The sequence below is a fragment of the Haliotis rubra genome, unplaced genomic scaffold (assembly GCF_003918875.1).
Source record: "Haliotis rubra isolate DU_JTF1 unplaced genomic scaffold, ASM391887v1 Scf500, whole genome shotgun sequence".
Classification (NCBI taxonomy): domain Eukaryota; kingdom Metazoa; phylum Mollusca; class Gastropoda; order Lepetellida; family Haliotidae; genus Haliotis; species Haliotis rubra.
In genome coordinates this window covers 333,149-405,237 of record NW_025767192.1, presented here as the reverse complement: position 1 = coordinate 405,237, position 72,089 = coordinate 333,149, and the positions used below count along the sequence as shown (strand labels likewise).

Below are 72,089 nucleotides of genomic sequence, written 5' to 3'. Positions count from 1 at the left end.
CAGTGCCAAGCACTCGTATGGTCGTTCAAGCAAGTTGACAATAGATATACACATTTTTTGCATTTATTTATTTCTGTTGAAATCGATATAAGTCATCAAATGTGTGAGGCAACATGTGATAATTAGTCCTCTGACACAGTGATGCAATGGCTGTACAGCATACAAAATCGCTGAAAGAGCTGTACGTCTTCAATTTAGTCTGGATGACGTACAACGATTCACAGAGCTGATTTATTAAAAAGTTATATGCATGAAGGTGTCCACCGTTCTTTAGGAGAAATGGTCTCAAGGTGCGTTCTCACGGTGCGACTTGTAGTAACAACTTGTAGCATACGACTTGTAGTAAGAACAGAGATCGTAACGACCTTGTGTATTTGTGCACTTTTTAAGTCGTATACAACTCGTATCTCGCGAGATTCTCACGTATGACTCAGCATCGTGGATTCGTCGAGTGAAGAAGAAACACTAGCCATGATAATGTCGGTCTACATATCGCAGTCGCTAGAAAAGAAGAAGAGAAAGCCTCAATCGGTGTGGGTCCGTAACTGGATTGTTAGGCGGAACACGGCTGGAGCGTATAATTCGCTTCTTCGAGAGCTTGAACACGAAGATCCAAGGTCACTGAAGAATTTTCTCCGTATGGACAAGGCGAATTTTGACATTTTATTGGAGAAAATTTCTATTTACCACTTGCTTGAAAACGACATTAGAATCTATGTCGAAACGTCGCCTATATAGAATAAAGAAGTTGTACATCCACAAAAATAGTCCTCATTCTTCACTGACTCTGATGATATTGAAGATTTAGATGCTAAAATTGCGGCTATTTGGAAATGAAACAGATATAATGCACGTGTTGGTTATAACGAGGATTTTATACAAGAAGATGAAAGAGAACTAGATTATATACCTTTACCTAGCACATATGTACCAGATGATTTTAATGAACCGAGGGCCACTCAGGATCTAACGGTAAATAGGTTTGGTTAAGCACTGTTAGATATATGCAAAACATGGGGTATTCATATTGTCAATGTAAGAAAACCCGGTGACGCAAATAGAGCGTTTACATGTATCAGCAGAAATGGAACTAGGTTAGTTGATTATGTACTGGCAACAACGAATTCCTTTAAGAACAATTCAGATCTTATAGTACATTCTAGAACGGAGTCAGACCACCTTCCAGTGTCGTGTACGTTGAATATCAGATGTGATGAATTTCAAGACACGGACCTTTCTGAAGATATTAACTGTGACTATGTTGATAAATACAAATGGCCAGGGAATGAACACGGGTTTCATGAATGTCAGTGTTCAGACATATATCAAGAAATCATAGATGATTTTTTTACATGAAATTCATGTGAATGTAAACACCGCTGCTGGCAAACTAGTAGAGCTACTTCAGTACTTAGGGGCCGATATGAAAGTAAAGCAGTCAGGAAATCATCGGCAACATCACACACAGCCTTGTTGGTTTGATCATGAGTGTATTGCAGCTAAGAACACTAAGTATTAGCATTTGAATGTTTTTCGGAGATGTCGCTCAGATGAAAACCTGGTCAAGTACCTAGAGTCAAAGACACTATTCAGGGACATTTGCACTGAAAAGAAGAATCAGTCTAACCTTAAGGTTGTAGATGAGATTTGTAAGGTAGCACGAGAGGGAGACTGCAAAGGGTTCTGGGTTAAGATTAAGAGGTTACTTCGAGGTGATACAAATCATGATTAAATTACTGCATCTTCATGGTTCGACTACTTTAAAGATCTATTGTGCTTACAAGACTATTGTTGAACCAGAGCTATACATTTTGAAACTAACTTCGAATAGAGACCTTCTACGTATTGTTTTAAACAATATTTATTCATTATTAAATGAACGGATTGGTAAACAGGCTATAAGCCTATATAAATACCTCTCCGAATACAACGCGATGGGAAACATTTTAAATACATTCATCATTACAGACAAGAGAACACACCATTTGAAGAGTAAAAGACTTAATGAAAAAGACAGTAGTATAATTAATCAATTAGGTGAAAATCGTTTTGTTAAAGTAAAATAGTCATGTACAGATTTTACAATATTTTCACTGATTTCGTCAGAATATGAGTAACTTCCACATAATACAGATTCAATATTAAAACCATTTATGTAATAGAACACTTCGATCGAATTGTAGTAAAATTTGGACAGATAACTAGAAAATGAATGGCATCTTCATAATGATGGCCACAAGAGCAAGTAGACGTATTTTGAAGAAAGCGGTCAAATTTATGTGCTTTTAAGTCACTACAGCCAAGTTTTAACTTACAATGACTTATTTGGTTAAATCTAGTTCCAGTGTTTCTGCAGACATGATGTACATTTGATGAGACAGTTCGATCAAAGTGTTTCTTGAACATGGCAACGGAATCTATGTTTCTTATATCAGTGATACACCCCGATTCTCAGCCGGTATATTGAGATGTCAACCCCCTTCTAATAATCTTATAAAGTCACATATATGTGAGAAAAGGGGTATATACACATGTAAGTCATTATATGTCAGATGGTCTTGTGTAAAGATATTATTTTTCACAAGATGTTCTTCAATATGCGTTTTCTGTTCTGCAATGATGAAAGGCATGTAAGAGTGAGAATGATTTGTCAAATAATTTGTAGAAAGAACATGTCTAATGATTTTGTTAGAATAAAAACGAAAAATGAAAACGAGAATAATGAGATAGAAACCTTCTATCATTATAAAGCACAGTAAGAAAACAAGTAGAGCTAGGAAAACCCAACACGGGTGAAGTATGTAAATTAGCCAATGGATATTTGAAACTGTATCCCATTGACACAAATGTATCCCAAGATGTTCACATTCATAAAAGAATCTGAATGCTTTACACTATATCCTATTTCTGCTAGGATAACCAATACGACAAGAAAGCTAAACAAAACAAAACAAATTAAATACATTATCTTAATAAATAAACAACAAACACGTATTTTCAAACAACACAATAGCTTCCACATTCTTGTTCAATATTGAATGTATTGACGGCATAACACAAAGTACAATAGATAATTTCAACTTCTTCAAGAATAGTAATCGCAAAATAAAACACTCAGTATCAAAATGTCACTCGTCAAACAACACTGTATCGCTGAATGGCAGGAGCGGAGGTTGATCTGTGCACGATCATCTCGCGTCTCACATGTAGGTCAATAGGCGTGTCTTATAGGCACTGTTCTCATTGGTTACTTTTAGAGACCAAAGTTCAAAGTCCATAGCCTTACATCACGACTGACCAATCATCGGGAAGTCACAATGTTTACAGCCACGCTGTATACAAATTATAGCACGTGGTCGTAGTACACATCTGTGTTTACACACTCATCAACACCTTACATGCTATCATCATCATCGTAATCATCTTCTAGATCTGTGTACTCACGTAGTTGGCGTGAATCATAGCGTAGACGAATCTTCACTTTGAGCCGCAACGACTCAAAAAGCTGTTCAAACTGAGGTCGTTTAGTGATCAACACGACGCTGTCGTCCAGCTTCTTGACGAATATTATGCTATCCCTGACCTACGTTCCGGCAAGTCGCTTCTTCGCCACGAGTGTGCGTGCCTCAGACGCGAGACGCGATCGCTCCTTCGTAAGGTCATCATTAATGAAAACCTTTGGATATCTGCCTTTGAGTTTAGTAATGTTTTTCATCAACTCACGTTTTTTCCTGTGTGATATGAACCTGACTATGATAGGGCGACTTCTATTGCCGGTGTACTTGTCTGGATCCCCAGTCCTGTGGCACCTGTCTATGTCGTCCACACTCAGCTCCACACCCATGTCGTGTGCCAATTTACAGACAATTTCATCTGTATTCTCCCCCCTCGTCTCACTAAAGCCGAAGATGCGTACGTTATTCCGCCTACTGTACTAATACAGCTCGTCGATCTGCATGCTCTGGTTACGGATTTTGTCATCATGATCTGCTACGGTCTTCTCCAGGGCTTTTACCGTCTTCTTGTTTTCATTTACAAGCTTAAGTAAAGGGTTTAGCTTCTCATCAATGCTAGCGTTGATCTGGGGCAGTATCACACCGGCTATTGTTTTACCAACTGTCTCCATGACCTGGGGTGATTTAAAAGCTTCTATTATTTGAGCAACTGTAATCTCTGAATTACTGGCACTGGACGCCATGTCGTCACTTGGTAGAAAAACAGAGCTATCTGAGAGTGATCTCGTTCGTTTAGTGAAGAATGTAGGAGACTCTATCACTGGCGAGTCAGGGGTACTACGGCGACGGTTAGACTGATATAGTTGTTCGAGACATCGGATATGTCGCGAAGATAGATAAAATTCAGTTTTTACATCAGTTTTCGAATTATATAAGCCGTGTGTTCACAAAGGTGTATATTATTACTTACAGTTAGTTAGAAGTCCACCTCAAGACGTACTTACACACTGCACACTTCGTTTCACATCCGATAAATGAATATTGCGAATACAGTGACTTGTTTATCACAAAGTGAATCCGTGTATATCATCCAACTGAAATGTCTTCAGGCGGCAAATATTGCTGAATCGTGTTTCGCAAACTTTAATGTAATAAAAAAATAGTGTTTAGGAACATTTGCACTTATTTGTGGTCTTATTTGATCACATTTTCCACATCGATGTCGGGAGCTCCCAGGACACGTCCTCTCACCTACCCAGCATGCATCATACCTTCTACGTATTCTGTGTAAGTTTAGATGCATGAGCCATAAACCCATTATACAGCAATATCGATATGATAAAAATGTAAATACTGACTTACTGAAGTGTACGAAATGTAATTTTAACGTCATTCAAGATGAATTTCACCTTTTATTAGTTTGTCCATATTATGAAGAAAGCAGAAAACTGTACATACCAAGTTATGTTGATACTTATCCAACACATGAACACTTTAATTTGTTAATGTCCTCGCAAAATTAAGAATGCTTAAAGAATCTTGCAATCTTTTTTAAACGAAATCTACCAATCTAAAAATTGTATTATATGTAAATACTCATTTCGATGTCCATGCGCACTGAAATTGTATATATATATATATAGTGCTTTGGTGACAAAATTAAAACTCTTTTAATACCTACAAACTGAGAGCTGGTGGAAATGCCATGACCTTTGTGAACGTCATGCATTGCTATTGTTGGCCAGTTTTAAATTCACGTGTGATATGTGCATGCTACTGTGATATTAGTACGACTGCGGTGCAAGTATCACATTCGTTCATTTCAGATGCATTTTTTGTTTATTTTTCATCCTGTTGAAATTGATGTAGGTGATCAAATGTGTGACACGGCATCCGATAATTAGTACTATGACCTAAGGATACAATGACGGTACAGCTTACAAAATCCCTAATAGTGCTGTTGATTTTTTATATAGCCTGGAGGATGTGCAGCGCTGCTCAAAGATGATTGATTAAACGTAATATGCATACGTCATCTAGAAATGAAAACCAGATTCCCAAGTTGGATACTAGAATCTATCTTAAATTGTACCTGAATGCTTGTAACTAATTTGAATGTCTCGACCGTTTCCTTGTCTGATAAACGTGTTCTTGTTGGCTCATTGGTTGAGCTGTTGCTAAATAAACTTCCTTGCAGTTTACACTCTGATTTTTGACAAAAATGTTTATGGCAATGCACGAAAGAAAACATTCTACATGCACGCAGCATACTCAACGAAATAAATCAAATGTATTACAAACAAATAAGAGCAATCTGACACATGTATATTGCATTCCAATGAACTATGGCCTAATTAATGAAAGGTAGATAAAAGCCTAGACACAGGGCTCATATGATTGCCACATCTTGCTGATTATTTAAGGGCTGCTTACCTATTAACCAATACGACAGACACTAGTGGTACGTGTTTTTCTATACATCATTACTCAACTGTGACTGACCTAAATGGTACTGTCCCCACGTTGTTGTGCCACTCTTGCAGATGCTGGGAATACATTATGCCCATGCTTTCATATAAGGTAATATAAGAGGCATGTAAATCAAGCTTTCACTCATGGATATGATATATCTAAGGCACATAAACACAGGTGCCCTTACTTTTCCTGTAAAGTACCACAATGCTTCTTCCTTAAGTTGGTTTTGTCACTATGTGTTATTATGATAAATAATTTGTGGTGTTTATGCAAATGCAAATGTTCCCCTGCATCGAGAACAAATAGCTTCATTCATTTGGTAAACTCCAATGAGCTAACGTGCGTTTAGATCCTCCTGTGTTATTTGTTTTCAAATCTTCACCATAAAGGTCTCACGTTCAACTTGTTATACGTAATAGACTCAACACAGTCACCGAATCAGTGAAATATAAGGTCATCCACATAACTGCATGCATCACGCCCCTACCAGATGCATCACTGTCAAAGAAGATATTTGTGTTTATAAAATCTCCAGCGATGATTTTAACTCTTTTAACACTCGATGCGTTATAAGAAGATGTGATAACCTGCACGAAGCCTGTAAAACAGCCTCCGTACATTCTCTGTACATGTGTCCACTTCGTGATTCTAAATTCATCTGCAATAAACAGTGAAAATTGGGAATCAATGATCTGCATTTTCGAATCGTTCTTACCTGTTCTTCAGGCGTTGCTCGATAACATTTACCAAACGACCATCATCGTCGTGCCTCTTCATGGACTAGATTTCCGCATCGAACTGGACACAGTTTTTAGGTGATTGCAAGTAAAGAAACATTCCCTGGTGTCCAATAATTATTGCAGGGTCATCGATTTTATGAAGAGCCATACATATACTGAAGTGTCTTTGATGTTTGTACTCTTTTCTTTAGTATTGGTCTTCACAAGTATTTGGAATTCTGATTATAATTCGACAAGTACTAACATTTGTCATGTTTGAGCTTTTATTCTGGGTTTGAGACATGTGCAGTTAATATTGATGGTACTTGTCCATGCCAGTCCCTCAGCTTCATCTGACCCTTTATTGCACTTCGTCAGTTTGTGTCTAGAACAGGGGGCACACTGACAAAGGCAGATATTGGGGCACAGGGGTGCCTGTTATATAACATTACATATACTTATTACTTGACCCCTCTCAATTGGATTGATCACGAGCACAATTGGTGGAGAACTTTTAAGGGATTGTGTTACAAAATCGTATCCAGCAGACCTGTGAGGACTTGTGAATGCAACTGAAATTCATCAAAGATTTACACAGGTTGTTATGCCCATTTTCAGATACAGATGAAGCAGGCATAGTTTCTTTTTATGTGTTCGCCCACTGAGGTACCATGCCGCAGTTTTAACATGGTTACCCTACGCAGACACAGTTAGTGAGGCTCTACCAACCAATGACATTCAGTCTTTCCATGAAGATTTTGATTTTGTCTTGTGGCATCTACTCATAAGTGTGTATTGTTTTGGTACATCTTTGAACGCCCAGTAAGATTTCCATACCGGGGGCCAGATTGGGCAACAAGAAAAAGAACAACAATATTAATACAACAACAAGAAGTAATACTCGACAAAGCATCGTTCTTTCTACGAAAAATTCAAGGATTGTCATGTCATTCCTGCTCAAACTGTTATTTATATCGAATGTATCATCACATTTTCATGTGTGTTCAAATATGTCTCACAAAGTGACATTTCTGACAGGTTCAGGGCTGTGTCAGTGTCAATCACTCTGTGTACAAACACAAAGATCACAAAAGAAATCAGTCTCTTGAAGGTGGAAGTTGAAACGGGATTTTCATGAAAGCTTTGTTCCTGTCAGCTTATGCCGATTGATATATGTTTCAGAGAATATACGAGGCTGGTTATTCTCTGACGTTGTTGTTTTTATATTTCTATTGTGCGGTTTGTTATCGATTAAAGCAGACCAATCAGCTGTTTACTAAAGTTATGTCTTATGTGAACGTTTGGACAGAAATCATGATTCAATTATCTTATACATCTGTGAGTTTACAACCTGGCAGCCATGACGTTGTGTGTGAATGAACAACTCTTATGTGTATCAAAGTGAAATAAGCAACTGTTATCTGATCGAACTGATGGTATGTTATCCGTGGGATTAAATATTTTCATGCAAAATATATACACGCTGCACATGGTGAATACAATGTTGCACTGCATTGTGTAATCTACACGTAACAGTATAAACCACTTTTTGAAGTGCCTGTGGAGAATCAATAACTAGTCGCTACCTTTCAGTAAATATCCTCAAAAACCTTATGTTTTCACTATAAATGGTTATTCTGTTTTGAGACTTCGGACAATATTTTGAAAATACATTGTGGAACAGTTACTGAGCAGTATTGTAAACAAAAAAATATCATGTACATAATAAATAATATAGCCAATGTAATTGCCAGTTTGAAAGAAGCATTTGTTCTATTTGCCACACCTTAACAGTGAGCCATAAAAAGACATGTTGGGCGCCTCCTTTGGGTAATCGGACCTGTTGTCAACACATCGGTGGTGATTTTAACACACCACCTGATATGGAGGTTGAATTACTGCAACAAAAAAAGTTCCAGTATAGAAGGTATAATTGGAATATGGACTGTAGGTCGTATTTTCCCATGCCATGAAATTACATCAGGGCATCATACGAAATTATTTAGCATCAGTTTGTGATTAGTCTAACATTTGATTCATCCAGGTGGACATTTCTTTGATTTATCGGAACATCAGATTATGAGCAAAAACCTTCTTTATCCAGATTTTGTACTAGTGTATCAAAAGCTCCATAAAACGATTATTGATTGTGTCCGATCTTCATCCTGTTTCCAGTTCCTCAGTGGTGATTCAGGGTGAAAATACTTCATCATCTCTCGTGTGATCGGCTTGATGGTCATGTGGTATCTTTATACTATGGTATCTCACATAATCAATAGTCAGCTTATGTTCGGACCCAGAGTGGATTATTTACTAGCCACGGACATCAGCGGAGTGCAGCTTTAAACAATGATCAGGAGAACTCACAAAGGTAAAGATAAACAACGTTCTGGATGGAAATGTGAGCGCATCCCTCTTTCAGAAACAACTGTCACACGTAACAACTGACCTAAGTGAAAGTAAAACTATTGTGAATATGAACACACAATGTCTTGTTGAAACTGGTCAAATATGTCATATTGGGTATTGCAATATATTTGTAATAGCAGATTTGCATCAAGTTTCCTTTTTTTTATAATACATATATTTTACAACGCATAATCGATGTAGAGCATATGCATTGTGGACGTATTCATGTGTATGCGTCTTACTGACATTTGGAGTTGCTAAAAACATAAAATGTAGAAAATGGTAAAAAGGATCTCCATTTTTTAATTTTTTGTTTTGAATTATCGGTTTTTCATCAACATCGTCAACATGCACGTGAACTTCAAAGGGTTTTTTCTATCCTTTCTTCTTTGTAAGCTTTATCATCGTAATCCAACCTTTACGTGAAAATTATTTGGGCTAGACATGCAAAATGAAGACCAAACATTAACAAACAGCCTTTGTGTACTGCTACTATGCGTGAAACAGTGGAACAAAGCACGCGGTGACAAGATTGGCGTGGCAGAGGCTTGTCATATGTGTGATGGCTAATCATGGCCTGCCTTTCATCGGTATATGACGTAGATAGGCGCTGGATATCCTTGCTTTTGATGCATATGCATAGTGTAGGACAACTTTTTCGTTTCCTAGTTGAATGAAGAAATCATGAAAACATGGCTTCACGTCTCTGGGTTAACTTTTGAAACCAATGTTTAGAATGTAACGGCTAATGTTGAACTTAACATTAAAATAGAATCAGTGTAGATGCTATGAAGAATGGGCTAAAAGTTACTAATCCTGATCACTCAACACAATACCTGTCACTACTTCTGAGGTGTACATTTCCTGTGGTAATTAATATTGCCGAGGTGACGTTAAATTCTAACTCACTCACTCACTCCTGTGGTAATTGACTAAAGGAGCCAGCATAGATCAGACAGGGTTTGTCGTAAGCCTTGGGAAGCAATTATAAGCTCAATTACGTATGCTGTAAATAACTCACCAAAACAAAACACAAAACAAAACAAAACGTGTATATCAATAGCGGAGCAATATTGATAGAAACATCTCAAGGTTACACCAAGACATAATAAGGCATGCGATTGATCCGTGTCCCAGATAAGTCACAACGAGATGTTTACAGATCAGACATTCACCTGTCGCCTCTAATTTATCACAATACGTAAACACGACGACATAATGGAAATGTAAGAACTAAATATAGAATCTGAAACCAGAATTTGCAAGATACCAAAGCTAGGTTTATCCTTATTGATGTTCACTTTAAACGACCGCCTCTGTGGTGTAGTGGTTAGAGCGTCCGTCCGGAGAGCGGAAGGGTGCGGGTTCGATCCCCGACCGCGTCATACCAAAAGACGTTAAAATATGGTACTTGTTGGTCCCTGCCTGGCGCTCGGCATTAATGAGTACACCAAGGACTGGTCGGTTCGGAGTCAGTATAATGTGTCTGAGTGGGGTATTCATGCTTCACTGCGGCATGGTATCTCAGTGGGCTAGTCTGGGCTAGTACAAGCAGCCGCACATACACATACACACGCATGCACGTCGTCGGATGAGCGAAATATTCTCAAGTACAACGTTAAACCCAATTTCACCTCACCTCACTTTAAACATATCGTAGACGATCCTAAAGAATAAAGACTTTAGTCATGCTTTGTTTGGAAATATGTCATGTATATTCCTTGCTGTTTTGTTGAGGATAGTAATGCGACAATAAGTAGATAACACATTACTATAGTGTTATGTATTCCAACTCCATAGGACTTGATTTGAACTTGTGATCATATTCACAAATAATCTGTGCATTCGATATTTCTTTGGTGATAGGTTTGAGCGGATCGAAAGGAGATTGAAAGTAGATACGATATACTGAAGACCTTACAATTATATACTTATCGGAACCTGAGTCAACTGGTGCATTGGGAATGCATATCAAGAAAGGGTCCATCTTTTGCATGTATCAATATCAATAATCTCTGGCTGCTTTAAACACCATGTGTCAATGAATCTGCATACTTGCGCCCATATTGATGAGTTTACAATACTTTAATGGAAAATGCTATTAATTGTCTTCTACGATCAATGCAATTTCTTTTAGAGGTAGTCATATGTCTGCGCATTGATATCCAAATATGTTATCGTTCATGTGTGATACTTTTTGCAAGATAATTGATTGTCAGAAACACACAAATGTGTATGTTGTCTCACATACAGTATTGATGAAGCTTCTTATTAAGACAGCTAATTCAACGCCTGAACAAATGGTTGGGTTGCTTAGAACAGTATCTGCTGAACATGAAATGGTAAATATTTTTCAAAAGATTCCCTCTGATCGGGTTCAGTGGTTTTTTGGCAAATAATATTTCTTTGTCTCTGCTCTCCGTATTCTGCAAAATCTTCCCGAAAATATTCCATGAAGATAAAAAGAGAAAAGTCAAAACAGCAATGAACATGATGTGGATGGTTCACTGAAAATCAGCGAAATCAGTGTTAGCGAAAGAAGTAAGCATGTCCTTCTAAGACTCACTGCCACTCACAATTTCATAAACAAAATAAATGTCTGCTTATTGCTTACGTTCTGTATACACCATTGATGATGTGGCACGAGATGGCGATATACCGCTCTTGCCATTGTAATCTAAGTTTGTACAATTGCACATGTAGGTTTTGGGCCATTAGCGTTTTGCATTATAGTGCCTGTGACATTTGGTCCATTGGTAAAACCTTCACTAGAATAGTCAATCACAGAACATAAAGATAGAAAATATCAGCGTTGCCTTGAATAATGCTTACAAATATGTTAATTCATCCTTGATTAGTGGCTTTAACTTGATTTTGACAATGTAAAACATTGATGAACATAAACAGTGGTTATTTGACACATACTTAGAAGAAAGAAGTGCTATGTCATATAATATAATATTCTGTTTATTACCGAAGTCGTCAAATTGGGGAAAATAAAACCAAATCTACTTTCAAACATAGGCTGGCTACCCGCCGTCGCCGCATGTAGAACGCAACGTAACAGAAGAAACGTGACGTCATAGCCTTCTTCATGACGTCAGGTCACCATGGCAAAGTGATATTTTGCCCTAGGGCATTGTATGAAAAATATGAACCCCGATATGTTCGCCCTCGTAGGTAATAAATTGAGTTAATCGACTTTTCTTTGGCATTGTTTCACGGTACATGGTGTTAGGTGACCATTTACAAATCACAACTTTAAATATGTGCTGTGCAGATTGATATGGGCAAGCAGATTGATATGGGCAAGTTATCTCGGACAACATGCATCAAACATTTTATTGAGCTCGTATGTTTTGTAAGAAAACATTGTATAACGAAGACTTTGGCACAATTCGTTTAGGAGCTGGTGGACATGCTAGGACCTTTGTGAAACGTACCAGAGAACAAACAGTCTCAACTATACGCAGAAACACATTCCACCTGGAACAAAATGGAAAACATCGGTGACAATGTTTTAACGCAATCATTCACTGCCTTATGTTGGCCACTTTTAATTCTTGTGTGATGTCGGCATGCTGCTGTAATATTAATACAACTGTGGTGCCAGTGTCGCACTTTTCATGTCAAATGACAATAAGTAGATGACGTTTCTTGTATTCATTTCTTCCTGTTGAAATTGAGGTATGTGATTAGAAATGTGACACGACTTCTCACATTTAGTCATGAGACCTGGAGATACATTTGTTAACATATCTGTTGGTCTTCAAATTTGCCTGGGGGATGTAAAATACTTGACAATTGGTGATTGTTTGAAACGTAACATGCATGAAGGTGTCCACCATTCTTCAGTAGAGATCGGTTAGCCAGCTAAAGTGTTACAGTTCTCTACATTAGGTGTGCCAAGGTCCACTTGCCCCGTAATACATGTATATGCTAAAAAATACCACAAGACTCAGTGCTTTGGCATCTTTCGACATTCTCTATGAAGAATTCTCCTTCGAAACTAGCTAGCGAAATTGCTTCTACGTTTGTTTCAATTTTTGCCTGTTTTCCCTTCATGGTCGCATATACCAGGTGCCAAAATTAAAACCATAAGGGTCGTTGAACTTTTAAAACCCATCAGTATTTGTCCTTAAAACAGTCCATGTTAAATAACACCAATACTTCTAGGAGTCATATATTTAAGTATGTCCTGTTAATGGTCGTTCAAAGTAACGTGCTAATGGTTACAAGTATGGAGATTTTTACTCATAGCACGTTCGCCAGTATCACATTGTAACAAGGAACAAGTGCTGTTATGTCACATACATGTTATGTATCCCAAATCGGGTAATAAAATACAATTTAATGCTGTCTGAGTTTGTATCTGAAAGTTTGTACCTGACTTGAATAGCTCTTTAAATACACCATCGTCCATTTTCTGACTGATCCGTTCTCATTGGGTCGAGCTTGTGATATATGGAGTCTATTGTTCCTTGAAGTTTCCACTCGGGTTTCTGGCAAAAATGTTCATGGCATTGCACGAAAGACAGTTGAATATTATTTATCCACTCTAAAGGATCGCGAATATAGAAGGCTTGTATTTTTGCTAAGATCTGGGGAATAGCCTTTAATTATAAATGTTTGTAGACGTTGCGGTATTGTTCGCGATGAACGATTTTGTAATTAATGTATGAAAGGATGTATAGAAGATGAATACCATTTTCTGTTAATATGTAAAGTCTATTCCATTTTAAGACAAAAGTATATTCCTGGAAATTTCTGGAAACATCCTTCTAAATTTAACATGTTATTAAGTTGTGAAAAAGTGAATATCCTAATTAACTTAGCAAAATTTGTAAAAGAAGCTTTAAGGTTAAGAAGTGCTTAAAAGGTGTATCTATCCATTTTGTCACTGTCGTTATTATTTTGGAAGTTTTTTACTTGGGCCTATGGCCTTTATACGGAATAAAAGTTTGAAAAGACAATATTCTACATTCACGCGCGAAGCACACACAACGTAAAAACCCCAAATGAATTACAAACACAGTAGAGCAATAGACCTAATTGGTGAAAGGTTGATAAGAGCCTAGACACACAGTCCTCAGATGATCGCCACATCTTGCTATGGATAATTTAAGCGCTGCTTGCCTATTACCCAATGTGGTGAATACAACCGACATCAGTGGTGAGAGTGTATCAATACATCATTACTCAGCTGTGACTGAACAAAATGGTGCTGTCTGATTTTGATTTAAACATATTTTATTCAGTGAAGAAAGGGATTAGGAACAAGTTATCTAACTTAGGTAACCATCTCCCGAGTATTTACAACATGATAAATACACAACAACATAATGTAATATAGAAAGAAATATAGTACAGAAATGGTAGAGACCTATGTACAGAGATAGTTATTAAGTCATATGAAAATATTTACAGCATTCAAGAAAAACGCTTGCTATTTAATATGTAATGCTGAACTGCTTTAAATATTGCATGATTTTGAGTATATGATAAGTTCTTGCTGCCATTTAATAATAAATCTAACTCAAAGCATCATCATGTACTTGTAATTTTAAAAGGTTAAACATTTTCGTTCTATGTTCGTTATATAGAGGGGGCGGTTGGGTAGCCTAGTGGTTAAAGCGTTGGCTCGTCACGCCGAAGACCCGGGTTCGATTCGCCACATGGGCACAATGTGTTAGGCCCATTTCTGGTGTCCCCCGCCGTGATATTGCTGGAATGTTGCTAAAAGCGGCGTAAAACTAAACTCAGTCAGTCAGTCAGTCGTTATATCGAGAACACTCAAACATGAAGTAACATACATTTCTCGTAAATTCCCACATTCATATTTTGAGTCTGACCTAATCCCAACATTAAATAAATCGTTATTCAATTCACTTATATGATATCTTAAACTAGTATGAAACCTTTTTTGTTTGCGGATACCTGTAGAAATATATGATGGTGCCATAACAATAGGTTTCTTAAAATATGATTTAAACGTCTCTGTTGATGGTAACCTTCGCTTTTCTAATGGGATATTATTCCATAATACTGTCGTTGATGGGATAAAAGATTGACATGTGCGTTTAAGTCTATATGATTGTCTTACAACATTTTCAGAGTTTCTAAGGTCATAAGTTGTAGAGTCACGAACAGTCTGAGGAAGTAAATCTATCAGAAGGTGCATTACCACATTTCATTTTATGATATAATGTTAACTTTATCCTTTGGTGCTTTCTCCTCCATTGTTGTAACACTGTTGCAGATGCTGGGCACAAATGATGCCCATGCTTCCAGATGCGGTAAACATATGATGAGACACGCAAATTAATGATTTCACTCATGGATATGGCGTCGGTTATATCGAATGCACAGAAAAAGGAAAAAAGATATATGCCCGTACTTTTCCTTTGATGTACCATAATGCTTCTTACTGAAGCCGATTTTGTCTGTATTTGTTATTATGTGAAATAATTTGTAGATTTTTTGCAAATGGAAATGTTCCCCTGCATTGAGAACAGATACCTTCATTCATTTGGCAAACTTCAGTGAGCTAATGTACTTGCAAGTTAATTACTATACGTTAATAGATTGAACATAGCAAGTTTAAGGTCAAACGCAAAACTGCATGCTTGACTCCCCTGTCAAATGCATCAATAACAAAGAAGATTTCTTGTGTTTGTAAAATCTTCAGCTAGGGTTATAATTCCCATAACACACGATGCATTATACGAATGTGCGATAACCTGCACGGAGGCTGTAAAAACTCTCTCCCTACATTCTCTGTACATGTGTCCACTGCGTGGTTCTTCATTCAGCTGCAATAAACAGTGAAAATTGGGAATCAATGATCTATAGGAAGACTCTGCATTTTCGAATCGTTCTCGCCTTGGAACTCAAACACTTAAGCTGTTATCGATCTGTTTAAAACACATCTCAGCACCATGCACGACGTTGCCGCAGGTACTTCAGACGTTGTTCGATAACATTTACCAAAGGACCATCATCGTCGTGCCTCTTCATCGACTACATTTCCGTATCCAGCTGGACACAGGTTTTAGGTGATTGCAAGTAAAGAAATGTTCCCTGGTGTCCAATAATTATTGTAGGGTCATCGATTTTATGAAGGGCCATAAATATCCTGAAGTGTCATTTGATGTTTGTACTCATTTGTATAGTATTGGTCTTGTTATTGGTCATTTGAACAGATCTATGAATGTCTGTACAAAGTCTAGACCATTAATGTTGACCATACATCTGTAGCTGTAACACTTCAGACTGAATTGGTGTTTGTTCCCAAGTATTTGGAATTCTGATTATAATTCAACAAGTACAAACATCTGTTATTGTGGAGCATTCACTCTGAGTTTTGGGACAGGTGCAGTTTATATTGATGGTACTCGTCCATGCCATCCCCGAGCTTCATTCGGCGTTTTTGTTTTACTGGTGGTTGTACTTGTGTCTGGAGCACGGGCCACACTGACACGGCACACATAGCTACACATGGGTGCCTGTTATATATTAACACTTATTACTTTGCTCGTATCAATGGGATTCATCACGAGGAAAAAACGATCGAGTACTTTTAGGGGATTTGGTAGCAAAAACATTTGAAGCAGGCTGGAGAGGACTTCTGCTTCTGACATTTTGTACACACTCCGGTTTTGATGAACATTTCAAAATACAGATGAAACAGGCTTAGTTCCCTTTCAAGTGCTGGCCAACTGAGATATCATGTTGCAGTTTACATGAATACCCTTTTCAGACGGAGTGTAGTGATGCTCTATCCAACAAATGACATTGACAGACGCTCTTTCTATGAAGATTTCGAAAAGAGTCCTGTGACACCTGTTCAAAATATTTGGGTATTTTTAATACACGGTTACTTCTTTGAAGGCCTTAGGAAAGCTTTAAAGGCGAGGGCCAACTGAGATAACAACAACCACAACAGGTAATACTCGACCTAGCAGATGCTCTATTGAACAAAGCAAAAAGATTTCAAATAAGGTCATGTGATTTCGTGCTCAAAAGTATGCATATCAAATATCTCATCCGATAATCGTTAATTCGTGTTCAAATATGTCTCAGAAATTGACATATTTCTGCTATCTGTTTATACCGAATGGAATTACTCTCTATTGTTGTTTTTATATTTCTATTGTGCGGTTATTACTCATTAAAGCAGACCAACCAGCCGTTTGTTTTATTTGAACGTTTGGACAGAAAGCATTATTCCAGTAGCTTATACATCAGTGAGGTTTCTCTGGGAGTTTATGACACCACAGTCATGACGTTGCCTTTGAGCGAGTACCTCCTATGTTTATCATTAAGTTAAATGGGATTCTGGTTTAGTCAATTGAAATCCCATGGTAAGCATGGGATTTTATTAATGGGATTAAATATTTTCATGGAAAAAGTCACAACCACATTTACTGCAGAAATACGTAGCTTTTCGCCACTATCTTCAACATAAAAATGCTAGATGGATGTACTCTTTGTTGCTATCATGAAATTGTTCATCCCGTAATAATGTCACGTTCAATGTCAAATATAAATCTTCTTGAGATAAAGAGTTTTGGGATTTGTGGTGTTCCCCTCCGTGACATTGCTGGGTATGGCTAGACGCTGAGGAAAACACTACTGACTCACAAACTTATCCATTCAGTTAGCTTCATCTCTTGCAGAACCTGCAAACAGTGCAGCATTGAATATTGACAGATTACCATCGCAGGTACGACTTCACATTTCCGTCATCTGCTTCAAGAAGGTTTTCTTTGAACATAAATGCTATGTATTACAGATAGTGAAGTTTATTGCAGCAATACTGTGGGGCCACAGGTCATACTGCATCAAATGGAGAGTTTACATGCCATAGGGGGTATATAGGCAAAGAGAGGTTGCAAGTTATCGTGTTTTTGGTCCATGACATTATGTTGTTAAATTAATCATTTTTTATGTCCATATACTTATGTTCTCATTTCATAACATGTGCTGCAATCGAACAAAAGTTGATGAAACAACCTCTTTAAAAATCTTACATCTCATGGTAAGAAAAGCTAATATTATATATAAAACTAGCTTGCTTATGCACCTGACAGTATAAACTCGTACACTATATCTTGTTTTCTGTTCCAAACGTATTGGGACATACATTTTGAATAGTGTACAAACCGATGCACTTCATTATGCAAGCTACAATTACCAGTCAACCTACAATTACCAGTACATGACATTATTTCAAAATGCCAGTTGAGAATCATCGAGAATCATTGAGAATTAACCTTTTCATTAGCAAATATCTTCATCAAATATGATTATTTTTGTTTGAAACTTCTGATTCAAGATATTTTCAAAGACAGTATTACACAAAACAGGGAAAGAATTAGCATGTTCATGATGAATAATATAATTGGTGCAATTGGTAATTATAGATACATGTCCTTTTTATCTTGTAGTCTCACCTGTGAGCCATAAAAAGACATGTTTGGCGCTTTCTTGGGGTCATCTGACCTACTGTCAAAACCACGGTGGTGTTTTTAACACACCACGTGAGATCGAAGTCGAATTACTGCAACAAAAAAGTACCAGTGTTGAAGGTGTAATTGGACTGTGGGTTTGTAAGTCGTAATTTCCCCTACCAACGTAATTACATCAGAGCATCATGTAAAATTATTTAGTAGCAGTTTGTGATTAGTCCAACATTTCATTCAACCAGGTGGACATTTCGCGGAAATATTGGACAAATTATGAACCATAATCTTATATCCAGATTTTGCAGATTGCATAGAGTGTGTCAAAATCTCAGTGAAACGATTATTGATTGCCTTAGCGAGGTTCAGGTGTAGTTCACAGCAACTGAATATAGAAACTGGTAGATATATAAAGAAACCAAAAAACTCAAGATTGTGTGAAATGTGTTCCTCTAACTATGTAGAAAATGAATACCACATTTTACTGAATTGTACTGCCAATGATGATCTACGTAAACGTTTTATCCCTGTCGATGTTTTCACCCATCCAACCTTGTGTAAATTTAATCGACTGATGAATAATGCTACTGGTTTTAAGACATCTTGCCTTGTTTATCTTCTATGCTAACAATCGTCGTCGCTACAGCTTGAAGGCTCCCAATGTATAAGGTTGTACCATGGGCCGATGGCCTACATTCACATGAAATAAAGACTAAAGAAAGACTAAAGAAAGACTAAAGAAAAAGATTGTGTCCCATCATTCATTCTGTTGCTGAATTCTTTAGTGGTGAGTCAGGGTGAAGCTACTTCCTCAGCTCTCGTATGATCGACTTTAAACAATTATCAGAGCCACTCACAAGAGAAGGATAAACAATGTTCTGGACGGAAATGTAGGCGTATTGTTCTTTCAGAAACTTTCCCACATAATAATGAGTGAGTGAGTTGGGTTTTACGCCGCTTCCAACAACATCACGACGGAGGACACCTGCATTGGGCTTCACACACCGAACCCATGAGGGGGATCGAACCCAGGATTCGGCGTAACAAGCGAACGCTTTAACCACTGGACTACTGCACTGCCACGACAGAATAAACTGACCCAAGTGAAAGTAGAAACTATTGTGAATATGAACACACAATGTCTTGCTGAAACTGATCAAATGTGATATTTGTCATATTAGGGATTGCAATAAATTTATGTTTATAATATATGTCTCTAGTTGCATTTTTCAAAATATATTACTGTATTTCACAACATAACAGTGATGTAGAACATATAGATTGTTGACATCGCTACCAGGTGTATACGTCTAGGTAACATTTTGAACTGCTTAAAAAATCAAAATGAAAAATATTGAAAAAGAATGTTCATTCTTGATGAGTTATCAATTTTTCACTGACTTCGTCAACATGCACACATTTCAAAACCTTTATTTCTAGACTTCTTTGTAAGCTTTATCAACGTGATCCAACCTTTATGTGAAACTTATTTGGGTTAGACATACAAAATGAAAACGAAAGAAAACACATTCGGCCTTTTTGTACTGCAGCTATGCATGAAACAAGGGAACAAAGCACACCGCGACAAGATTGGCGTGGTAGAGACTTGCCATGTGTGTGATTTAGAAACCATGACTGCCTTTCATCGGTATATGACGTAGATAGACGCTGTTCTCTATTGTCCTTGGTACATGCATATGGTGTTGGACATGTATTTCGTTTTATAATTGATAGAAGCAAATCAATGAATCATGGTTTCACATATCTGAGTTAATGTTTTAATCCAGTGTTTAGGATAAAACGGCTAATTTTGAACACATTTATTTTAGATAAACAGATGATACATTATCGCATTAACTGATTTTTTGTAGAAATTGTAAAGAAAACCCCATGATATTAATGGTATACAACACACCTTGAAAACAATGCTCAAAGATGAGGGTGTGCGCATTCCATATAAGCAGACCCGTGAAGGTCCGGGTTAGAATATTGGCCTTTAGTAACCCATGCTTGTCGTAGGAGGCGACTAAAGGGATCGGGTGGTCAGGCTTCCTGACTTGGTTGACATATGTCATCGGTTCCAAGTTGCGCAGGTCGATGCTCATGCTGTTGATCACTGGATTGTCTGGTCCAAACTTGGTTATGTACAGACCGCCGCCATATAGCTGGAATATTGCTGAGTGCGGCGTAAAACTCACTCACTCCATATAAGCGGTATTAAAGTCACATTAGTACGTGTTGTTCAATCAAGAATGGAATCTCAGAGTGAAGTTACATATCCAGATTACTGCTCTGAATGATCCCATCCGGTCTTGTGACATACAGTGTAAGAGGTAGATATATTATAGTTGTGATCACAATACTAGGGTTACTGGGAAAACGGCGGTAATGGTTACAAGAACTGATTTAGTTACATCAATCGTCACATAGCAAGAAGATGTTCAGTGACACAACGCATAAAGGGAAAGAACATTTACTTCTAAATAAGTATTTAAGGAATTGTTTTTACATTTATCCAAAATTACGTTCTAAATAACTATGATAATGATTCCAATACGCCCAATGACAAAAGGGAAAAAAGGGGGGAAAAGTCAAAACTTTTTCTGGTCTGGTATGAATAACTTACATATATATAAGAAACATGCATGCAAACCGAACTGTTTTCAGTAAGGTACATCATCAATTGTTTTAATGTTACTTGATAACTGTACTTCGTATATAAAGGCTGCAACGTGTTATATTTACATCATACAAGTTACGCATATATACCTTAATGATGAACAGTTAAGTCGTGATAGATGCATCGTATTTCTGTTGTATTTCTGTTACAATTTTGCATTCATTCACTTCGTGACACAAACGATCATTTACAACATGACATTACTCTTATTCATATGGTGACATTTCAGTGCATTGAAAATCACACATAGTCAAAGTATTCTGCCGGTTGGGTCTTTTCTTCTTGATGATCATTGGATGAGTAAACTGTGTATTGGGGACTGTAAACTGTGTATTGGTATCCACCCGCACATGTGACGACATGATGACGGAGCGAGCAGGTGAATAATTACCACTCCGATAGCACATGCACGTTCAACGGCCATATGTCCGACAGACACGCACCTTGACGTTGAAGGGTTTGCTACAACAGGTAACTTAATGAGACAGCAATCAATAATTCCCTTTATTGGGAGAAAAGGTGTTTGTGGCGACACCGTGTTATACTTAAATGAAACGTAGGAATTATAGTTTAAGGAAACATAGTGAGCATCATGAAGCAGAATGTATAAAAGGTGTCTTGAGTGGGTTTATTAGAGAGGAATGGGTAGAGGGAGAGGAAGATGATGACAATGAGGGAGCTGCAGAAGGAAAGTAAGAGGAGAGGTGGGAAGGGGAGAGGATGAGAAAAATATGGAGGGAAACAAGAACAGTGCGAGAAGAGTGGTAGTGTGAAAATACGAAGAAGGGGGTTACACGCAGGAGCGGCAGAAATATGAAAAGAGAGAGAGAGAGAGAGAGAGAGAGAGAGATAGAGAGAGAGAGAGAGAGAGAGAGAGAGAGAGAGAGAGAGAGGGAGAGAGAGAGGGAGAGAGAGAGAGAACCAACTTAGTATGTTATCCATGTGACAACAGAGAGGTCATGTATCTATCGTTTGGTCACTGGTGGCGTATGATGGAGGCCTTTCAGTTCTTTCCAGCGCTCTTCAGTTACAGGGTTCGTATAGTATCAGCTCCCCCATTAACTGAAAGCTGTGGTGTGTAATTAGAGGTCGCACTTGACTCCTTTCCAGGTCCGTTCGCCCCGGAGTAAGCAGGAATGACCGTGAAACGGTGGACGACAAAGTAAGTGGAGATATGACTCGGACAGAGAGAACTAGAAGAAGTGTGTAGGAATGAGAAAAGGGAAGTATAAAGTCTAGGGGAATAAGGGAGTTAGAGGAAACAGGAGAGGCAGAATGAGCCGAAGGTTGAGAGGGTAAGTTGAGGGGAGGAGAGGAATATGGTCAGGTGGAGGCGTCAGGAGGGACACGGGGGAAAGAGAAAGAGGAGACGATTGAGGTAGAGGAAGAGGAAGAATCAGCGGGAAAGGGAGAGGGAACGGAGGGGAACGAAAAGATGGCGGAAAGAGAGAGATGGCGTAAGATGAGAGAGGGTGGAGCTGAGATGGAGAGAGGAGAGACGGAAACAGGATGAGGGAAAGCTGAGAGGAAAGAGCAAAAAAAGGCAGGGGAAAAGACATAAACATTGTTGTTTCATGGTTAAATTCTTTTGGCTAATGCGTGTTTACTATATAGTAAAAGATTTGATATATCAGAGTCGTTCTCTGTCGTGAAAATTTACAATAAATTATTGCATTAATCGGCGACATTGATATCAATAATCATTTATATTTTGCTTTCGAAGATCGCTGTAAAATGGACAGACGAACATGAAGTGAATTTCATGTGCTGCTTCCATATTGCATAATTAGCAAATTCGTTTCCAATTTTCATTGGACTTTTTCTTTCTTCATTTAGAAATAGGCTTAGCGAACCAAGCCGATATTTGATCAAATGTGTTCTAAAGTTTTCTGTATTGAGTACGGGTAAATGAATTTCTGGTTGGAGATAGATCTATAAAAATATTATAATATTCCTATCGTGAACTATCCTCTGAAGTGGAATGCCATTCGTATTTATAGAGCAATTTCTAAATTCCCTAAGAAACATGTGAGGTGTATTTCCAACAGACTGACATAATAGCCATATATTAACCAAAACCATGTGGAAACAGAAGAGTTCCTATATGGAGCAGGTGAAAAAAAGTAAACAATGAAGAGATGAGAGATGGAGAAGGGTAAAGAGATGAGTGCTTTCATCGCGAGTGGGTAGCAAGGATTTTAATTTGCGTCATGTTACCTTGCCATAATGATTAAAACCGTAGGGTTCCTCTGAGACTGAACAAACAGAAGTACACGAATCAAAGCAAACTTAAATATGCATGTTGCAAGTTCATAATTAGAAGCGTTCGTGTGAAGGTGTCGTGCAGGGGTGGGAGAGCGGGGAGGCTGAAGGAGACTTGGGAATGTGGAGGCGTAGGTGTGTGGGTGTTTGTGTGAGGGAATGTGGGTTAGGGGTGGGTATATTGTGCTGTGAAGAGAAATACTGACACCCTTTCCACCAATGGACGACTGCTGAGATGAAACAATAATTTTGTGTTTAATTTTTTGGGTGATAACAAGTGCAACCAATATTGTTTTGCTTAACGCAGCACTAAGCAATATGACAGTATATGATGGCGGTCTTTAAATAATCGAATCTGGACCAGACAAAAAGTGATCAACAGCATGGTCATTGATCTACGCAGTTGGGATACGGTGACATGTGTCAACCAAGCCAGTGAGCCTGACTACCCAATCATGTTAGTCTCCTCTTACAAACATGGGTTCCTGAAGACCAATTCTCATCCGGATCTTCACGGGTGCAACCAATGTCGTAAACGTCATTTCCCATCGTACTAACGTGTGTGTGTGTGTGTACTGTGTGTGTACTGTGTGTGTGTGTGTGTGTGTGTGTAGTGTGTGTAGTGTGTGTGTGTGTGTGTGTGTGTCGTTGTTGTTGTTGGGGTTAGGTGATATATTTTAACGAAAGTGGAATAATAAATACGCATTAACAGTGCGATTAACTAGTACGTAAGGCAATGGTAACTGGTACGTAATGTTACAATTGCAGATTCGCACCAGTTTGACATTTAAAGAGACTGCGTTGAATTTCTGTATAAATATTCAGCACTCTTTGACGCGGGCCGCAATATCTTTGAAGTAAGGCGATGCCACCGAAATAAACTTAACTAACAACATATGCTAAACTCACAGTGGGGCACGTATAGATTGCTTTCTGGTCAAGCGGGTTCAAAATCATTCAAACCCATTTCTGAACAAAACGTACAGCTGTCAAACAAAAGGGAAATCGTTAAATTTTCAACAGGAATTGCCTACTTTCAAATATTTCCAAGAACTATATTGCGAAAGTAATTGATTCAAATGTTTCCAAGCCACGTAACATAATGCTTAAGCACCTACGCCTTGCTAAAAATACCGTATAAAAACAAAATAGTCCAATTTCACAAACGGTACGAAAGGTTCATCTCCAATAATGTAACAGTTCCTGCTTGAAGACGTCCTTATCATTCCCAGATCAATAGATGTATGAGCTGAATAAATAAAACCGTCATCCCCAGGTGACAACGCTCAGGCCAAATGAAACTATTTCTTAACACGAGCTTTGACAACAGACAAGGATAATCACGACAAGTGGCGGTCAGATTTGGTCAGCTGTTAATGAAATTGTATTAATCTTTGTTCGATATGAATCTTTCATTGCTGAATAGCAACAGAGGTCTATGATGTTTATGTAGATCACAGGAATGTGACGGGAGCATTAATTATTCACTATGCTAACAATGGGAGCGGTCTGTGTGTCTAATGCTGGATACTTAATAGACTACAGTGTCTCTCATCGTGTTCTTCCCGTCAAAAAAGAAAAGAAAAAAGAAAAGGATGTTTATAAATGGTAAACGTTTGCAGTTACATGATTTAAAACAGCGGGGGACAAAAGTCTTTGTTCTAACACAACTTTTAACTTTCTTGAACTTTGTTTGGCATCGATTATATTTATAACTTTATATATAACTTTAGCGTCTGATAGATTTATGCAAGTTTTTCAATGCTTTATTGCATCAGTACCTTCATTCTTACTTGGAGAGGGGCGGTGGGGTAGCCTAGTGGTTACAGCGTTCGCTTGTCACGCTGAAGAGCCAGGTTCGATTCCCCACATGGGTACAATGAAACCCATTTCTGGTGTCCGTCGCGGTGATATTGCTGGAATATTGCTAACAGCGGCGGAAAAGTGGGGGCACGGTGGGCGAGCTGGCCAAGGTGCCAGGCTACTGATCCAGCGAGGTTGAGGTGCCGGGATGGAGCCCACCTTTGACCGGGTGTAAAAACCTTGGAGTCAACATTGTGTGCAGACTCTTTCCGTGTTGTCACAACCCCTAGTGTACAGTACACAGCCCTGTGCACTTAAAAATAGAACCCACGAATCCGTTGGTATATGACCAGATGGTGGCCACATGAATACGTGCAAACACCTAGTTGCAGATAAAGCTACGTGCAGTGAAGTTGGACAAGTCACTGTGACTATGTGTCCCAGTCAACCCAGCTGTGAATGGGTACCTCGTTAGACAGTAACTCGGTGCGCCTAGTGGCAGCAAGAGTTGTATACTCCCCAGGGAGTTGAGATTGATAACGATGTGCCGTTGAGATTGACATCCAAAAATGCCAGCGCCTTGAGCATGCACTAGTTGCGTGGATATGTGCGCTATATAAATATCCTATAACAATAATAAAACTAAATTCACTCACTCACTCTTGCTCGGAGATATTTTTTCTACTCATATCAATTCACGTTTCACAGCCAAAGGATCTCTGCTGTTGCACTGTCTTCCAAGAATGTACCAAATGTGTTTGATCGGGCTCAAAGAACGGGAAAGCTGGTCAACAAAGCCGGCGTGACGTAAGCAGTTGCGCTTTTAATTTTAGACTTGAGAATTTAAAGCGTTCTTTGTTTACCAGGGTGTGTGTTTGCATTCCCAAAACGTGCGATCGATGAGATGCCTCGCTGGCCGTGACTGTTCTGTAAAACGGTTTTTTTCACACTTTATGATCAAATGTTTCACGTCGGTCGCCAAGACGTTTGTTTGCCCTGTATGAATAAACCTCTCACAATTATTACTAATTATAATTATGTATATGTCAAGTTAACAATTTTGTTGAGTATACCAAATAGACTTTAAAAATATCTTTTAAAACACGTTGATGATTTGGTCAGTCCTAGAAGCAGTCAGTGAGGTCGTAATGGTTTTCTATTTCTCGTCCGACATCTATGTGAAATTTGGGGATGTGACATTTAGGCACAAATTAGGCGTCTGAATGGGCGCCAGTTGTGCTCCCATCATTGTTGATATTTTTCTTTTTAGATACAAATCCGAATTTCTGTTCGGACTGGCAATCCCTGAGTTAGCTTCTAATGCACCGATGGCCTGATATCACTGTCTAAATGCCATTTCGTAATGCTTTCGTAATAAAATCCTAAGGCAAATTGTAACTGTGAACGTATGAGTGAAACTGCTGTCGGTGGATCAAGAATTATATAGCATTATCTTTGATGAATATTCCTTTTAATTGTCTAGAAACAGTTTCTGTAACTATTCAGAAGAACGTCCGCCAAAACCCCACCCACCCCACACCCGCTTTTAGATTCACTCTAATTATATGTCTTCTCGCGTTAAACTGCGGCAAAGTATTTCAGTGAGCATGCACTTCAAACTCCGTATAATTAGTACACAAACCCGAGAAAAGTCAATATACAAGCCATGAAGTTGGAAACAAACAAACAAAAGAAACTACGAAAGCCCCGAGGGGTCAAACGCAGATACTGCAGTGTGATATTTTGCGGCAATTAAAACGCATAGACTGAATATGAATAAGTATAAGTAAAATTTAAATGTTATAATTTACTTGTTCAAAAGTGGTATTTACCAGAAAAAAAGGTTATCACCAAGTTTAAAACAGGAAATTCAAGACACCATTTTGACCCCTCTGGGCTTTCGTAAGAAACAAACCAATACCTGTCGCTGTATGACAGAATGAAGGTGATGTTAACCGCAAGGCGCGGAAAGCACGATGACCTGCCATCGGTAAGGTGACTGGTCTAATGTATCGACGTGTTTTCCATTGGAAAAACCAGTAAATAGTTTACCTTGACAGATTAAGAATGTAATTCGGCGAAGTGAGCTAAGACTTCTTTGTTTTCTCAGTCATATGTCTGATTACACAGCCAGCCATGCATCCAGAACCAGGCTGGCGGTGACAAAACATGTCGAACAATGTTGTCATAAAACAGTCAAAAATACGTACAGTACTGTAAATTAAGGCCCTAGCTAACTCAAAGAAACCGCATATTTTAGTTCACAATAGCTAAAATATGCTGCCAGTGTCCTCAGCCCCGTTTCAGTCGTAAGTCTATGTTACAATATTGGAGGTACGACAGTCGTAGCGCTACGATAGCTTTCTGAACACCCCCCCCCCAAAAAAAAAAATAAAAAAAAATAAATAAATAAAAAAATAAAATAATAATAATAATAATAAAATAAAAAAATAAAAAATAAAAAAATAAATAATAATATAAAAAAAATAAATTTAAAAAAAATAATAATAAATAAATAAAATAAAGACGATATCTTATATCCGTCAATTCCTTATACGCTTGGTCGTTATAAACGTATTTTACCATATATTCAAATTATGAAGAGTAATACAAGAGTCTTGACCACCACTGGCAACAATGGTTAGTCCTCAGGAGGAATAATTGTCTTCCGGGTTGCAAGTTTTGCCTCGGAGGAGACAGGCAGAAAAGATTACCGTAAAGATGGAGCGAGTGGTGGGTGCTACCAGCAGTAGATCGAGGACATGCCCGAGTACCTGCTGGCGTCATCACTACGTTTCGATGATCTGTTCATAAACTGTTCACACGCAAAGGAATCTGTTTGAGCTGACAAACCGTTGTATCAGTAATAGCATCATATGCCTTCATATTTTGTTTATGAGCTTTTGTATTACCTAATTCATTTTTTCAGGTAATGTTTATTTTTATATCGAGCAATATTCAGCCCATACTGAAAGTTCCTGAAGACCAATTCTAACCGGGATCTTCACGGGTCTCACAGCTTTTCAGAAGCTATCGAGCATACATTTTTAGATGAGCGTCGTACGACTGACTGACTGAGTTTGGTTTTACGCCGCTTTTAGCAATATTCGAGCAACATCACGGCGGGGGACACCAGAAATGGGCTTCACACATTGTACCCATGTGGATTCGAACCCGGGTCGTCGGCGTGACGAGCCAACGCTTTAACCATTAGGCTACCCCACCGCCCCGAGCGTCGTACGACTCTTGCTAAGTTGTTTCCTCGAGGTTAAAGCTTTCAAAAGGTTTTATTTCAGCCAACTGGCCACTTTTCACACATAAATGACTTCATGTTTTGACTGAATTGCCTTGCCTTCATATGTTTTTGTATGTGCAACCTCGTGTAGTAGGTTATGTCCACCTTTACTCAAACATAAGAGTCAGTGAGTGAGTTTGGTTTTATGCCGCTTTTAGCAATATTCCAGCAATATCACGGCGGGGGACACCACAAATGAGCTTCACACATTGCACCCTTGTAGGAAATCGAATCCTGGGCTTCGACGTGAAGAGCGAACGCTTAAACCATTAGACTACCTCATTTATTCTTTGAACATCATTTAACTCCGTATTTGTAATATTTAGTTTCTGAACACCGTTGCTGTGCAACTCAGTATGTTTCTTTTTTCAGTTAACCTCTAAGTTCTAAACCAAGGTGAGGTGAGGTGAGGTGAAATTGGGTTTAACGTCGTGCTTGAGAATATTTCGCTCATATGACGGCGTGCATGCGCATGTATGTGTATGTGCGGCTGCTTGTACTAGCTGGTTTTATAGTGCTAGCCCACTGAGATACCATGCCGCAGTGAAGCATGAATACCCCACTCAGACACATTATACTGACTCCGATCCGACCAGTCCTTGTTGTACCCATTAATGCCGAGCGCCAGGCAGGGACCAACAAGTACCATATTTTAACGTCTTTTTGGTATGACGCGACCGGGGATCGAACCCGCGATCTTCCGGGCGGACGCTCTAACCACTACACCACGGAGGCGGTCTTTCTAAACCAAGACTTCCTTTCTTAATCGTAATAGTTGAAAAGCAACTCTACTCATTTGGACCAAGCTTCAGTTTCTTATGGCTTTAAAATATGTCTTGAAAGAGATCTAAACACACGCAATCAAAACACACAAGAGAGAGTGAAAAACATAGATAATAATAGAACATACGCGGAACAAAAATAAGATAAGCAGAAATCACACAGAGAGAGAAAGGTATTACCAACTTAGTATGTTCTCAGAGAGGTCATGTAAATATAGATTGGTCACTGGTGGCGTATGATGGAATTCTGAAAATTGGCAGTAGGGGATTCAGTTCATTCCAGCGTTCTTCAGTTACAGGGTTCTTATAGTATCAGCTCCCCATTAACTGAAAGCTGTGGAGTGTAATTAGAGGTCGCACTTGACTCCTTTCCACATCCGTTCGCCCCGGACCTTGACCAGGGACCATGGATTAATGGATTAGAACAAACACATTTTCACTATATGGTTAAAGCCAGCTTGAAGAGGTGGAACTTTCTTAAAGGCGCACGCATAGAACTAAGACACAGTCAAGGCTTTCTGTTGATCTATTTTGTTCCAAAAGTTAATTAAATATGTTAGTTTCATAACATACATTTAACTGAATCACTTGATTAAATTTGAACCATTCTAAATGCAAATAGGCAAAAATCTAATATGCACGGTTTATTGAATGAAAAGAAATCATATAGATAAGGTGAGTGAGTGAGTTGGGTTTTACGCCGCTACGGCAATATTCTAGCAATACCAAGGTGGGGGACACCACAAATGGGCTTCACATATTGTGCCCATGTGGGGTATTGAACCCGAGCCTTCGGCGTGACGTGCGAACGCATTAACCACTGGGCTACCCCACCACCCCGTGTCAATGAAGGGACGATACCGTATGGATGACATCTTCTTTACTATCTTATGATGCGACTTTTCGGTAAAGAGTCTGATACCATTGCCAGGCACTGTTGCTTGCCAACGGTACGGTAACGTAGTTTCATAATGCATTATCTTTGATGAATATTCCTTTTAATGGTCTCGTAAAAATAAATCTTTGACTATTCAGTAGTATCAACTATAAACAAGACCGTCCGCTTAACATCCGCTTTTAGATTCGCTCTAATTATATGTCATCTCGCGTTAAACTGCTGCAAAGTAACCTCATGCCAATAATGGTTGTCACCCCCTCCCACCCCAACCCCCACACACTCACACACCCACCCTACACCCCCTCTCCAATTAAAAAAATTGAAGGGGGTGACAACCATTATTGGCATGAGTATATTTCAGTCAGCATGCACTTCAAAATCCGTATAGCATTGACACGCGCATGCACGCACGCACGCACGCACGCACGCACGCACACACACACCGGCAGGTACACATCCATGACTGCCACTGCTTTGTCCCACGCAAACCACCAGGCTACCCCACCACCGCAATACCCCGAGGTGTGTAGGTTGTGAGGAGTGGAGAAGTTTCATAAGTTGTCATCCATATCGCTTCATACTTAACAACTTCTAACATGTCAATCAAAGAGGTTAATAGGATAGTATATTGTCTATTTAACCAGATGTTGTATGGATAATTTCATATTTTTTTTACAGCGTAAATGGAACCAGGACAATCCAAAAGATATATGGTATAGATACAGATAAATGATTATCAGGAAGAGATTGTCATGATTTTCTGTACTTTTGGGGATCACGGATTTCGCAGCCTATCCTGCACTGTAGTCGTGAAGCGTCACAAACATCACACTGTGATTTGGTCGTTTGTTTGTTGTTAACGCTGCACTCAGCAATATTCCAGCAATATTCCAGCAATATGGCGGCGGTCTTTAGATAACCGAGCCTGGGCCAAACAATCCAGTGATTAACAGCATGTAAACCTCAAATCTCAAAACCTACCTCTTTGCTAAATATTATCCTCAATAGCCTTTATTGTTTATGTATTATGCACCTATTCATTGTAGTTTTCTTGCTTTGTATATATAATGTATTTATTTTAAGGTACTTCTGTAGCGCCAAGAGCATACTTCTGACTGACTGAGTTTGGTTTTACGCCGCTTTTAGCAATATTCCAGCAACATCACGGCGGGGACACCAGAAATTGGCTTCACACATTTTACCCATGTTGGGATTCGAACCCGGGTCTTCGGCGTGACGAGCGAACGCTTTAACCACTAGGCTACCCCACCGCCCAGCATGCTTCTGAGCGTGGATATGTGCGCGTTATAAATATGCACTATTATTATCATTATTATTATTATTATGTACAACGTAACACGCAGTTGGAATACACATGTCAATCAAGTCAGCAACCCTGACTACCCGATCCCGTAAGCCACCCCTTACAACAAGGATGGGTTGCTGAATACCAAGTTTAACCCAGATCTGCACGGCTATCACACTATGAGACAGACGCTGGAATTGTATAACGGCACACGGTGGAATGTTATAACGATATTGTTTACAGAGCGCCAATGTCACGTTCGCCATAAGCTATGCCTTTCTTCTGAATAATAACTAATGTGTCGAGTACGCTATTCATGCTATCTAAAATACTCGTTTTAGGTCAGATGTGACAAGAGACCTAGATCCGGAAATGTATTGACGTGGTAAAAATATCACAAGATTTCCGGGTTTCTACGCCAATGCCAACGTTTCAGTTCCTTCTGTCGATATTGGCTATCATTTTGTGCAAATGTTTGCCTCGATAATTGATCACCTGAACCATCTTGAAAACACGATCCGCAGTCAACTCAGACGTCTCATCCCGATCAGGGCGACGAGCCCTGCCAACAGCGTGACAGGCATTGACAGTTCCCATGCTTGCAAACAATGGCCTCCTGTGCAATTTGTTTTTGACCGACGATTATCCTGAAAGTAGTCCTCAATACAATGCCGACCACTTAATACTGTTTGCAGAAGGCTGATTGTTGTTGCGGACGATATCAAGTTCCCGGTGCTAAGTGCATGCACGAACCACAATGTAGACAGTTCAAAGGATCATTTACAAGTTAACCTTGCGTTGATCATGGTATTTTATGGGATAGTTCATCAATAAACACTTACAGCATATATCCTTACACGTATTAGTTTTAAGTGGTTTGACCTTTCTGTTAATACAGGCTTATGTAACGTGAAATACATGTGATAGAAATACGTTATGAATATTGTTCACGATGTGATATGAATACATCAACACATTTTCAGTATATTGCATTTATAGTATTTGTAAACTGAGTGATTAACAGTTTCCTAAAATGTAAATATTTGACATTGCAAAATTCCAAATGTAACAGATGACAGGAAATTCTGTTTGTCGAATAGAATTTTACTCCGCAAGCGTTTAATTTCTAATTTGAACTGTTTGCAACAAAAAGGCAAAAAGAATGATATACTAAGAAAACAAGACAAAAAAAAGGACAAAAAGCAAAACAAAACAAAACACAACACGTGATATTTCACACTCTTGGTGCTGTGGCGACCTGATTGGGTATGGTCTTACGCCGCTTTTAGTAATATTCCAGCAATATCACGGCGGGTAACAGAACTGGGCTTTACACGTTTTACCCATGTGGGGAATCGAACCTGGGCTTTGGATTGACGGGCGAACGCTTTCACAACTTGGCTACCCAAGTGCTGCATTGGTGACCAAATATTAATATGAATCGAAAGATTAAATTACCAAACTTGGAGACTACTTCCAATTGCTCCTAAAAAGCCGCTAGAAATAACTGAACTGGTTTTCAATTGACATTTATATTGGACATGCATTATCCTCGTCTACTGAGCAGAAGCAGTCGACAGACCACGTGTACCAGCATATATGGACAGGTTTTTGTGTGAGCGTTGTGTCGTTCCTCCTTGGGATAGGGAGGTCAGGCTCGCTGACTTGGTTCCATTTGCGTAGATTGATGTTCATCCTGCTGATCACTGGATTGTCTGGTCCAGACTCGATTATTTACAGACCGCTGGGATATTATAGCTGGGATATTGCTGAGTGCGGCGTAAAACTAAACTCACTCACTGTGTCGTAACCTGCTAGCTTCATTGAGTTGCGTTTTCTGTCATTTTGGACATTGCTTTTAAATCACGCCATGTCATCTGAATGTCTTACAAGACAAAAGGGATGCTGATAAAACACTCCTCGCTCGGGTTTGGTGTAGAGAAATCCAGAAACATACTCGCGAATCTGATGTTCAAACACGATGCTATATTTCTGGGTCCAGTCGGGCAACCATGTCGCAACTCGGCGAAGTGAACGCATTGGGTGAATAATAATGATGATATTGAAGCAGAAGGGTTTCGTGTTTCATGCATAGCTAGGCATTGAAGTGGTCATCGCATGACAGCCAGTATACCCACATATGACTTGAGACATGTAGTGGCCATAAAATATCCGAGTCCAGTGATTGTGATGGGAATCGGACCCGATACGACTTGAGTCATCTAACGACCATATGATGTCCGAGTACCGAGATGGGATTCGAACCAGATATGACTAGAGTCATCGAGCAGCCAAGCAATATCCGACTCCCGGGATGGGAATCGAACCACGGACATTCTGATCCGTGCCAAGCCATGTCCACAGGACCAAGTAGGAAGACCCAGCCAGCAAGCTGGCTAGGTAATGAGGCCCAGCTACATTCAAACCATGCCGTCAGTAGCACCGTGCACCGGCGAAAAGGTGGCCCCGACCTATTCCAGACTATTCGACGTGTTCCAGAAAATTCCACGTCTCGTGTACGGAATTAGATTTAATTAACATTGATCATTATGCCAGTTCAGTGAGGGATCCGTCACCATGCACAGGAGACTTTAAGGAGTGAGTTCAACATCCACGGGTGTCATTGTCGCAAGAATGTCCACTTTTCGTGGACTATAATACCAAGATATTTGATGTGTGATTTAGTCCATTCGTTGAAAGATGTCCACAAGCTGGAAGATCTAGCTTATTGGATTATCGTGGATATACTTTACTACGTCTACTACCACTGCTGCTGCTGTTGACGCCGCTACTACTACGACTACGACGTAATATATTATGCTTTGTATTCCATCCTTTTTAAGTATTCTTATTTTTATTATTATTATTATTATAGGATATTTATATAGCGCACATATCCACGCATTAGTGCATGCTCAAGGCGCTGGTATTTTTCCCTCGATCATTGGATGTCAATCTCAACAGCACATCGCATTATCAATCTCAACTCCCTGGGGAGTATACAACTCTTGCTGCCACTAGGCGCACCGAGTTATTGTGGCTTTCTCATCCTAACGAGGTCATCCTTATATCGCCCATGTGATCCAAAATTACATGATGTTGTTTTATTTTTTCAGTAAGTTTACAGGTTTTCTCCAGTGCATTTGATTGGCTAACCAGGTAATCTCTTTTGGTGTGAAACAAACGTAGACTACGCCCACAACCGGAATATTGCTACCTTATTTAGAGATAACAGTGGGCGGACTTTGTCTTGCCATATTGCCCTGAAGGATGTCACCGATCTCATATTGGTCTCTGAATTTCATGAAGCCCATTTCTGGTGTCCCTACCGTGATATTGCTGGAATATTGCTAAAAGCGGCGTAAAACTAAACTCAGTCGTCGCAAGTCGGTGGCCTTACGTTATAAAACCGGCACTAGTGCATGCAACCATACGCATACGTGCATGTACGGTGCTCTAAGGACAATAATCTAGATATAATCCGTGATATTGCTGGAATATTGCTAAAAGCGGCGTAAAACCAAACTCACTCACTCACTCTTAATTTCATTTCGTTATTGCATAATTAAACAACTTGTGAAGTTATTTTCACTAATCTATTTACAAAACCTGACTGATTGGTTGTTGACTTTTCACAGAATGCACATCGGTTCTCACCTGTAAACCTTCAGCTGATCACTAATATGGAAGTAATTAACAGGATTTATCTGTAATACCTTACCGAATTCTCACTGGCAGAGATCTGTTCTATACCCAGCTAATATGTGAAGTACACATCTTAGTTTCCCCATCTCATCTACCTCCCAGTTGCAAAGTTTCTCAACTTCATAAAATATATTTAGCTACCTTCAAGGTATATTTAGTCCCATCCCACTCCGAGTTCCAAGTGACCTTTAGCCGCGCCGGAGGCGGAAAATAGTTGAATGGTTACCGTCCTCGACAATCTTGATGCTTGACTTACTAAAGCTTCGGTTCCATCTTATACTGAATCACATTCTTATTTGTTTCTCATGAGTGACTTTGGTCGAATTAAGCCAATGTACACCCAGCAGTGAATGGTTATCTGATCTCATCTCAGATGGTGATGTGAATATAATCTGACAGTTTTAATGCGGACAGGTTAGCTAGTGGGTGAGTGAGGTAAGCTTCAATGTCTTATCATTTATATTTCAGCCATATGGCAACGAGACCAAGTTCACACATACACTAAACGTTAAAAGAAACGTTACCCTCCTGCCTTAGTGACGGAGGTACCTATCTTCAGCTGGCGTTGTGATGCGTGGACGTCCACTTCTTGGTCTGTCTACGGCGACCCCAGTCTGACTGAAGCCCTGAATAAGTCTTATAACCGTGATACGGTGGCACCCAAGGGCGTTGGCAGCAGCATTGTATGTCGACCCCATCTACGCCATCCCAATGGCTCTTTCTCTCTCTTCAGCTGTTAATCGTGGCATATTTCTCATACTTGTGTATCATATCATGCATTCTAGTCTCTCTTTATACCCATAGAATCATTCCAAATGTGAAATGGATGCAAATACTGCTTGAATATTGCTGCGTTTTGGCGATTGATATTGCTATGTGTACACAGAAAATGGAACAATGTTACTTTGCAAGCAAAAATGTTAACAAAGCTAATTTTTTATGTTCCTAAACACTTTGTCACACCACCAAAGACACGTTTTACTTGTTTGCACTGATGAAAATCACCAGAATTTTCTTTTTAAAACTGTAACAATAGGAATGATTATTTTCCAAGTTTACACACTCTACAACAGAAACATGGTGACTTTAAATGGTTTATCTTTGTCTCAAAGTAGAATTTTATTTCAACGTTTCTTTTGGACTTCTAAATCAGTGTTGTTGATTTATTTCGACATGGACGAAAATAGGACAATTTAATTTTTCTGAAAAGGATGCATTTCACTTAAATATGAATGCTTTTGAGAATTTATTTTCGAGATTTGCATAAAGATGTGCTGTTAAGCTTTCTTGTAAACTAATACCTTCTAACATATCTTTGATAGTTTTCAGTAATTCATAAAGGTAGGCGGGTAACGTTTCTTTTGGCGTGTAGTGTATACAAAAGCCCATTATTAACATAAGGTCACACTCAAAAACATTTCTATACACACATTTAACTTTACAATACTATTTACAATTCAAGGGCTGTAACAGCTAGCTGTCTGTGAGTTTAATTTTGATGAAACTCTACATTCACTTAGCACTTAAAACACACCATATATTTTCACTATATCGCCTCACAGTTTCGCCGTGATAAATGTGTTAAATGTAATCTTGTGGGAATATGTGCATGGACAATACAAACATTTAGATGGAGAACCATTCTGTCATTTTATTTTGAAGTAGTGAAATGACAGCTGATTACCAAATTATTCTTAAAGAACACATAGTTACAAACAGCATAAGATGCCTATGCCCATTCTAAACCGACACGCAAAGGGTTGAATGGACGTAAATCTCAGTGTCCGGCCGCTAAGACAGGCAGAATTATGCCCCTTGTCACAGACCGCAACAATGCGTCATAAAATCACTGTCACCAAACGTCTCTTTGTTTGTTCTTCTTGCACGCGGCAATATTTGTCTATGTGGTCTGTAAATATTCGAATCTGGACCAGACAATTCAGTGCATGATATTAAGAGCGACGTTGAGAAAAAGCATGCCTCGTGTACGTATGTGAAATATTTTACGGAAATAATAATAGAGTGTGGATGTTTTGTATCACCCTGGATAGTCGGCGATAATTCTCCCACGGCAACAGGCATAACCGTCATCTTGTCATCCAATGGAAGAAGCCACGAGTCATATATTTGTACATGAAACAAGTAAAGAATACCAGGACATTCCATGAACATGCGTGATCATAGGTTTAGGAACAAATATTTTTTTGTTAAGTAGCTCTTTGCTATAACAACGAAGAATATATTTCAACACTGAAAGATTGCCATTGGCGTCCATTTTACGGAATCCAGCGAATGCAACTCTGCGGCATCCGGAATAACACTTGCGAGGTGAAATCGATAATTGACTTTGTATTCAAGATTATTGCCCTTACAGAGCACCGTACATGCACGTATGCGTATGGTTTCATGCACCGGTCCAGACTAAAGTACTGTCGGAAATAGGAAAAAACTGTTTTTAGGTTGTTACTCTGTATCCCTAACATTTACACAACCCCAAATAGCATATGTTGTAATAACCCACATCGGCCTATCTGGGCGTTCAGTTGGATGTGTAATAGGGTATCCAGCAGTGCATATTTACTCGTAAAATAGGGCAAATCTTAGAAAAAATACGAATAGCTGCTGAAAACAACGGATCAGACTATAGATGGCAATTAGGTCGCTAAGCCAGGTATGACGACGGACCGTCGACTCACCTGGCATGAAATGCACGTGCTGCCTACATGCACAAGGGGTCATCTCAAAGATATTTTATGTTTTTTTCATGTGTATTGACTGACTGACTGACTGAGTTTAGTTTTACGCCGCTTTTAGCAATATTCCAGCAATATCACGGCGGGGGACACCAGAAATGGGCTTAACACATTGTGCCCATGTGGGGAATCGAACCCGGGTCTTCGGCGTGACGAGCCAACGCTTTAACCACTAGGCTACCCCACCGCCCCTCATGTGTATTGAATATGTCTCATCTATTGATTATCATACGTGTCTTTCATAACGTTTACGTTGAGATATGTAAAACAATATGATACCATAGAAAAGCTTAAATCAACTATCGTATTAAATGTCTCAAAATATGTAGGTGGCAAGACCACCCCAATATCGACAGGACTGGATATTATTTGTTAATTGTTAAGACATGCCGTTTACTTCCCCCAGTTTAATTCCCCTAAAGGATTATCTTATCTGAGCTGATATCTCTATCCCCCAGCCCGACCCCAACCACCGTCTGCGACACCCGTCCTGGTTTTTCTTTTCAGACGACCCCTCCTACCTGTTTCTTTTTAAAGTGATAGTGAAGCTCCATGGTGGCTACATCCTTAATAGTTTCAGTATTAAAGTTAGTATTTTTTACGTCAGCTATCGTTTATAATGAAGCTAAGTCTAGTTTCAAAATAGGCATTTAAAAAGTGTCCTTTGAAATTCAATATCATCGCACGCTAATTTGCATAAAACCATGGTCTGTTCTAAATAAGTCGCATTGCTCATATCTGCACTAATCTCTCCTCAGTAAAGGCATATTTTTACCTTTCCTATCGCCCTACCACTGAGACTGTAGTTAGGCCGAACTTAGTTTCACAGATATTTCACACTTTCACGTTTTAACTTAATCAATTGTAGATATATATGTGAAAAAAAACTGTTCTTTTTTCTATTTCCGACAGTACTTTAGTGCTGGTTTTATAACGGGAGGCCACCGACGTACGATGAGTGAGTGAGTGAGTTTAGTTTTACGCCAAACAAACACTTGACTTGAATTCCAGGTTACTGTAGAACTAAACTTTAATATTCAAAGTAGATAACTCTGGTGGAATGATATATGCCTTTGTTTATTCATTCATTTTTTTTAAATAGCGCATGTTAAAAAAAACACCCAAAATACACAACAAAAATAATATCAAAATGTATAAGCTGTATTGTAGAAAGTGGTACGAACTACGAACAATCGTTTATTTTGACCTATTATTTTAGGTAAAAACTCCAGCAAAGGCTGCTTATCAAGATTTGACGAGAAAAGGATAACATAACGTTGGCATAACAAAACAAAACTTGGGTTGTCAGATGGGATAGTGTTGTTTGCATGGGTTGTACAGGTCCGCGTTCTGCCATCGAAGCTGGCGATAAAGTCACTTTGATGAATACGTATTTTCAATACCTCACTGTTGCAGTTGTAGAAAATATCTAAAAACTATGTAAAACAACATAGCAGCGTATATGGATTTACAACTTCTTCAATATTTACAACACAACGTTTCTGGGCTACTTCTTGCCCCTTCATCTGGTGAATGACAGAATAAGAACACACCTCAATAGCGTAAAATTCGTTCAAAGCACCAGGAAAACGTGTATCAAAGCTTCTTATTTTCACATTTTTAGTGGTGCATGCGCCCAAATCCACGTTCAATTTGGAATTTCAATATCCTGTATTCCTACGTGACTATATAATTAGAGTGAGTGAGTTAAGTTTTACGCCGCTTTTATTCCAGCGATATCGCGGCGGGGGGACGCCAGAGACGCGTTTCACACATTGTACCCATGTGGGGAATCGAACCCGGGTCTTCGGCGTGACGAGCGAACGCTTTAACCACTGGGCTACCCCACCGCCCCTTGTGGGATTAGCTACTTTTCGCACAATGTTCTCTTAACAGAACTTATACAGATGGGTCAAACCTCTCATTTTAAAATCGTTGTTTTTGTTAAGCTGGGGGTCCGGGTTCGATTCCACACTTGGACACAATTGCGTGTAGCTTATTTCTGGATGCGACTTGTCATGAACTGGAGTGGCTATTGCTAAAAAACAGAGGCACAAAACCACATCTGTTTGTTTTGTCATTTTGAATTATTGATCACAAAATCGCACTTACGATCAACTATCTGCTTTCAGATACAAATCAACCCCTGAATTATGTGCCATTTTCAATTTTTTAGCAGAAAGTCACATAAATTATTGGACACAAACTTGTATATTTTTGTCTTATTGGCAATGAAATTATAGAAAGGAATTTTCTCTACAACGAGAACACGAAGACACTAAACTGAAGGGCTGTTTACAAATACAATGTCTTTGATAATACAATGGTCAAATATTATTTTGCTTTCTCCACCTAATTAAAAGTGACAGCGAAGCCTAAGATCGAACTGGTGCCCCATGCTCGCAAGATTGAATGGACGAGAAAACAGGAACTGTAAGAAGAGTTACCTCCCTTGTAATGTATGTTACATCGCTGAACATCGCCTTCTCGCTTCGCTACTGTGTACACCGCCGTAATTGGATGCTTGAATCAAGACACTGAATTGAAGGGCTGTTTACAAATACTATGACATGGGTGAGTGATATGAAGATGATGCATTCATCTTTTGTAAGACAAATATGAAACTTTGTATATCCATGTACATATATGTATCCAATGTTATTGATTCAATACAATGAGACGGGGTAGTTCCAGGTCAAACACGAGTTACAGACGACCTAAATCTGGACAACCCATACTTTGGTGTCGATTTAAACGTATGAATAGCATGTTTATTAAAAATATTAGCCAGGGGGGAAGACTGTGCAAATTAGTACATAGGGTATATACAAAATAATGTCACAGTATAAGTGGAGTTGGGGATGTAGCTCAGTGGTAGAGCGTTCGCTTTGCATGTGAAAGGCCCCGGGTTCGATCCCCGGCATCTCCAATGTAATTTTTTTTTTTTTTTTGCTCCCTTATATATTTGTTTTATATTTTCAAAACGACTGCTTGGTTCAGGTTACATAAAGACAATAAACTGTTGTTGTATTTCATAATGTGTTAAAGAAAATATGCACCAGAAATACATGTTACAGTATAATATAGTCCGTTTGGCTCAAAATCGGACCGATGAATTGCAATCTAAAATACTCAATGAAACGCTGATCATAATCAAAACATCAGACCAACTCTGTGATTTGTTTGCAGAATTTATGTTCTAAAATTAAAAAAGTTGTTTAACAAACTATCATTAAAAAATTGACACAGTTCACTATTTGTTACTAGGGAGGAGTGCAGAGAAAGGGACAATAGTGGTGCGCTCTCAAATCCCAAACATACAAATAACAAATAGTTTGGCGTTCACAAATACTATAAAATCAGTTGACAATTTAAAACAGACAACACATATTGAATGGACTGTGTGATGTGACATCGTCACATGGAGGCTGCCAGTGGAGCGTGAAAGTACGTGATAATGTATTGTGCTGAATTCCAAAGACAAGCCAGGAATTTGACAACTTTTAATAGTGCTATATATCTGTACAGAGACAATTATGGCCGCATCTAATATTTGACGTTTTCCTCATAACAATTACGCACACAATATGTATGCTGATATATTAATAAAATACTGTCCATTTTGTTAAAGTAGTATATTAAACAGAGCTCCAGATAAGATTTAGCTCATGTGGGTACTGTACCCACTGTATTATTTTGGAGTGGGTATTATGAATGTTGAGTGGGTATTTCAATTCCCGTTACCCACTGCTTTCAAATATGTGCGTATTTCAGTCATTTTACTGACCTAAGTATTGTCATTGAGTAAGTTTACTAAGCAGGTATCTTCTGCCTTATGTCATACCTAATCAAAACCAACTTAAATATAATGGAATCACTCATCCTATACTGACAGTACAACACTTGCCCTATACTAACAGTACAACTTGATAGCAATCGATGTCATTTTCATTACGCAAGCGATTTTTATAAATATATACGCATTTGTTTTAAACTTTTTGCGTATCTAACACTTTAATGCGTAATTGGTATGCAACAATTATTTTTCAATGCGTAAATGGGAATTTTCCAGGCGTATTTTACCCGGATACGCAGCTTATCTGGGCCTCTAAGTTAACCTGCTATTCATGAACATGTTAATATGAAATCAGAATACTGAATATTAAACTCCAAAGGAAACACGTAAAATATGCAGTTGCATTTACATTAAAGTTTAATGGTCTGGTTCAAACTCGATAATATATTGCTGGAAAATTGCTGAGCGTGGCGTAAAACAGCAACGATAACAAAACAATATTTGTTGGTTGTGTACCGGGATTTGCGGACGCATTTCGAGAGCACCGCTGGGGCAGTGTTACTAGTATTTGTAATTAGCTATAGGCAGCGTTATACGTTGTGCAACACTGTTTCCCCGTTACACATTGTACTAGTAGAGTCAATGAGGGGCAATGGTGTGACATTTCAAGCAATAATGTATTTCTATCTGATGATGAAAATAAGTATAATGGAAAGTCTTAAAGATTTATTTGTTTGGAGGGTTAAAAATGAGAATTCCTTTGACTAAGCTTAAGTTAAATTGTCTAAGGCTAAGTTATATTATATGCATAAACGACTTTAAAATATCAGATTTTATCAATTCAACAACCAGCATAATATACTCATGGAAACGAATAACAATATAAGGGAACAAGTGTTCGTTTATTCTTTCCAGGTTTCTTCACAAAGGTATGTATTGCACTGTGGCTGAAATTCTGGAAATAAATAAAGGAACACTTGTACTTTCATGTGTTCCCTGATTCGTTTCCATGAGCATATTTCAGTCTACTTAGCGTGGTGGCCACTAGATAAACACATGACGTAGCTAGCAATGATCTTTCAACTATGGCCTTCACCTTCACAGTTGCGCAACTAGGTCACATGTAGGTGGACCGTGAATGCACAGCGGCCGACATCGCTGTGACAACCTGGTGAGCATAAACATATACAATTGTTAAATTATGTTAACTTAAATTAAACACGGGACAGAAAGAGAACCAAACAGTCCGTCATCGCTGCTAAGAAAAACGTTTGTGACATGGAGGGGCGTGGAATGATAAGCGGTTGAGTGGGTGAACGGGAAATCCAGTATTGAAAGGCGCACCGGATTATTACATAAGGTTCTATCACGAATGAAGCTGATACGTTAGACGTTCTAATTCAAACGGACACAAATACATACGAATAGGGGTGTACAGCGGTTTGATCCACCTTCAGAGACCGTTCATAATTTAAAGCAAGGCGGGTGATGATGATTTTATGTGTGTGTATGTGTGTGGGGGTGTGTGGGTGTTTGTCCCCATTTGTTCTGGGGAGGTAGGTGTTATCAATTTTATATACCTGTACGGGAGGGTGGGAGGGTGTGTGTGTGTGCGTGAGCATGTGTGTGTGTGTGAGAGAGAGAGAGGGAGAGAGAGCAATTTTGTACATATAAATGTTTAAAAAATTATGCTAAAACATACTGGTGTGTGTGTCTTTATTATTATTGATTTTGTACATGAAACGTAGGAGGGGGGGGGGGCACTTACTTTGTACATAAATTTTAGGGGTGTCAGTCACATTGTTCATGCTTCTCCATAAAAAATCATCATCACCCCCACCTAGTCATAAATTATGAACATTCCCTTAGAAATACTTTCAGCTGTTAGCCAGAGATACGCATTTGATTTACAATCGGCTAATTTGATAGTCGTGTTTCGGGCTGTACTACTAGAAGCTGTTGTTAAAAATATTTTTACGAAATGAAGTTGTATTGTTTTCCTTTTTGCATAGCTACTTTCATTTCCGGTTCTTGACACGTTGATTCACGGAAACCTACTTTCGTTTTGTTACCTTCGGGTTATGTCCCTTGATTGAACAGGGTTAGTTTAATGAAACACTAAAAAATAAAACAAATGGGGATAAACGCAAACCAGGCTTCATTACAATAACAATATAAAAATACATAATCAATAGTACTTAACAACATATAACGTAGACGGTCTTTTTGCGTATTTAAGAGCGAAGTGGACTGGAAGATCCAGACTGGGATTGGTGGGGTTGTGCGAAGGGTCTGATACCTTTAAGTTTATATATCTAATTAAATTGGAATGAATACAGTGTACTGTTGTAGAACATGTTTGGCCCAAAACAGGATGATCCGCTGCCCTTGACTCTTGGTATTTTAGCGGGAGGGATGAAGATTATTTAGGAACATGTATTGTCAGATGAACGCCGATCACATGTGAGTCTGTGAGACAGGTTTGATATTGATGCTAACGGTGCTAAACATCTTACTCTCTCAGTCAATTTACAGTTAGTTTTGATAACTAATTTCTTGGTGCCCTGTCGTTTTCAGACTGATGACACCATTATGATGGCTTCTGAGATGGATCTGCTACAATGTTCACAATGTTTACGATCTTTCAAGTATCGGGGTCCCTGAACCTTACCTTCTTCCATGTTTACACTCCGTTTGTGAGAACTGTTTGAATCCAGGTCATGAATATATTGTTTCCTGCAAAGTGTGCCAAGAATGTTTCACGAAAACCGACAATAACTTTCCAGTATGTTGCCATACTTGTCTATCCAATCCAGATCCCTGTTTTTCTTGTGCTAATTGCCAAATGATAAGAAGGGAAACTGAAATCTGTTTCCAAAAGGATCATGTGACAACCCGGAAGCTTTTCATCATCACTGCCATGGAAAATGCTTCTGTGCTGCTTTGTACAAACAGAAACGATGGTAACCAAGCACTTTCTTGGTGTCAGGAATGCGATGCCTATCTGTGTGAGCACTGTCAGGTGTCCCACGAGGACATGAAAGCAACCAGAAATCATGACGTCACTTCCGTTCAAGATCTGGCTGAGTCTGAAAGTAAATGTCAAACAGCTGGTAGCTGTAGTCTGCACAAAGGACATCCACTTGAGCACTACGATAAAGACTGTAATATTCTTATTTGCTACAAATGTTCGCAAAACGAACACAAGCACTGCAACGTGTGTGATCTTGAGGCAGGAATAAATGAGATTAAAGAAGACACGGGTCGAAGTGTTGGAGTACTCACGGGGAAAATAGACGAAATTGATCAACTGCAGCAGAGAGTACAGGAAATCGACCAAGCATTAGATGAGACGAAAATGACCTTGACAGACGTGGTGCAGCATTCATTTGCTGAGATGAAGACGGTTCTTGGACAAAGGGAACAAGAAGTGAAATTCCAGCTTGACCAGTGTTTACAAAACGTTAAAAACACGAACATCGAGATTCTCAAGACTTTGAAAACCCACAAGGAAAGAAATGAGACGGCATTACACATAAGCAAGGGACTTTTGGGCGTGACGGCGCCGAGTGATCTATTCAGTTTGAAACGATTTATCGTCAACAGAACTTCACTTCTCGCTTCGACTGAACTGCCGCTTGTCCGAAACGAAGTATCATCAATCAAATTTTCAGCGCCTGACCATCAGGAAATTAGGCGAGCCATATCCTCACACGGAACGTTCTGTACAACTTACAGAGAAATGCCATCTGGACAAGTTGGAGATAGTATGTATAGCAACCAATTTCAACCATAAGTACTTTCTAAACATTCAAGGTATTTCTTTGTCCTAAAACTAGTGTTTATATCGTCACAGTTGGTAGAATCACTGTGATCATTGTCAGGAAACTTATAGCATGAACAACAATATTTTGTTTGGTATGAGTTTTTGGTGTTGTTAAACGCCGCAGACAACAATATTCAAGCTATATGACGGCAGTCTGTAAATAATCGAATCTGTACCAGGCAGGTTGATGACTGGCAGCAGAGCATCGATCTACGCAAGTGGGATACTATGACATACATCAACCAAGTCAGCGTTCCTGACCACCTGATCCCCTTATTTGCTTCTTTCTGCAAGCATGGGTTGCTAAAGACCAATTCTAACCCGGAACTTCACGGGTGGTGATATATGTACATGACTTAAGATGTTATTTACTGTTTCGAAATACAGTACACTACCGTTGAATAACAAGAGTGTGACGACGTAATATTAAGAGTTTATGTATATACATCAATATTCCTGCATTGTACGAACGCCTCCGTGGTGTAGTGGTTAGAGCGTCCGCACGGAGAGTGGAAGGTCGCGGGTTCGATCCCCGACCGCGTCATACCAAAAGACGTTAAAATATGGTACTTGTTGGTCTCTGCCTGGCGCTCGGCATTAATGGGTACAACAAGGACTGGTCGGCTCGGAGTCAGTATAATGTCTCTGAGTGGGGTATTCATGCTTCACTGTCGCATGGTATCTCAGTGAGCTGGCACTATAAAACCAGCTTACGTCTGGGCTAGTACAAGCAGCCGCACATACACATACACACGCATGCACGTTGTCATATGAGCGAAATATTCTCAAGCACGACGTTAAACCCAATTTCACCTCACCTCACCTCCTGCATTGTACACATTATTTACAGATACATCACGTGAAGCAGCTGAAGACTGTGAAGCAGCGGGAAACATAACCATCACATGTGAGGTTCACAAATTACTGTGTAAATATTTTTCTAATGTATCATTCAGTGTAATATCCTGAATGTTGCAATGAGTGAGTGAGTAAGGTTTTACACCGCTTTTAGCAATATTCCAGCAATATCTCGGCGTCACAAATGGGCTTCACACCTGAACGTTGTAATGATATTTGGTTTGATTTTAGCAATTTGAATCGACATTGACAACGAAAAAATTGAAGAGACAGTAGTTGCATCATTACCCATTCCTATTTCTTTTTTTGAACAGATTCACCAAGTGTGACAAGTGCTGTCTTTACTGGAGTGAGGGAGTCCTTTACTGTAAAATGTAAGACTTTCTTCAATTTATTGTTGATAAAAATGCAGTGCAAGTATGTATTTACTCCGCCTTAAGCAATATTCCAAAAATGTCACGGCGAGGGACACCGGGAATGGGCTTCACACTGTGTACTCATGTGGGGTATCGAAACCAGGTCTTCGGCATGACGAGAAAATGTTTCTACCACTAGGCTACCCCACCGCTCCTACAGAGTGAGCGAGTGAGTGAGGTTTTACGCCGCTTTTAGCAATACTCCAGCAATATCACGGCAGGGGACACCAGAAATGGGCTTCACACATTGTACCCATGTGGGGAATCGAACCCGGGTCTTCGGCGTGATGAGCGAAGGCTTTAACCACGAGGCTACCCCACAGTCCTAAATACAAACAGACTCCAAGATGTTTGTTGAAAATAGTGAAGTGGATATTCCATTATTATCATTTGTATGATTTTATTCATTGTTTTATTTCAGTTCTGGAAGTGGGATTTGATGTCCACAGAGCCAACACAGGGAAAGTGGAATTTACCAGTGACATGAAACTAAGTCGTAAACTCCAAACGACCCAACCACCTGAGAGCAGCAGGAGATTGAAGAACTTTTCCGGAACTTCAGCCCTCCAACCAGTGTCTACGTCTGACATACAATACTGGGAAGTGAATGCAGATATCGAAATACTAAAAGAATTCGAGAGATTGAACGCTCTCTTTGAAGTTGGAGTCGGTGTTGAAAGTTCAATTGATGTTACTAACACTCTTTCACGTCAGCCTGATTCCATGGTTCTGTATCTTAGACACTGCACGGCTCATAATAGTCTCTGTCTCATTGTCAGAAGAAATCGCAATGCTGCATTATGTCTCCATAAACCGGTTGCTAATGCTAAAGGGGAAAGGAAAGTGCTACAGTATGGAATAATGACAAATCCCAAAGACAGAAAATGCATCCTCTTTGACTTAAACAGAACTACTGTTCTCCATACATTCGAACATGTCAACTTTAGCAAACCGTTTTGGCCAACATTTGCAGTGTTCAAACCAGGTATGTGCAAAGCGGAATTGCAGTGCATATCCGGAGGACAGATACAGCTCAACAGGGTCAAACTGGATCTTTTACAGTCATGTTTCAGATGAGAAATTCACCACCACGAAACACATCTCAGCAGTAATGACCTTGGTCCCAAGTTCCTTGATGCTTGAAGTTGGAGGCATCTTAACTTCATCAACTGGTGACCTGGATTATGGCGCATTAACGGCTTGGTTTTTGCCAAATAACATTAAACAACTGTGCCTTGTCCAGACTGAACTATTGTGCACACCGTTCTTCTACACAACATTTTTTCATTTCCGGATGTAGTGTATTCCGCGAAAAGTCAAGCGGAGAAATGCTTACATATGCACACAGCATAACAAATCTGATCAAATTCAACCCCAGAAGATCCGGGGTAGAATTGATCTTCAGTAACCCATGCTTGTCGTAAGAGGCGACTAACGGGATCGGGTGGTCAGGCTCGCTGACTTGGTTGACACATGTCATCGGTTCCCAATTGCGCAGATCGATGCTCATGCTGTTGATCACTGGATTGTCTGGTCCAGACTCGATTATTTACAGACCACCGCCATATATCTGGAATATTGCTGAGTGCGGCGTCTAACAACAAACAAACAATCACTCAACTGATCAAATACACATGATATAAAACGCTGACGCCAGTGAATAACCACTCCCGATTGTCAGATTCCATGCGCTGTAAAAGTCAACATATTAGTGAAAATTACATGAATGGATCAATTAAAACCAGTGACGCAGGTGTTTGCAAACTGGACATGCTTGCTCTGCACTGTGCTGGAACCATCCTCCACACACTCACACTTTGAATACAAAGTGTGTGTGTGTTCCTATTACTGTTCAAGGGAGTCGGACGTTCTGCTCAGTAGTTTCAGACTGTTCCTCAGCGGCTGCTTTACCGCCTCAAAACTTGTGAAATACACTACAGTGGAAAAAACTTTGTTGAATTTTTCTGCCTTGTGCTGGTGAAAGTGATAAGTGCAAGGTTTTTAAGTAACTGAGTTTTTTACTGTGATTGTCACCAAGACGTTACACTGACTGACTGAGTTTTGGTTTTACGCCGCTTTTAGCAATATTCCAGCAGCATCACGGCGGGGGACACCAGAAATGGGCTTCACACATTGTACCTATGTGGGGATTCGAACCCGAGTCTTCGGCGTGACGAGCCAACGCTTTAACCACTAGGCTACCCCACCGCCCCCAAGACGTTACAAACTCCGGTCTTAATCCTTGTCACGGACAGAAGATCCGGGGTAGAATTGATCTTCAGTAACCCATGCTTGTCGTAAGAGGCGACTCACGGGATCGGGTGGTCAGGCTCGCTGACTTGGTTGACACATGTCATCGGTTCCCAATTGCGCAGATCGATGCTCATGCTGTTGATCACTGGATTGTCTGGTCCAGACTCGATTATTTACAGACCACCGCCATATATCTGGAATATTGCTGAGTGCGGCGTCTAACAACAAACAAACAATCACTCAACTGATCAAATACACATGATATAAAACGCTGACGCCAGTGAATAACCACTCCCGATTGTCAGATTCCATGCGCTGTAAAAGTCAACATATTAGTGAAAATTACATGAATGGATCAATTAAAACCAGTGACGCAGGTGTTTGCAAACTGGACATGCTTGCTCTGCACTGTGCTGGAACCATCCTCCACACACTCACACTTTGAATACAAAGTGTGTGTGTGTTTCCTGACATCGCAAGGGTTGAGTCGGACGTTCTGCTCAGTAGTTTCAGACTGTTCCTCAGCGGCTGCTTTACCACCTCAAAACATGTGAAATACACTACATCGGAAAAAAACTTTGTTGAATTTTTCTGCCTTTTGCTGGTGGAAGTGATAAGTGCAAGGTTTTTAAGTAACTGAGTTTTTGACTGTGATTGTCACCAAGACGTTACACTGACTGACTCAGTTTTGGTTTTACGCCGCTTTTAGCAATATTCCAGCAACATCACGGCGGGGGACACCAGAAATGGGCTTCACACATTGTACCCATGTGGGGATTCGAACCCGAGTCTTCGGCGTGACGAGCCAACGCTTTAACCACTAGGCTACCCCACCGCCCCCCAAGACGTTACAAACTCCATTCTTAATCCTTGTCACAAGTGCACTGTATAATGACTTGCCAACCAACCTGTGCCACCCCAATCATCATCATCGCTGTCCGGCAGTCCGATATTCCGACTGCTTGTGTAAGGACGACCACGAGCAGGATATGCCGCTCTGAGGTTGAGTTGGAACTCTGCTCAACTCATTGATGTCTAAGCCAACTCTGGTCGTTTCTCTTTGATCATTGTATTACCAACTAAAGAGTGAGTGAGTTAAAATTTAAATTTACTTTGGCAATATTTCAACCATATCGTGACTAAAACAACATATATATTAACAATAATTAAAGATAGAGTATAAAATACCAACTAAAGAAGTTTGGACTTCTTGTTTACAGTTTACAGCAGAGTAATGCTTGCTTCTTAGGTCTAATATAAAGCATTTGATAACATGGACACCAACTGCCTTCGTCTGAAGCTGAGAACAGCTGGGATTTACGGGAAAACGTTTTGCCAATCTCTCAATAATTTTATGACAATGCAACTGTAAGTTGTACGGGTAAACGACTTAACAACTTTCTTCAACGTAACCAAGGAAGTAGAAGCAAGGCTGTAATCTGTCGTCAACACTGTTTTCCTTCTACATTAATGGCTTTGCACTGGAACTGGAGATCTAAATGAAGGTGTTACCGTTATGAAATATGTGTATCTGTATTATTATAAGCCGATGATGTATTTTAAATAGAAGGAAAGATGAAGAACACGAACACCATGGTCGCAGGCTTGGTCCCGATCCACCAAGCATTCTTAACGTTACGGACCGCCTCCGTGGTGTAGTGGTTACAGCGTCCGCACGGAGAGTGGAAGGTCGCGGGTTCGATCCCCGACCGCGTCATTCCAAAAGACGTTAAAATATGGTACTTGTTGGTCCCTGCCTGGCGCTCGGCATTAATGGCTACAACAAGGACTGGTCGGCTCGGAGTCAGTATAATGTGTCTGAGTGGGGTATTCATGCTTCACTGCGGCATGGTATCTCAGTGGGCTAGCACTATAAAACCAGCTTCAGTCTGGGCTAGTACAAGCAGCCGCACCTACACATACACACACATGCAAGCACGACGTTAAACCCAATTTCACCTCACCTCACCTCTTAACGTTACGACCTGGATAGTTTATCATAGGCTAACGATTGTCGTAGCGCTACGAACGCTTTTTTGGCTCGGGACCATGGATCATAACTGTCATAAAGGGCGTAAAACTGATTCAACAAAAGTCGAAAATCGTGCGATAAATCAGTTAACAGTTTAATTTATGTGCTGTCCCTGTGCTCTGCAGTATTAGGCTAAGAACATTAGACATGGTATTGTAAAAAAAGTATGTGCAAGATAACAAGTTCTGCAAATTCTACCTTGTGACATTTTTTAAAACGGCCGCCAATTTCAAGATGACCGCCAAAATCACTGAAATTATTATGCAAACACATATTTTGTCAATAACTATGCCATGTGATATATCAAATGAAAGCTCATCTCAGAGGGATTCTAAATATACTAGGCACATAAAGAAACTGTGCATACAAAAATTTAAAATCTAAATTTATCAAACCTTTGTAGACACATAAGGATTTAAACTCAGAGATTAGTGACATGTATCCAACTTGCATGCACGTGCCACGTTCCGTGACGTCAGTGGGTTCGTCCTTGAGACGTGCAATACTTTGTTGCACGTGCATTCCGGGAAAGAGAAACAGAGCAAATGAATGCCACACAATACTGTCACTTTGGAAAGCTCAATCCCTGCCCTTGCGATCGTTCAAAAAATTAAACGGCTATTGAAACGCATAGCATGCCAAGGCTCACGTCTGCACAACGTCATGAAGCCATTGGGATGGTCCGTGGGGGAATGTCTCAACGACAAGTGGCTGCACATTTCCACTGCCACCGGAACACCATTTCTGCACTGGTGAGACGCTACCAGAACACAAATGACGTCATCGATCGGCCACGTTCTGGACGTCCACGTGTAACAACGCCAAGACAGGACAGATGGATAAGGCAGACTAATCTTCGCCACAGGTTTCAGCCTGCAGTGATGACTGTCCGTACCATCCCAGGACTTCGCCGTATCCAGCCCAACACAGTTCGACAACGTTTACGTCATCACGGGATGAGACCGCGACGTCCCGCCATACGGCCTATCCTGACACAACGTCATCGACAAGCTCGTCGAATGTGGTACCGAAATCATGTCTGCAGACCCTTGTTTTGGTTTAACATTCCCATAGTGGTGGACGTCAACGTGCCTATAGACGCGTGGGAGTACGTTATGCACAGGCCTGTGTCTTGGAGAGGAATCGCTTTGGTGGTGGTTCCGTGATGATTTGGGGTGGAATGACAGCACGCCAAAGAACTCCTTTGTTGATTGTTCAGGGCAACTTAACTGGTGTGGGCTACAGGGATTCTTCGACCTGTGGCAATTCCTTTTCTGCAAAGTCATGGCCCTGGGTTAACATTCCAACAGGACAATGCCCGCCCTCATACGGCAACGGTTGCTATGGATTTCTTGCAACACCACAACGTTGACTTACTGCCTTGGCCTGCAAATTCACCGGATCTCTCCCCGATAGAGCATGTTTGGGACGAGATGGATCGACGTCTACGCCGTCTTCCTCATCCGCCAGATAACGTCCTTGACCTTGCAAAAGAACTTGAGAGAATCTGGCGTGACATCCCACAAGCCTTCCTTGCACGTTTGATAGGCTCTATGCGTCGTCGATGCACTGCTGTTCTCAATGCCGATGGTGGACATACCCGTTATTGAGCTTGTGACATGGTCGTTTGACCCCTGTCCCGCTTGTGGACTCGTGACGTCATTGTGATTGACTTTTCAATTGAAATTCTCCCGACTTGTTATGGTCTCATGATCCCTCCATTAAAGTGTATATGTACCTTTGACATTGTTATCGTACTTATCAACTGGGATACTATTTTGACAATGCACAGTTTCTTTATGTGGCTAGTATATATTGATATCATGCCTTGTGGCATTTTCAAAATGGCCGTCAATTTAACACATGCAGGTAGTGATGCCAGAGAAGTACCTCTAGGTTAACACATTGCAGGTAGTGATGCCAGAGAGGCACCTCTAGGTTAACACATGCATGTAGTGATGTCAGAGAGGCACCTCTAGGTTAACACATGCACATACTGATGCCAGAGAGGCACCTCTATGTTAACAGATGCAGGTCTGACTGACTGACTGAGACTGACCGCATTTAGCAATATTCCAGCAACATCACGGCGGGGGACACCAGAAATGGGCTACACACATTGTACCCATGTGGAGATTCGAACCCGGGTCTTCGGCGTGATGAGCCAACGCTTTAACCACTAGGCTACCCCACCGCCCAAGAGGCACCTAGAGGTACCACATGCAGGTAGTGATGCCAGAGAGGCACCTCTATGTTAACACATGCAGGTAGTGATGCCAGAGGGGCACCTATAGGTTAACACATGCAGGTAGTGATGCCAGAGAGGCACCTAGAGGTTAACACATGCAGGTAGTGATGCCAGAGAGGCACCTCTAGGTTAACACATGCAGGTAGTGATGCCAGAGAACCACCTACAGGTTAACACATGCAGGTAGTGATGCCAGAGAGACACCTTCGGGTTAACACATGCAGGTAGTGATGCCAGACCGAAACCTGCAGGTTAACACATGCAGGTAGTGATGCCAAAGAGGCACCTACAGGTACCACATGCAGGTAGTGATGCCAAAGAGGCACCTACAGGTACCACATGCAGGTAGTGATGCCAAAGAAGCACCTACAGGTACCACATGCAGGTAGTGATGCCAAAGAGGCACCTACAGGTAAAAACATGCAGGTAGTGATGCCAAAGAGACACCTACAGGTACCACATGCAGGTAATGATGCCTGAGAGGTACCTCCAGGTTAACACATGCAGGTAGTGATGCCAAAGAGGCACCTTCAGGTTAACACATGCAGGTAGTGATGCCAGACCCAAACCTACAGGTTAACACATGCAGGTTGTGATGCCAGAGAGGCACCTCAAGGTTAACACATGCATGTAGTGATGCCAGAGAGGCACCTCAAGGTTAACACATGCAGGTAGTGATGCCAGACCGAAACCTACAGGTTAACACATGCAGGTTGTGATGCCAGAGAGGCATCTCAAGGTTAACACATGCAGGCAGTGATGCCAGACCAAAACCTACACGTTAACACATGCAGGTAGTGATGCCAGACCCAAACCTACAGGTTAACACATGCAGGTAGTGATGCCAGACCGAAATCTACAGGTGACACATACAGGTAGTGATGCCAGACCGAAATCTACAGGTGACACATACAGGTAGTGATGCCAGACCGAAATCTACAGGTGACACATACAGGTAGTGATGCCAGACCGAAACCTACAGGTTAACACATGCAGGTAGTGATGCCAGACCGAAATCTACAGGTGACACATACAGGTAGTGATGCCAGACCGAAATCTACAGGTGACACATACAGGTTGTGATGCCAGACCGAAACCTACAGGTTAACACATGCAGGTAGTGATGCCAGACCGAAACCTACAGGTGACACATACATGTAGTGATGCCAGAGAGGCACCTCTAGGTTAACACATGCAGGTAGTGATGCCAGAGAGGCACCTCTAGGTTAACACATGCAGGTAGTGATGCCAGAGAGGCACCTCTAGGTTAACACATGCATGTAGTGATGTCAGAGAGGCACCTCTAGGTTAACACATGCATGTAGTGATGCCAGAGAGGCACCTCTAGGTTAACACATGCAGGTAGTGATGCCAGAGAGGCACCTCTAGGTTAACACATGCATGTAGTGATGCCAGAGAGGCACCTCTAGGTTAACACATGCAGGTAGTGATGCCAGAGAGGCACCTCAAGGTTAACACGTGATGCCAAAGAGGCACCTTCAGGTTAACACATACAGGTAGTGATGCCAGACCCAAACCTACAGGTTAACACATGCAGGTAGTGAGGCCAGACCGAAACCTACAGGTTAACACAAGCAGATGGTGATGACAGACCGAATCCTACAGGTTAGCACATAAAGGTAATGAGGCCAGAGAGGCACTTCAAGGTTAACACATACAGGCAGTGATGCCAGACCAAAACCTACACGTTAACACATGCAGGTAGTGATGCCAGACCGAAATCTACAGGTTAACACATGCAGGTAGTGATGCCAGACCGAAACCTACAGGTTAACACATGCAGGTAGTGATGCCAGACCGAAACCTACACGTTAACACATGCAGGTAGTGATGCCAGACCGAAACCTACAGGTGACACATACAGGCAGTGATGCCAGAGGTTAACACATGCATGTAGTGATGTCAGAGAGGCACCTCCAGGTTAACACATGCAGGTAGTGATGCCAGACCGAAACCTACAGGTTAACACATGCAGGTAGTGATGTCAGAGAGAGACACCTCTAGGTTAACACATGCAGGTAGTGATGCCAGACCGACACCTACAGGTTAACACATGCAGGTAGTGATGCCAGACCGAAACCTACAGGTTAACACATGCATGTAGGGATGTCAGAGAGGCACCTCTAGGTTAACACATGCAGGTAGTGATGCCAGACCGAAACCTACAGGTTAACACATGCAGGTAGTGATGCCAGACCGAAACCTACAGGTTAACACATGCAGGTAGTGATGTCAGAGAGGCACCTCTAGGTTAACACATGCAGGTAGTGATGCCAGACCGAAACCTACAGGTTAACACATGCAGGTAGTGATGCCAGACCGAAACCTACAGGTTAACACATGCAGGTAGTGATGCCAGACCGAAACCTACAGGTTAACACATGCAGGTAGTGATGCCAGAGAGGCACCTCTAGGTTAACACATGCAGGTAGTGATGCCAGACCGAAACCTACAGGTTAACACATGCAGGTAGTGATGCCAGAGAGACACCTACAGGTTAACACATGCAGGTAGTGATGCCAGACCGAAACCTACAGGTTAACACATGCAGGTAGTGATGCCAGAGAGGCACCTACAGGTTAACACATGCAGGTAGTGATGCCAGACCGACACCTACAGGTTAACACATGCAGGTAGTGATGCCAGACCGAAACCTACAGGTTAACACATGCAGGTAGTGATGCCAGACCGAAACCTACAGGTTAACACATGCAGGTAGTGATGTCAGAGAGGCACCTCTAGGTTAACACATGCAGGTAGTGATGCCAGACCGAAACCTACAGGTTAACACATGCAGGTAGTGATGCCAGACCGAAATCTACAGGTTAACACATGCAGGTAGTGATGCCAGAGAGGCACCTCTAGGTTAACACATGCAGGTAGTGATGCCAGACCGAAACCTACAGGTTAACACATGCATGTAGTGATGTCAGAGAGGCACCTCTAGGTTAACACATGCAGGTAGTGATGCCAGACCGAAACCTACAGGTTAACACATGCAGGTAGTGATGCCAGACCGAAATCTACAGGTTAACACATGCATGTAGTGATGCCAGAGAGGCACCTCTAGGTTAACACATGCAGGTAGTGATGCCAGAGAGGCACCTAGAGGTTAACACATGCAGGTAGTGATGCCAGAGAGGCACCTAGAGGTTAACACGTGCATGTAGTGATGCCAGAGAGGCACCTCTATGTTAACACATGCAGGTAGTGATGCCAGAGAGGCACCTCTAGGTTAACACATGCAGGTAGTGATGCCAGAGGTTAACACATGCATGTAGTGATGTCAGAGAGGCACCTCTAGGTTAACACATGCAGGTAGTGATGCCAGAGAGGCACCTCAAGGTTAACACGTGATGCCAAAGAGGCACCTTCAGGTTAACACATAGATGTAGTGATGCCAGACCCAAACCTACAGGTTAACACATGCAGGTAGTGATGCCAGACCGAAACCTACAGGTTAACACAAGCAGATGGTGATGCCAGACCGAAACCTACAGGTTAACACATAAAGGTAGTGAGGCCAGAGAGGCACTTCAAGGTTAACAGATACAGGCAGTGATGCCAGACCAAAACCTACACGTTAACACATGCAGGTACTGATGCCAGACCGAAACCTACACGTTAACACATGCAGGTAGTGATGCCAGACCGAAACCTACAGGTTAACACATGCAGGTAGTGATGCCAGACCGAAACCTACAGGTGACACATACAGGTAGTGATGCCAGACCGAAACCTACAGGTGACACATACAGGTAGTGATGCCAGAGGTTAACACATGCATGTAGTGATGTCAGAGAGGCACCTCTAGGTTAACACATGCAGGTAGTGATGCCAGACCGAAACCTACAGGTTAACACATGCAGGTAGTGATGTCAGAGAGGCACCTCTAGGTTAACACATGCAGGTAGTGATGCCAGACCGAAACCTACAGGTTAACACATGCAGGTAGTGATGCCAGACCGAAACCTACAGGTTAACACATGCATGTAGTGATGTCAGAGAGGCACCTCTAGGTTAACACATGCAGGTAGTGATGCCAGAGAGGCACCTCTAAGTTAACACATGCAGGTAGTGATGCCAGACCGAAACCTACAGGTTAACACATGCATGTAGTGATGTCAGAGAGGCACCTCTAGGTTAACACATGCAGGTACTGATGCCAGACCGAAACCTACAGGTTAACACATGCAGGTAGTGAGGCCAGACCGAAATCTACAGGTTAACACATGCATGTAGTGATGTCAGAGAGGCACCTCAAGGTTAACAGAAATGCAGGTTAACAGAAATGCAGGTAGTGATGCCAGACCGAAACCTGCAGGTTAACACATACAGGTAGCGATGCCAGACAGGCACCTGCAGATTAACACATACAGGCAGACATGCCAGTATCATATATAGCCATGGCGAACAGTAAACTTGCGTTTACCGACTTGCATTGTCCTCTTACATTTCGAGTGAGATGGAACTCGTATCAGTCAAAGTGTGCTCAGACTGTACAGTGGCATCAACGTAGTCATGAGGAGACCGGCATGTACCCTCGTTCCCTAAGATAGAAGAAGCATGTGACATCAAAACTAAAGGATATATATAATATAATGCATTCTATAAAGTTGACCGTAAGTTAAAATAGACGAGTAACTACTTAAATGTAAGCTGAACCTCAAATACACTGATCGATCCTGCAAAGGTACCACAACATTACTCTGTTAAGATGTATCCATAATCCTTAATACAATCAAGGAAGGACTTTCTTTAGATTCACAATGCTATGTGGATTCTGTAAATCTCATACGAAGTGATGGAATCATCAGTATCTTCGAACAGAAAAGCTCAATTTTAGTCAAAATGTTCAGTCTTTCAATCTTTTTCACCTGTATCACACAAGCAAAATACTGTCTTGGTCCAAGCTGTTTTAGTACAAAATATTGTGACCGTAGATATAGTTAAATATCTATGATCAGAGGTTCCATGCGATTTGTTAAAATGAAAGCAAATATCAGGTAATCAACAAGCGTGTGTAGTGACATTTTAATTTCACACGTCACACCTGGCTGTTCTACCAGCAAGTGGTCCCCCCTCGTAAAAATAGCGAAAAGTGAAAACAAAATACTGATCGTTTGTAAACAGCTTTTTCATTCGGGCGTCCAAAATTATGAGACTAATCATCAGATTTGGACGGTCGATTTCATGTGACTGTGCAAAATTTGGTTTTGTTGCAATTATTAGACTCTGAGTTGGTGAGCAATTCATCTGCCTCAAATGAAATCAAATGGGACTGTAAAAGATACATGGCGAGAACGTAACTATGATTGCAAAAGACACACATGGCGTCAACCAACCCCCGACTTAATGCCATCAGTTATCTTCTGTAAGTACCGAGTATAAACTCAGAATTGTCCCTCTCTACTTCCACTTTGTGTCATGGAATAAGCTTTTGAAAATTTCAACAATTCCCTCTCACATGACAGGTAATATGCCGATCTTATAAAGCAAACTATTAAAACAACTCTTAATGATTATGAAGTTGCAGATGAAAACGTTCCCTCCAAATACTCCATTAATGACCAATTATCATGGGAGACTTTGCTCCTGATGATTCTAGGTAAAACAATTTATTATTCTTCTAGCCAAAAGAAATTACGCGGAAAAAAGAGAAATCTCTAGATCATGAGTTAGGGAAACATGAAAAAAGTTTCGATTTATCAAGTGAAAAACAAACTATGCTGAAAAAATAGATACCATTAAAACTATTTGGATGATATCAATAATTTTAAGATTAAAGGAATGATGATCGAAAAGCAAAATGGATTGAACACGGTGAGAAACCAAATATATATTTTCTGAACTCGAATCCAGGCACTTTTAGATAAAGCAATCACAGAAGTAGTAAAACCTGATGGAAAAATAATTACAGATAATGGTGCAATACAGCACGAAACTAAACATTTCTATGAATAAATATGTACAGCCCAAAACAATAGTCGGATAGACTTGATCGAATATTTCAAGGATGTTGATGTACCCAGACTAACAAAAGTAGAATCTGAGAGTCTGGAAGGAGAATTAACATTATCTGAATTGTCAATAGCATTACGAACAATGAATAAATCCTGGTCCCGATGGCTTTACTGAAGAATTTCATACAATTCTTCTGGGAAGATCTGGGCTCATTTTTACTCAATCTTTAAGCTATGTCAATCACTCAAAAGGAAGGTCTTATAACTTTTTTCCCTACGGGAAATAATCCTAAAAAATCCTTAAAAACTGGCGAGCAATATCACTATTGAACACTTCTTATATAATTGGCTCAGCAGCAATAGCCAATAGATTTAAAATAGTTCTGCGAAGTATTATTAATTAGGACCAAATAGGCTTTCTTTAAGGGAGATTCATAGGTGAAGTTACCAGACTGATTTATGATCTAAAGAAACACACAGAGGCCTATCAGATACCGGGACTAGTTGTATCAGTAGACTTTGAAAAGCATTTGATTCAGTTGATAGAAATGATATGATAAATGTATTCTCATTTTATTAAAAGTGTATTTCATAGTTGAATATAACTATAAGCAGGTGTCGGAGCAGCAGAAGAACCTGCGGCTGAGTATGTTGGATCGGTAGATGGTTAGATGGTGCATTTACTACTTTCTTCACTTCAAGTATGAAATGTTGTTAGTAAATTTGATTTTACGAACTTTGGCCTCGTATTCAAACTTTGGGCAAGATTTTGGGGATGCCAGATGGTCACCTCCTACAGTTAGAGCATTTTATGGTATTGTTGGCGTTAGTACTCTCATGACTTTCACTTGAGCGGGAGCATACAGATTTACCGGTGCAAGACAAATTGCCAAATTGTTGGCACTTGTAACACCGGAGTGGATTTGGTACATATACCTTCACTCCGATATTACAGTGTCCAGGTTTAATGGATTTCGGAGCGTACCAAACGTGAAAAGGTATGTATTTGTTTTAGCTATGTTTGAATTGTTTTCTGGTAAAATGCTTCACAGTAGTAACGCCTTGGTCTTTTAACTCAATGTCTTCTTCTGTTATATCTGATAGACAACGGGACCTGTCTCTTACAAAACCTTTGCAAGTGTTCACTGTTTTGTGCACTGAGACAACAACCTATTTGTTTACAAACTACTGTAAGCCCAACAGAAGCCCAGCTGCCTCCGTACCAATTCAACCAAGAGAGAACCATTCCAGAGGCAAGTAGCATTCTTTACCTCACCGAAGACAACTTGGATGCCCACGGAGAAAAGGATTCATATTTAACGGACTTCCATCATCAGTTGCAATATCCAAAAGTCTTGGCCAGAATTGTTTAACTAAAGGGGATATCTATTCATCAGATGAAAAAGTAGGATGTCTCTGCTCATTTGTTTTAGAGGAACCAGAATGCGTGTTTTGAGCCATGGAATAATGATAATGTTCAGCAACCCATGACATTAGTTTTAAGAATCTCAGATTTCAGAGGTCCATATAACCAGAGTTGCCCATGAGCCAACGGCATAGAACTCTAGGCAAAATGATTTCATTATAAACGTGATTTCATTATAAAAATGCAAATAACCATGTACAGGGCAATGTGTGACCAGCACATTGGTAGAATTGGGCCAATTGTGTCATGTTTTATTTGAATCTTGTTAATCACGTTAGTTTCTGTTGTTTAGTATTTAATGCGGATCAAAAGGCATATTGTGTAAAATTAATGACATTCACATTCCCCCGAAGTCATCGTCACTGGCCTGGCGAATTCAGGAGATAAATGTTTCTATTGAAACATTTCATTTGCTTTTTTCTGAAATTTGTTTGGTACCATATCCTCAAATTTCTGCTCAATGTATTAAAATTGGAAGTACCATGCTGTCAAGAAGAGTTTCATACTCAATACATAGTTAACTATTTTCATTAATATGCGTTTATTGGTGATTCACCTAACAAGTGAAACAAAGCTGTTTCACCGATGATGTCACTTGGAGATTGCGGACGAATATACGGCACACAAGGTTTCCGTAAGTATGGGCGAATAAGGTCAGCCGAAGCATGGCGTAAATTTTGGTCAGTGTTCATTGAATTTTACCTTCGTCAACACGGAGTTTGAAATCACTCTTGATCAAACCAATGTCCACTGACTGACAAAGGACTATAACACGATTCAGACTTCAATTTGTGTTTCTTGAGTAAAATTATTGTAAATTTCTCAAAGAGCCGGAAAATCTGGAAATCTGAAGTGCATTTGGTTCTTATATAACTATTTTCCAATCACGGTTTTACTGCCAGTAAAATTATTGTAAATTTAACAAAGAGCCTGAAAGTCTGGAAATCTGAAGTGCATTTGTTCATATAATTATTTGCCAATCAAGGAATTAAGTAATACTTTTAGCCGTATGTTCAGGTTCCGTAAATAATATATTGTCACTCTTAATGGATCTTTACATAACTTTGATCGGAACTCTAACGCCTCATCTTGGTTATCTAATGCCTACATAATGCACGGGTACTGTTTGAAATCAGGCTACATCAATTTGTAAAGGTCACAATGCCTTCACCGCTGCTTGGTAAAATTGTTCGGTCCTTTCTGTCAATGAAGGTGGTGAATCCACATCAATTGTTCAATGCTGCTCAAATACTCATTTAATTTAGGTAATTAGACATATTTACATATGGACAGGCTTCTGGTATGTCTTAGCGCCGCAACCCTGAACAGAATGGCGGCTTTCAGGGCGACGAGGTCACCCGTGCGTCCTGTTCAGATGAATATGGGATAATCCATTTCTGGTTTGTTTTTTGTCTCAGATGATCCGTGTGCAAATATATTCTAAGAAAATGTAGGGGGGCTTCATTTTTAATTTACGATTGAAAAGCATGGGAGATCTGTCGGAGTGAATCAATGTTGATATGATAATAATTGTTGTGTTGAGAGCGTATCACCACTTGTACATCCTTATGACCATAGTTGTTTGGACGGGAATAGCTCTTGAAAGATGATTGGTATGACGAGAAATGTGCATGTGTACGTTTTCAAACAAATAAAACAACAACAAACAAACCCGGCTAGAAACAAACACAACGACTGTGTGATGCAATATGATTGTAAAAATTAATGGTCTACAGTGATTTATCGACCGTCTTTAAAACCGTCAAAATCAAGAATCACACCCTATGCACGTCTATGGGGCTACTGCGTTGTGCGCGTGCATCCCATGTGTTGTGTTTAGGGGCGATGATAAAGAGAAATGGTTGTGCGTTTATAAGATGTCTGTCTTTGAAAAGTTTGTTAATGCTTATGTTTCCTATCCAAATTGAAAGTTCAGGGTCCCGTACTTTTTGTAAGTGCATATAGAAACTATCTTGGTCTGAATGATAAAAATATCAGACTGAGTGCAAATAGCGAAAATTGAGAGTGCCACCTGGATTCACTTGCACAAACCAATCTTCGAACAATGACCACCGTTAGCCTTGGCCTATGCCTAAGAATGCAAGTGGGTGAGTGAGTTTGGTTTTAAGCCACCTTTAGCAATATTCCAGTAATTACACTAGATATGGGCGCTGAGATCGCGTTGTGCAAGCAGGCGCGGTGTAGGAATGTGATACGAACAGGTTCTTTAGAGAAAGCGATATTACATTTAGAACAGTTCTTTCATACCAACCGATATTCATGTTACTTCATCAAGGCTACCAATATAATCTTGTGGATTCTTGAACGTTGTATTTTTCAAGTGTCGACATAATTTAGATAGACAATCAAGAACAAACTTAGTATTGTGAAATTTAGCCATATCAAAAGTATAACGTCATCACATACTGAGACGTCATGTCTATATTTATTGCGTCACAACGCTTGGTCGTCTTTCCATGTAGAAAAGTATGACGTCATAATAGAGTTATGGAGTTGAAGTTTGCAATTGAAGCTTCATCCTTCTCTGGAAACAGAGTAATGCCGGACAGGTAACTGCCTCACAGTATTGTACAGAATTAAATATGGCACTGGAAATAATGGTTTAATGAAGGCCTACGGGGATTAATCTTGCCGAGTGAACAGTGTGCGAACATTACACTCGCGTCACTGGGTCAACCTGGGACTATAAACTTATCTATAGATGTTGATCATTCAATGTCCCATCTACAGGTGTAAATTTAAATGCAATTAAACGACTAGGGACAGTTATGTCCATTGTTCTTGGAAGTGTTTTATTAGCATAACTGATTAACTGCCCTAGGGCAATTATTTCTTTTTAAACCCGTGAAGGTCCGGGTTAGAATGAACCTTCAGTAACCCATGCTTGTCGTAAGAGGCGACTAACGGGATCGGGTGTTCAGGCTCGCTGGCTTGGTTGACACATGTCATCGGTTCCCAATTGCGCAGATCGATGCTCATGCTGTTGATCAATGGATTGTCTGGTCCAGAATCGATTATTTACAGACCGCCGTTATATAGCTGGAATATTGCTGAGTGCGGCGTAAAACTAAACTCTGTCACTCACCATTTCTATTTAAAAAATAAAATTGTACTTATTTTGATAGTCTTCATCATGCCTTATACATTAAATAACTAAAGCCCTCGCAGAGTTTATTTAAATAACAACCCTGTAAGGGTGATTAACCTATACATACCAAACCCATTTGAACAAGAGGCACAAACAGCAAATGTATAATTACACACATCTTATCGAAAACCAACTTTTTAAACAGCTTCACTGAAACAAGATACTGTTCATATCTGAACGACATGAATATATATCAAATGGATTTGTATGCTGATGTATAACTGTATTGATCCAATGCCAAAATATCTTGAAATAACTAAAGAAAACAGCGCTTCCCCTGTCACGGAATAAGACGACTGAGAGGGGCGCGCATGAACAAGATAAGGGACATAACTCCACTACGCTTAGAAGTAATCCACTACGCCGCCAATCATTTGGCGGGAATTTACTGCGGATCGAGTTAAAATATTTTCCAGTTGTACGGGTTTTTTTCAAGAGGAAGGAAACCTTTTTAACACAACTGTCCGTATGAAAATTGAAACTGTGTATGTTTTGGTACACTCAAAACTCATAAAATCGGATGAAATCGTACAACTTAAGATGGAAGTCGAACCGAAATGAATGGCCCCATCTGACATGTAGCCTAATCAATCTATTTCCCCCATACAATGTTAGTGTATTTTCTAAGGGTGTCACGATTCGGTTCGGTACATCGAAAATCGAATCGATAGATGTACGATTCGATCTCGATTTCAAATTCATCCATTTCGATTAGATTCATAAAGTACTTACTTTCTAATACTGAGAGTTTATTTCACCTACAATCGTAAGAAATTATGTTGAAAATTCGCTGCTACAAGTGTGGCCAGTGAGAGGGTATGCTCCACTGCCGGAGACATTGTAAGTGCCCAGAGGGCATTTCTTTCAAGTGAAAATTCCTTGCACAGAACATGATCATTCCAAATGAGTTACAGTGACATTACAGTAACAATGAACACTTGACACCAGAGTTCGTGACTGAAACTTAATTTCATTATCACTTGTTCAGTGATTATTTGTTGACAACTTGTCTTGACAGTGTACCAATTTTCCAAAGTTTGCCAAATTAAACTGATATTACAACAAATTTGACTTTGTCCTCAGCTTTGGTGAATCGAATCAAAATTGATCGAATCGAACGAATTGAATCGATAATCGCATCGAATCGAAGTGAGAGTGAATCGTGACACCCCTAGTATTTTCCCGGATATTTACAGCAGGTGTACTTCAGAGAGTAGTGTGAAACACACGGCACTAACACATAATTCTACTGGAGGATATTTAAGACCTCTTCTAAATTCTCCCAATTTAGTTATAAGTAATTGTGCTAATCAAGGATTTAAGGGTAAAAACATTTGCAGGAATACAAACATAATACAAGTTATAACTTAGCACGTTACAGGTGAGTGTTTATGGACTACTAGTATATAAGTGAATCTCTTTTGCAAAACGCGGAACGGAACAGGCGTTCAATTCATAGTATTACCTATTGCTTTGAAAATGTCAGGATTTTATGTAAGCTTCCCTTGGTGTCTGGCCAGCGAACTATGCACTCAATCGCGAAGCAGATCCGAGGGAGATGGTCCTCACTATCACACAATTGTCTCGAGGTTGAGTTGGTCATTTGGAGAATGTATAAAATATTCGAGAAATATGGGTGTTGTATCTCGTCATCAAGATATTAGTCTCGTGGGAATCAGGACATTAATCATGTAAAGCTCCACCTAAACATTGTAAAGTTTGGTTATGTTTGCAGTTCTTCAGGCATTTTAAAGTAGAAATGAGATCCTATGAGCACAGTTTTAAAGAAATGAAAGAGCCTGGGTATCTAAACTTGTCATAAGCGGATCAGTTGCCTGGCGCGGTGACAAAGTTGATTGTATGTCATCATGCCCTGGTTGCATGGATCAATGCTCAGCATGTCAAACACCGGATTATCTGGTCCAGAATCAATTATTGGTTAACGTATTCGCTCGTCACGCCGAAGGTCCGGGTTCCATTCCACACATGGGTACAACGTGTGAGGGGCGGTGGGTCAGCCTAGTGGTAAAAGCGTTCGCTCGTGACGCCGAATGCCCGGGTTCGATTCCACCTATGGATGCAATGTGTGAAGCCCATTTCTGCTGTCCCCCGGGGTGATATTGCTGGAATATTGCTAAACGCGGCGTGAAACTCACAGGGGTCCCATTTCCACAGGCACTGGTATCAGCTGGTGTTGACTGAAGGCACGGTAAACAATACTAACTCGTGTTGACTGAAGGCACGGTAAACTATACTAACTCGTTGTTTGTTTATTTATATTTGCAAAATGTTTTTATTTGTTTTTTAGTAATACTGCATCGGTAGTATGTGTAACTATCGATAGTTTAGTAATTGACTTCCGTTGATAAATATGCAGAGCAAAATGCAGGAAGTACCAGATTCGTTCACTTTGATTTAGAGTTATCCGCCCCTGTTACCTCTTAAACAGGCTTGATCTGGATTTCAAGTTTCTTGTCAGTTATTAAAAGAAGCTGAAAATATTAAGACTTGTTTATTTTTCATAAATACTATACATTCATTTGGGAAATGATATAATTCAAGGAGGAAAAACCGTACTGCAATAGTATTGCAATAGTTGGTCACAGTAGACTATCACTATCACAATAGTATATTGCAATAGACTATCGCTATTGTAATTGTTTTTTCCCTTGTTTTTTTACCCTTATCCGAGAGTTAGGTTTATACTTTCAAAGGTTTGTCTTGGCACGGACTATTTATCCGACTTGTGTTGTGTTTGTGACATTAGTTTGTCAGAGTTTACTTGAAAATAATATAAAAAACGAACATGCGTAAAATCATTTCTTAGACACAAATAAATGTAATAGTGCATTTTATGTACGTGTATGTAACATTGCATTAGGTACTGCATTAGATGCACCTGTATTTGTTTATCATATTACATTAGATACACCATGTGTATATGATACTACCCAAGCCATGTCAGTTTGTAATAGCGCATAAGATATATGTATGTAATATGTAATTATGTGATATTGAATTAGGTATAGGTGTATACACTATGATAGAAGTGTTTGAAACACTACATTGGTTACATGCACAATTGCATTGTATATATGTTTGTATAACATATTATACACATTATATATGTATCATTACATTAGATATTTGCATATATATCATTGTGTAAAACATATGTGCATGTAATATCTCAAAGTTGCTTGGGTATGTAATATTGCAAAGAAATACAACCCCTTTGTCGGCGTTGCCTCTGTGTTTGAGCCCTGCCCAAAACGTTATATGCTGATTTACTCAAACTTTGACTTGTATTGAAATCCAGTAAAATGTTGTGTGATTAACGGGCGTTGTTATGCGTTCAAGTTGTCACAATTAAACCGTAAACAAAAACCGAGATGTCTTCAATTGAAGCATCAAAACACCATCAGGCTCCACTTCCATTACAAACTGAAATAAAACCGGGCAGCTTTATGTATCCATTACTTCGTTTGATATCCCAAAGTAAGATCTAAATTTGTTTCAAATCCTCAGGCGACCATTTAGAAATCTTTAATGTCTTTGAAATCTCTTCCAAGGAAAGACTTCTACTTTTTGATTAATGCTGACCTTAAAGGAACATTCAAAACCTGACAATCTGAAATAACTCGCTCAGGCAAGTCAATTCCAGTCCACTGATGGATGGCACTGAACTCCTTTACCACGGGGAATCATCTTGGCAACGGCTATTCATGGTTCATTTTCAGATCGTGGGCAATCTCCGTAAGCTTTGGATGTCTTTGTGAGGGCCGAGAGGTCGCCCTCTGTCAAAAGTAGCAATAGAGGAAGAGAGTCATCACTACGCCGTATTGATCGATGCTGTAACCAAGGGCGGTCGGGTCCTGCCTGATATTTGTATCGGGGGAGGGTCGTGCCCTCACACACTGTCATCGGACATGGTATTATTGACACGCCGTAGGACGAGGAGTTGTCAGGAGCTGTCAGCCGAACTTTATTGAGATGTGACGGACAGGCAGTTAACTGGGTCAAGAGGATTACACGTCTTTCGTCCCCGTTTGGGACGCTCCAGATTTCGTTGACAGGGTTTATTCATGAGGACGCATGGTCTTTCTAAAATGTCAACAGCTTTGCTATTCAAATTGGTTTCAACGGATAATATGATATCATTACTAGACAAGAAGTGTGCAAGTTTGTGATATGAATTGAACAATGTTGCTGTGACGATGTTTTCTCTGATGACGTTTGGGTACAACAAGGAGACCTACTGACGTGAGTATTGTTATATACAATTACCTTTCTTGATTATAATCCATAAACGCCAATAAGTGTGTCTAATTGTTCAGCCAAAACACGTTTGAGCTTTTAGTGCACACTTGTTTCCCACCCTTACATGATGGTCTGACCAACACTATTGTGTTTATTTGAACAGCATTGACAATGTGTGTAAGAAATAACATCAAACAGCCGGTGCTGAGAAGCAACAGACGAGACGTGTCCTGTTCATCGTTTACAGGCACTCTACCGCCGAGTTAGTGAACCAATGACTCGGGCTTGTCTACTGGAATTATCGACTTTAAATAATCGTCGTTTGGTGTTATTGATTTCTGGTATTCACCAAGATGAAAATCGATATGGTAAAGAGATCTGTGGTTATTTGACATTGACTGACGCAGCTTATAAGAACTTAAACTGTTTTGTGAACAATTCTTTCATATTTGCCTTGTCAGCTATCTTGCTCTTTTTTATCCATGGGATTCAAATTGACTGCGTTCATAAAATATCGTGTATGCGCTTGTGCGGATATAAACTTCACGTGCACTAATGTACTGTGTCCGTAATCCGAGTGACCTTGGAATCTTATTGTGGCGAAGGGTCGGAGTGACGTCACACTACAAAATACGTCATAGATGAAGATTGTTGACGTCATACGACAGTGGTGGATTTGAGACTGCTTGACCAGTTGATTTTATAATCGAACTCAAAAGGATTAAGAAATAATGTGTAATATAGAAATTATTACATTCACTGAGGTGTCCCACTGATTTTACGCAACTCGTGCAGGAATTAATGTGTTATCTTAGCTTCCGCTCGCAAAATACAATACTTCTGATATTCTTTTTCTACATTTATGACATACCTGTTATCGATGCATATTTTGAAATATTTGTGGACTGTCTCTTTAAATTTGAAGTATGTGAGGACTGTCGCTTTAAAGTCACTGTCATAGATCATTCACCTGGAATCAACGTAACGTTTTCATCAACTTATCCCCAGATGAAGTCGTCTATCAGTGTAATGCAACCTTATACAACAAGTAAACAATTAAACCAGAATATAATGCTAAAACCCTTATCGTGAATCCTGCAGCTTGCGCTCGCTGGTCGTTCAATAGAAAAATCAATTACATTCTTGCAACAACAAAAACTGATCTTCATCTTGCACAGAAGGGCGCCATTCCTCGCCAGCTAAAACACAAAACAAAAGCAACAATTAACTATAACACATTTCTTTTTCGATATTGATCACCAATACCACGAGTAGTTCATGTAGTAAATCCAAAACCGCGGATTGATCATTCGTTAGAACAACTACACTGTTTTAGACCATACCTCACGCATGTTTAGCGAATGAAGCCGACCAGTTTGTTTAAATAGAGGTTGAATGTTGTTCAAGGATGAAGACAGCAAACACAAATCTGGCCCCACGTTGTTGACAATGTTGCAGGGCCTAAAACATCTTTGTCGAGGAGGATGGCCCCGGGCAAAGGAAGCCTATTAGAAAGTTTATTGTTTCTGCACAGATGGCTGCCTTGTCTGGTAATGTCATTTGCTTCGAGTGATTGTACGATAGCATAGGTCCACGCAGATGGCGACGTTGGAACCGCTGGTATTCGTGTTGTAAACATAGCTGTACACGAGAAATGTCGGTGGCCATGTTTTTATTTCAGAAAGCTCGTTTATAACTAAGACGTTTGTTTAAGCATTCTTTTCTGTCAATTGGTGCATTGCCCTCGAAAATCTGAAGTTTAGTCAGGAATAGATGGATGGGTACACGATGTGTTCTGTTCATTTGAGTCAGGTGATTTGTGATCGTGGCGTGTGTCTTTTCTGGTGGAAGTAATCTTGTAGACGATATATGTATCGGCTGAATGATCGATTTGAGATGTTAGGAACTGCCAAGAACGCTCTAAGCATAAACGACGGAGTGTGTAAAGGCATATACGTGCGCTTTAACATACATAAATATATTTGATACTATTATAATAAGCAGCGTGTTGCTGTACGTGGCATACGTTTCAGTGTGGAATGGAAATGGCACTTTATTGCTCTAGCATTATTTGTTTACGTCATCACAATTCAGCTTTCAGCGTTATCACTCAACGTGATATTTAACGTCAGTGCAACACCGAGACCGCCTCTGTGGTGTGGTGGTTAGAGCGTCTGCCCGGAGAGTGGAAGATCGCTGGTTCGATCCCCGACCGAGTCATACCAAAAGACGTTAAAATATGGTACTTGTTGGTCCCTGCCTGGCGCTCGGCATTAATGGGTACAACAAGGGACTGGTCGGCTCGGAGTCAGTATACTGTGTCTGAGTGGGGTGTTCATGCTTCACTGCGGCATGGTATCTCAGTGAGCTAGCACTATAAAACCAGCTTCAGTCTGGGCTAGTACAAGCAGCCGCACCTACTCATACACACGCATGCACGTCGTCATATGAGCGAAATATTCTCCAGCACGACGTTAAACCCAATTTCACCTCACACCTCACATCAGTGCAACACCGAAATAGATTCCATTGGGCCTAAACGTCAAATAGCCGAGAGTTTTACATGAATGGATCATTCACAATCGTGATAATATCAGGTGTTTGTGAAAAGGGTAGGCAAATCACACTATAACTAGTATCCCTTCCGATATTCAACCCTATTGTGTCTTACCTGATGCATATTTGTTTGGTTTGGGAAGACATTCCTTGGTTATAATCTTTTATATATGTCAACACCACACCATTGGATGAAGGTTTTATATGGTTGTACATCTCTCTTGTCTGAAGATACTGTCGTCCGTGAATTGTATTTAAGCTTTATAGGTATAATGTAAGTGAAATGATGTTAAAACGGTGCTGAAAGTACACTCACTCACGTTTGTGTGAAGGGGGCGATGTGGTAGATGTGATTTCATTCCAATATTTGTTTTGTTTCGAGGAGATATCTTGTGTCTCATATAGTTTCAACACAAATGCTTCGAATCATATAATTCCGTCCTTTCTATATTACAATTTTACGGACCGACGGGACAGCATATGTTCGTCATGCGAAACTCCGATTTTCGATTCCACACATAGGCACTCTGTGCGACACCAAAGTGTCCTTCACCGTTGTCCATACTCCTGGAATACCATTGCTAAGCTAGATCACATACAAGTGTATACCGTCTTCCCTGAAATAATTATACGAATGACCTATTATTGTTACTACCGGTCATGGAAGGTTAAATCCATGATTAACAACTATCAACAGAAACAAGATGGCCTTGCAACCAGCCACCTCCTTGAAGTAGACGTTCTGCATAGGGGTTGGTATTGCAGATAATTTTCATATTGCGATATATTGCGATGCGGAAGCATATATTGCGATATGTATTGCAATATATTGAAAGGATTATTTTTATAAAACAAAAACTACTTATAATCGAGTTAATGCTTGATTATAAAGCAAAAAAAACAATAAAATCACTATGATTGATTAAGCTTTTATAAAAACTAAGAATCATGACAAAATAAAAATGTTAGTAACATTTTGCACTAATGAAACAGGGAAAAGAACAATTCAAAAAACGGAAATATCCGAAGATTTCCGAGTGTTACGAAGTTTTCCGAATGCATGTCAAAATACCAGTTTTCGATCAGCGTATCGCAATACGTATCGTTTTCATGTCTGAACCGGTAAATACCGGTAAACCGGTTATATTGCGCAGCCCTAGTTGTGCAATATCAACAGACCGTACAATATGGTACTCGCGTAAAGTATTATTAAGGGATATGTGTTTGTTTGTCTGTTGTTTAACGTCGCACTCAGCAAA

General features: G+C 40.0%; 1 protein-coding gene and 1 non-coding gene across 4 annotated transcripts; both read left to right on the top strand.

Annotated features, from left to right (window-relative positions):
- The first annotated feature begins 40,472 nt into the window (after positions 1 to 40,472).
- On the top strand, positions 40,473 to 48,392 carry LOC124291891. 3 transcript variants are annotated; one of them, XM_046728955.1, is made up of 5 exons: positions 40,473 to 40,580; positions 44,380 to 45,569; positions 46,479 to 46,556; positions 46,801 to 46,860; positions 47,324 to 48,392. In XM_046728955.1, exons 2-5 carry the CDS (start codon positions 44,648 to 44,650, stop codon positions 47,977 to 47,979), a joined length of 1,716 nt encoding a protein of 571 aa, XP_046584911.1. In that variant the 5' UTR covers positions 40,473 to 40,580; positions 44,380 to 44,647; the 3' UTR covers positions 47,980 to 48,392. The 3 variants fall into 3 exon arrangements, with proteins under 3 accessions (XP_046584911.1, XP_046584914.1, XP_046584913.1); XM_046728958.1 differs by lacking the exon at positions 40,473 to 40,580 and adding an exon at positions 42,862 to 42,973 and having other exon boundaries at positions 46,479 to 46,535; positions 47,324 to 48,391; XM_046728957.1 differs by lacking the exon at positions 40,473 to 40,580 and adding an exon at positions 43,042 to 43,162.
- On the top strand, positions 40,864 to 40,935 carry Trnaa-ugc. The gene has a single exon. It is a non-coding gene; the product is annotated as a tRNA-Ala (tRNA).
- Positions 48,393 to 72,089: the final 23,697 nt, after the last annotated feature.

Excerpts from the sequence above, each read along its gene's own strand:
- LOC124291891 (XM_046728955.1), top strand. The coding sequence starts at position 44,648 with ATGATAAGAAGGGAAACTGAAATCTGTTTCCAAAAGGATCATGTGACA. Across the intron at positions 45,570-46,478 it reads ATCTGGACAAGTTGGAGATA|ATACATCACGTGAAGCAGCT; the intron begins GTATGTATAGCA and ends CATTATTTACAG. Across the intron at positions 46,557-46,800 it reads TGAGGTTCACAAATTACTGT|ATTCACCAAGTGTGACAAGT; the intron begins GTAAATATTTTT and ends TTTTTTGAACAG.